The 69,917-nt window shown below is 38.0% G+C and overlaps 2 protein-coding genes and 1 long non-coding RNA gene across 3 annotated transcripts; 2 read left to right on the top strand and 1 right to left on the bottom strand.

Moving 5' to 3' along the window:
* Nucleotides 1-17,848: 17,848 nt before the first annotated feature.
* On the bottom strand, nucleotides 17,849-19,546 carry mchr1b (melanin-concentrating hormone receptor 1b). The gene is made up of 2 exons (XM_030141386.1): nucleotides 19,440-19,546; nucleotides 17,849-19,149 (listed from the first exon to the last, which is right to left on the bottom strand). The coding sequence occupies exons 1-2, from the start codon at nucleotides 19,492-19,494 to the stop codon at nucleotides 18,122-18,124; spliced, it is 1,083 nt and encodes a 360-aa protein (XP_029997246.1). The 5' UTR covers nucleotides 19,495-19,546; the 3' UTR covers nucleotides 17,849-18,121.
* A 1,317-nt stretch (nucleotides 19,547-20,863) lies between these two features.
* On the top strand, nucleotides 20,864-61,241 carry grb2b (growth factor receptor-bound protein 2b). Its single transcript, XM_030141387.1, has 6 exons — nucleotides 20,864-21,056; nucleotides 22,647-22,902; nucleotides 50,328-50,425; nucleotides 55,603-55,725; nucleotides 56,344-56,512; nucleotides 60,386-61,241. The coding sequence occupies exons 2-6, from the start codon at nucleotides 22,825-22,827 to the stop codon at nucleotides 60,569-60,571; spliced, it is 654 nt and encodes a 217-aa protein (XP_029997247.1). The 5' UTR covers nucleotides 20,864-21,056; nucleotides 22,647-22,824; the 3' UTR covers nucleotides 60,572-61,241.
* LOC115424251 (uncharacterized) lies at nucleotides 42,630-45,564 on the top strand. Its single transcript, XR_003936069.1, has 3 exons — nucleotides 42,630-43,343; nucleotides 43,572-43,573; nucleotides 45,554-45,564. It is a non-coding gene; the product is annotated as an uncharacterized LOC115424251 (long non-coding RNA).
* Nucleotides 61,242-69,917: the final 8,676 nt, after the last annotated feature.

The following is a 69,917-nucleotide window of genomic DNA, read 5'->3' as shown; positions in this document are numbered from 1 at the left end:
ATTGAAATCTTTATTTCAGACATTTAGACAGTGAAATCAAAACAAAAATCAACCAACAAAATATCAGTACTGGTACATAAAAGGTTGATAAGTAATCAAAAGAAACAAAAATAAATAAATAAATAAATAAATAAATAAATGAAATGAAATGATACATGCTCGAAAATGGTTTGTCATTATGGTTTGTCAAACCATAATTTAGTTTTATTTAACTCCGAAGTGATTAAGTCCAGAAGTTGCTGTAAATCCTCATCAGTTCCAAAATATTTGTGTCATCAGCAGATGATAAAAATTTCACTTGTTCAGACACTTTACATGTTACTGATGTACATTATAAATAGTTTAGGTCTCAACACTGACCCCTGGGGGACACCACACACAATATCCAAACACTTCGAATGACAGTGTCCCACCTTCACAAACCATTTCCTGTTCTCAAAAAAACTTCTCACCCAATTCAACACCACTCCCCTAATTCCATACTGTCCCAGTTTATTGATTAATATGTCATGGTTTATGGTATCAAATGCTTTTTTTTTTTTTTAAATCAATGAAAATTCCAACTGTGAATATTTTATTATCTACGGAATTTGTGATTTCTTCAATAAGTTCAGTTAATGCAAGTGATGTTGAGCGGTTAGTTCTGAATCCATATTGACTGTCTGAAAGTAATTTGTATTTTTCTATGAATTTGTCTAATCTGTCTTTGAAGAGTTTTTCTAGGATTTTGGAGAATTGTGAGAGAAGAGAAATAAATCTGTAATTTATGAAGTGGTGTCTGTCACTGTTCTTGTACAATGGTATGACTTTACAGGGTTCCCACGCTTTCCCTGAAATAATTTTCCAGGACTTTTCCAAGACATTTTCAGCCGCTACAGACAAAAGTTAACACATCATACACTAATACAATCCCCTGTCCCCCTCATCCCTTGGAAGTGTTCTTTTCTACAGTTATAACTTGCATTCACTCAGATTGTTTCTATACTCAGACATTTGATGTGCAGTCTATGGCTATAATTTATCTATGAAAAATAATTATGACAGAAGTATCATAGAATAATGCAAACACACCCTCAGATTACAGCATAGCACTTCATTAGCATGACAAACTTTAGTTACATTGTTCAACTGGACAATTCCCAACTCAACTTTTTCTTCTCTCTTACTTTCTCTCCTGCACTTCTTCTAAAAAATATGTGTATATTTTCAATAAATCACTGAAAAACAGTTTCTTTTGTTTCATCTCAGTTTAGGCAGGATAATTTTCTGGGATAAATTAACCGTCTCCAGGACATTTGACCTTTTTTCTCATTTTCCATGTTTTCCATGACTGGAAAATTGGTCAATCATTTTCCAGGTTTTCCAGGACGTGTGGGAACCCTGCTTTATAGTAGCTTTCATTCTACTTGGAAATTTCCCTGTTTGGAATGATAAGTTGAAGATTTAAGTGAATGGTTTGGAGATGCCTAGAATGACCTTTTTTACTACTATCATGCCAATTTCTTCACAGTTCGTATGTTTTGTTTTTAGATTAATTAACAATTTCTTTTTCGTCGGTGACTTTGAGAAACACTGAATTTGGATTTTGATCTAATAATACCGCATTACTTTGATCTGTTGCTGGAGCAGGAATTTTATCTGCCAAGTTTGGTCCAACATTAACACAGAACTCAGTAAACTTCTTCACCGCCAGTTCCCTGTTATTGATTTTGATATCATTTTCAATAAAAATAATTTGGGTAATTGTCCTTATTGGAAACATTTACAATACTGTTTAATACATCCCATATACCTTTAATATTATTTTTATTATTTTTTAGTATTTTATTATAATACTCCTTTGTACATATTCTCATAATATTAGTTAACTTATTTATATATTTCTTGTATTTATTTTCCGCCTCCTTGGTTCTATATTTTATAAACTCTATATATAGTGTATTTTTCTTTTTACATCCATCCACCCCTTTGTGATCCATTGATTATTCTTATGTTTTCCTTTTCTGCTACATTGTTTAATTGGACAATCTTTATCATATAATAACTTAAACATTCTTTAAAAAATCATAAGCCTTATCAACATGTTTCTCTTTATAAACTGTTTCCCAGTCATATGCTTGTTGATCGTTTTTTAGTTTAGCCAAAGATTCCTCTGTTCTGACTCATCTATAGTGATGTCCATTGTCTGTCTTTATATTTCTGTAGTTGTTGGTGTAAACAATAAAAACTGGCAAGTGGTCACTGGTATCATTTACTAATAGTCCACTCATTGTGATATCATCTATAACATTTGTCAATATATAATCACTTAATTTTACACAATAAGTAGTGATTCTGCTGGGTCTGGTGATTTTTGGAAACAACTTAAAACTGTACAGTGTATTTATGAATTTTCCTGTCATTTTATGTAAATTTGGATTGAGTAAATTGATGTTGAAATCATCAGAAGCGAACATAACTTTCTGATTTGCTTTTGAAAGATACTCCTCCATCCATTCTTTAAATGAGTCTATATTAGAACTTGGTGCTCTGTATATGCAACTCACAATGACATTATTCTTTTTCTCCATAAATATTTCTATGGTAACACATTCTAATACCTTATTCACCACTGCTGACATTTTTTCCACCACCTTGAAGTCAAGATTTCTGTCTGCAATCAAAGCCACACCACCCCCACTCTTGTTTTATCTGTTTATGTAACTATCTCATAATCTTAAAATACAAAATCCATGTCCCTACCACTATTTTACCAGGTTTCCGAAACAACAATAATATTAAGTAAGTAAGTAAGTAAAGTTTATTTATAAAGCGCTTTTCACAGATAAAAATCACAATGTGCTGGACATAAAACGGGTGCAGTAAAACAACATAAGAATAATTTCATAAAATAAATAAAAAAGATAAATCAATCAACCAAAAGCTTTCCTAGATAAAAATTAAAGGGACATTTGAATTGACTTAAAAAGTATTTGATGTTTTAAAAGTTGGCATAAAGGATTCTGCTGTTAAAATGGGTTATTGATAAGCTTTGTGTTAATGCTGCTGTTAAATTGTTCATGGATATAATACAGCTTTCGTTGACGTAAGAAAAAAAGTTGTTATCCAGATCAATGTCATTTTCAGTATTATGTGAATGATGTTCAGTGTACTGAAATTTTTTTAACTGCAGATCATCATACTCTGTGATATTTTGTAATAAATGATTGAGTCCAGTATTTGTGTAAGTTGTTCCTGTTGACATAAAGAATGGTGAGTGTCTACATACCTGGTTTATGATTGCATGTGTCTGTTATTTTGGCGTGCTGCTGCGTCAATGGATAGCTAGTTTGTCATGTCGAAGGTAGCCAATATCTCCTTTTTCTCTTGCAGCTCACAATTCTGACATCAATTCTTTCCTTTTCCTTTTCACAGCATCAGTGAAGTCCTCATTGATGTACATTTTCGTTCCCTTTAATCTCTTGGTACATTGAAGAATAGCAGATCTGTCCTCATATTGAAAAAAATTCAACACAATGGGCCTGGGTATGTCACCTCCAGGCTTCCTTATGCGGTGGGCCCATTCCATCTCTATCTCCTGCTCCATCTGAAACCTTTTTCACCTTTTCTTCTGTCTCTGCCCAGGTCTCCCCAGATGCCTCCATGATTCCATCAGAAACCAGATTGTTTCACCTGGACTGTCCCTCGAGATATTCCATCTTGTCAGTGACAACTATCAGACTGTCACACACTCTGAAAACATCTGACTGCATAGAGTTGCAGTGTTCCAAATGGTCAGAATTTTCAGATTTTATCTCATCAACTTCCTTTTGTGTATATTCAAAGCTTGTCTTCAACTCCTGGTGGTCCTTTGTCAGCCCCTCCAGCCAGGTGTTTGTGGAGTCCATAATGAATTTCATAACACTCTTAAAGTTCTCCTGTTTGTGATTTAACAATGCTGTGAATATTTCCTTTTGCTGCTGTTTTAGCTCAGATACTTGGGACGGTGAAATATACTTCTCATGTGTTCTAGCCTACAGGTGTCAAACATGTGGCCCGTGGGCCAAATCCGGACCACCAAAGGTTCCAATCCGGCCCATGGGATGAATTTGTGAAATACAAAAATTACACTGAAGATATTAACAATCATTTTTAGTTTAGGAGCCAAATTCAGCCCAATTCAATCTTAAAGGGGTCACAACAGTAAAATAATATCATAATAACCTATAAATAATGACAACTCCAAATTTTTCTCTTTGTTTTAGGTAAAAAAGTGTTTAATTACATGAAAAAGTTTACATTTACAAACAGTCCTTGCCTGAACAAATATGAACAATATGAAATGTTTTAAGACAAGTAAGAGCTTTTTTTAAAAAATAATATTATGTCTGTCATTAAACGTTTTGTGCCTTTGTAGATCACAGAGGCCTAAAATTGTTAAAATTGCACTTATTTTTCTTTATAAATTTTAATTTGTTCATCGTTGTTCATGTTTGTCACATTTTCTTTAAAGGATAGTTTGTAAATGCAATATTTTCTTGATGTAATTTTACTTTTTTCACTCTAAAACATAGTGAAAAGTTTGGAGTTGTTATATTTATTTTTTAAAATATATATTATGTTATTATTTCACTGGTTCCGGCCCACTTCAGATCATATTGGGCTAAATGTGGCCCCTGAACTAAAACAAATTTGACACCCCTGGTTTAGCCTCTGCTTTTGATGTGGGTGGCATTTTATGGCTTTTAAAAAGTTGCAATTGAACACAGTACCTTTAGGCCTGGTTTTGCCTGGTTGGTGCTGGAATCTGGCCTAGCCAAGTGGCTAGGGTCCTGGTGTTGGATCTGGGCCTGGCCTAGTGTTGCCGCTCCTACTCAGAGCTGCCACACTTTAACCAATCAGATTTCAATTTAGTGGGTGGTGCAGTGGTTAGCACTCGTGCCTCACAGCAGGATGGTCCTGGGTTTGATTCCAACACCAGTCGACGGGGGGTGGGACCTTTCTGTGTGGAGTTTGCATGTTCTCCGCGTGTCTGCGTGGGTTCTCTCCAGGTACTCAGGCTTCCTCCCACCATCCAAAGACATGCACTGATAGGTTAACTGGTTATTCTAAATTGCCCATATGAGAGAATGTGAGAGATTGCTCTTTTGTCTCTATATGTCAGCCCTGCGATGAACTGGCGAAATGTCCAGGGTGTACCCCGCCTTCGCCCATAAGTAGCTGGGATAGGCTCCGAGTGACCCCCGTGACACTAGTGAGGATAAAGCGGGTTCAGAGAATGAATGAATGAATGAATTTCAATTTAGCTAGCTGGTCCCCAATGTTGTCAGCATTTATCCTTCCTCAGATTGGATGGTAAAACTATTATTTGACATAGCTTTGGCAATGTTTTTTTTTTTAATTCATGTCAATAAAGCTAAATTAAGTGAACTGAACTGAACTATTAATACATTTGAGGTAGATTTTTTTACAACCCACAATGGCTGATGGACAAGAGGAAAATGATTTGGTCTCTGACACACTTAAAAATCCATTTCCAAGAGGGACCTTTCCAGAAAATCAGGACATCGCGAGGTGAGATTGGTAACCCCAATGCTAGTTAGCTTGTTGAACGGACATTCTCTGCCCTCAAGAGAATAGAAACTTATGTCAGGACTATGACTGGACAGAGGAGACTCACAGCTTTGGCTTCTGTGGTTATAAAATGGATTTACTGATGGAACTGAAACACACAGATCACTTCTATGACAGTCACTGAAGTTTTCCTGCACAAAGAAAGTAGGTTGGATTATGTATAGAAATAATGAGCATCTCTGATGAGTAGGCTATGATGTTTTTAATCGAAATTTTTTATGTTTTTGTCATGTTACGAGGGCTGTTCAATAAGTTCATGGCCTCACCCAGAAATACTGGTTGTTATAATACAGGATGTTACATTCTTTCGTGATGGGATAGTGATGCTTGAACATCGATGGACCAAGTGCATTGCTGTAAATGGAGATTATGTTGAAAAATAAAATATAAATTATCAGTCTGTGTTGTTCTGTTCTGGGTGAGGCCATGAACTTATTGAACGGCCCTCGTATAAGATAAATATTGATTCTGAACTGCTCCAGATGATGAACATGGTACAGCTGCAACTGTAGTGTAGAGGTTTGGAGTTGGCGCGCGTGCATTTCTTATTTTAGTAATAATGGTATTCACCCTCAATACACCAAATGTCTGTTTCTCTTCAATGCCATGCCTTGATATTTTGCATTTTTTTGTGTAGTATTGATGGTTTATACTATTGTGACATCATAGTGGTGGTATTAAGAGGTAGATTAAGTCGAGTTACAATAAAGAAAAGTGGGCATATACAGTAGATGGTGGTCAAGGAAGAACCAGACTAAATGGGACAATGAGCAGCAATGAAGAGAAAAAACGACATCTAAAATTAAAGCGTTAATATTACTTTTTCACCGCATTTATGACCCAGACCATCACATTGCTGGGAAAATGTTGTTCAAGAAAAACAGTGGAAGCACACACTTCTATCTCTGCATGTGACTGACTCATCTGAGTTCACACCTCAGGAGCATGAAGAATAAGTGACATGAAAGAGCAAAATATAAATATTTTACATTAACATGATTCACATCATTTGGTAAATAGATGATTTGAATATATTCTTGCCAGGCTGTTCTGCAGAAATTTCACAGGATTGAGTTTCACCAGAGCTTCGTCTGCAGCCTATGTGTCTGATCCAGCATCCACTGGTCCTCTGGGTCCAGGTACAGGGTTCAGGGTCCAGGTCCCCAATGTTTTGAGTTTGTCTAATGTTGCTTCACAAAAATAATTGATGATGCCTTTATTTGCACCTACAAAAGTTACCTTGCTCCAAAAAAAAACAATAAAAGTAAGTGAAGCAATGATTTTTGCTGCATAAGATTTGTGTTCTGTGTGAGCATGTCGCATTAAAGAGTTACTGGTTTTATTTGTTTAATGTTGTATTTCTATTACATGTTTAGGGATTGGAATCGTTAAGAATTTAACGATTCCGATTCCATTATCGATATTGCTTATCGATCCGATTCCTTATCGATTCTCTTATCGATTCTCATTGGGTGAGGGAAGAAAAGAGTACAAATGGGTGTGTTTGCATTAACTGTCTTTTATATTTCTATCTCTGCACAGAAAATACAACATATACAGTATGTACAAATATGTACAAATAATAATAACAGATGATGCAGGGCCCGGTTGGGGGGGTGGGGGCATACAGTGAAAGTGAAACTAAAGGCTCTTTACTAATTCGTCTATTGCCACATTTCTACTATGTGGAACCGGTTCGACTTGGCTCAGCTTGTCTCCCCTTGTTGTGCACCTCATTTCCTTTCCCTTCTTACCTTCGGAAACTTGTATTTGAGGAGTTACAATGTTTGTTGCCCACACCGGAACCAGTCCAGTGTTCACTCTGCTGCTACATTCACAAGTGCCGCTAAGTAGCGAATCAAATACGTGACATTCCTGTTGCAAGTGTTCCAAGTAAGTGGACCTGGTGTCATCTTTTTAGACCATTTCTGCCTCAACGCCACATTGGCTACGTTCTGACCAAAACAGTGCAGCGTATGCGTGACGTCATCGCGCATGCACAACGAAGGCGGAATCGATAAGCAGAATCGTTAAGCAGGCAGGCAAACGATTCCAAGGAATCGAGCTACTGGGAACCGGTTCTCAAAAAGAACCGGTTCTCGATTCCCATCCCTATGCATGTTCTTGTGGTTTTAACTTACGACCTGGTTTTAACTGATGTGTTTTGTTGCTGTTTTATTTCCCTGTCCTGACAAGAGAGATGAAAGCAGTGGAAACTGTCTGGAGGCCTGATGGACCAGATACAGATCAAGGGCTGACAACATGGACCCAAGACACCACCCTGGTGAACTATGCTTGTTCTGGACAGCTGGGTGTCCTGGATGTGTAAGTACAATGAATAAAAGGTGGATAAGGACAAGGAAAAATAGGTGTGTGCTCTGTTAAAGTGGACAGTAGTGCAAAGAGGCAGAGTACAGAGGGACTGGACAGACTTCAGCAAATAGAAACTCATACTGACTCTGTAGTTTAAACCTTTAACAGCCGTAATTTTATTAATATCAATAGTTTTACATCAGTTTTAGGTATTTGATTAGTTTTTAATTAAGGAATACACTTACTGTAAAATTCTTGGCTGATACTTGACATTTCACAAATGACATTTTGGCTGATAGTGGATGCAGATACCAATGTTAATTTCTGTTTCTTCATTACATTTATCTCTCCTGAACAAAGAATTCTTTATAATAAATGTAAAAAATGGGCACTTTTTTAAAATCTTTCAGTTCTTCATCACATTACACAATACACATCAGTGCATCCCTGTTTGTAAATAAATTGGAAATAAATTACATACTGTCTCCATGAGGCATTTTACTCTGCTTGCTCCTGTCAATCACAAAAACCAATCATGAGGCCTATTCTCTCTCCTGAGTGGTGTTATGCTAAGCAAAACAAACAAACACTCACATTGGTGAAAATTACTTATAACATAAACAACAGCACAAAAAATGACATGCAAATGAATTGCACATTAAAAAAAAAAAAAAATGGCTGTATGGTGTACAGACATTCAGTCAACAGTAGTGTGTGTGTGTGTGTGTGTGTGTGTGTGTGTGTGTGTGTGTGTGTGTGTGTGTGTGTGTGTGTGGGTGTGTGTGTGTGTGTGTGCGTGTGTGTGTGTGTGTGTGTGTGTGTGTGTGAGTGAGCGAGTGGTGTGGTAAATGACTGTGTGTACATGCGCATTAGTATCCTGGATCCTGTTGGGTTTTTTGACACATACCGTCTTTGTGTTTGCACATATAAACACTGTATCCTGATTTCAGTATCCCAGATATGACCTTATCCTGGATTCAAGTAAACCCAATACTCAAGCTGGAGTACTTCAATATTATCCTGGATACTGTTACAGGTAAGTATCTAATCCTGGTTATTTACTGTTGCAGATTATTGCACATGCACAAAATGATGTTACCAATAAATCAATCAATCAATCTGTCAAATTTTATTTATATAGCGCCACATCATAAAAAAAAGTTAGCTCATAATACTTTACACTTAGGGCTGGTCTAAACCAGACTCTTAAGCCACCACAGACACCAACAAAATCTTACAGAAGCAAACACTTGGTGACAGTGTTGAGGAAAAACTTCCTTTTAACAGGCAGAAACCTGGAGCTGACCCAGATTCTTGGAGAATGGTCATCTCCCTCGAGCAGTTGAGGTTAAAGACACAGGTTTAAAGGAAGAGAAAGAGAGAGAGACTGGGGGAAGATAGGGGGAGACACATGGATGCACACCAAACTTAATTATAATTGTTAAAAACTAGAATTGCTGTTACTAGTATAACTACCAATAACTAGTACAAATACTCAGAACTGTTAATACTACTACTCCAAGTACAAGTACTAACAAGTACTGCAGCTATCAATACCAATAATAGAAAACAGAAACCTCTACCATCCATGTAACTGTATGGTGAACACTATCACAGTTATATGGATAAATATATAATGATGATGAAAGCAGGAGCGAAGCAGGACCACAGCAGCAAGCCCAGATGTTACACAAATACAAGCATGGTGGCAGTGATGAAAGCATCTCAAACACACACAGCAACACCTTTGTGCCAGTAATGGAAAAAATACTTATCTGATAACATGGAAAAAGTATTAGAAAACTGACTGTTTCAGGTCTGTAGGAGTCAGATCACAGTGGAAAACACCACCCAAACATTACAGTGTAGATTAGCATTACAACTAAATGAACACTGAAGTCTCTTGAGCACCCTCTGCCATCAGTCACAGCTGCAGATCCTCCCTGTCCTCTGTGGTGACAGTGACACAATAACAGCAGGAGACATGTTTTCCTGCTGATCCTCCATTTCTGGTGGTAGATGAATCCAGAATGTAGTCTTGGTATAAAATAGTGCAAAGTCTGTATGACATGTCAATGCCATATCCAGAATATGATCAAAAACTGGATTCTATTACACACGGAAACACAGTCAGCGAGAAGAACAGAGTGAACTAGAGGTGCCAGAGATGGATCCTGGTTTTCTACCATACTGTTAACACAAATTGGCTAAACAAGACTGGGTGGATGGAGGTGAATATGTCAGCTGTTAGTGTGTGTTGACATGTCATAAGCCCTTAAATATAATGTTTGACTAAAATCAGCCTGCAGAAGCACGAGTCAAGGGAATTGAATCTGTCTCTCTTGCAAGAATTCAGTGATATAACGACTTCACCACAGATCTGCTCTCATTTGGCCCCACATTACCTCTGGAGCTGAAAAGCCAAGTGCTGCCCGGCCTTATTAAACTCAGTTTAACTCCAGTCCCCGTTCAAAACCCAGGGGTGGAGGAGACTAAATGGAGGTATAGCAGGTTGAACTGGACCAAAGTTTATCATCAGTGATGTTTGGAGAAGGCTAATGTCTGCTTTATGTTCATTCTGGAGTCATGAAAGTGTCTGTATCGAACTCAAGGCTACCTGGCAAGAAAGTGAAAAGAATCCAGCCACGAAAACAGCTTGGTTTTTTTTTTTTTTAATTCACTTTTTATTGACATTCTGTATCAATGTTGACAAAGATATTCTTTTAAATGTCATCAACATTATATTAATCTGAATGTCCCATTTTTTAACAATGAAACAAACAAAAAGAACATAAACAAGTAGGGAGTGAATTGCAGTTATTGTGTTTACTATATCTAATCTTCTAAACAAAAATAAAAGTATCAAAGTCCGGTCTGCGTGGCATGATGTATTCCATCCATTTCTTCCACCGCGTAACAAACAAGTCCTTCTTATAGTTCACCTCTGCAGTAAGTCTCTCCATCTTATATATGTCCACTGTAATGTCCATCCACATACTCAACGTTGGGCTTTCCGATGAAAGCCATTTTCTTGTGATGGCTTTTTTGGCTGCTATTAGCAGGAATTAAATTCAACTTTCAACTTTATTTGTATTAAAGTAAATAAATATTTGTCTCTCTTTGGCCATCCTTCTGGTATAAGTCCAAAAAATAAAGATTTACATTCAAAGGATAAGTGGCTCCCGATAATTTCTTGTGTTTCCTTATGTATTTCCTTCCAGTAATTTTCGATAACAGAACAATTCCAGAAGAGATGACAATGATTTGCATTTGTATTACTACATTTTCTCCAGCAAACTGGGGAGTTATCTCTATAGTGGGACTTTTGATATGGTGTAATGAAATATCTAATCAAGCTTTTCCAGCCAAACTCTTTCCAGCTCTGTGAACTACTACACTTCCATTGATATTCCCAGACTCTTATCCACTCTTCTTCTGTCAGATCCAATCCTCTCTCTATTTCCCATTTTGTTTTTATATATAAAGTGGAATGTGTTTTCATGTTAACAAGCCCTTTATATAGATCTGAGATTATACCTCTATTTTTGTGTGAATCATAAGCCCTTATGAATACATTCAATAACTGATTACTTTTTTCTGCTAAATTTTTTATTTTTTCATTAACAAAGTGTCTCAGCTGTAAGTAACGATAGAAATCTTGTGTCTCTAGAGCATATTTCTCTTTAATTCTTTCAAAACTAAATAGTGTATTATCCTTTATAATCTTACATATAGCTGTTATGCCTTTATTAAAAAAACAGCTTGGTTTTATTACACTCTGCTCTAAACAGACTTTCTGTATCTGTTATGTCACCTACGTGAGTAGGTGACATAATATTATTATTATTATTATTATTATTATTATTATTATTATTATTATTATTATTATTATTATTATCATTATTATTATTATTATTATTATTATTATTATTATTATTATTATTATTATTAATGTCATTTTAAGTAACTTTGGTAACACTTGAACAAATTTCTTCTCTTTATTTTTACATTGTATTTGATTCCCATTGTCTTATGCTGCTGTAAATTTGAATTTCCCCCTTGGGGGATCAATACCCTTATCTTATCTTATCTTATCTTATCTTATCTTATCTTATCTTATCTTATCTTATCTTAACAAAAGTTTTAAGAGTCACATACATTAATTTATTCAGCAGCTCATGACCAGCAAGTAGATGTATTCACACAGAAATGAACAAAATACTGGTAAAACTAACTTTAATAAATGTTTTCATGAACTAAAGGACACTCGACAATTTTTATATTCTAATCTTTACAGTTATTTTCTATTTCAGAGACACGTTTGCTAAAATTTACATTTTAAAGGGGCTATATGGAGTATTTCTACTTTTAAATATTAAAAAAAAAATAAAATAAAAGTATCATTAGAGTGTTTAGAATTAAGTGGCCTGAGGTTAAGTTGATGATATAGGATTGTAGAGATAAGAACTGGAAATATTTACACCAACGGATCGAGGGATTTATGTGACCACTAGAGGAAGTAGTCCATCACTCAGTTCTGACCATGTTTGGAAGATTCCAAACAGATCTTTCTTGCAGCTATTGACAACACAAACTGAACAGAAAACAGAGGCGATTTGTGGTTTTATTGTGACTGTTTGCTGTCTAAGAACCGAGCTAAGCAAACAGAACTATACTGTAAGCTATCAGCTGACACAGCACATGAAGATTATAAGACAGCGTTATTTTGACCGTTAAAACACGCAGCCCTGGGTTTTAGTTTGAAGACAAAGGATACACTTTATTCAGTGACTGATACAGTCTGAGGATACATAACATTGATTTATTGGTGGTTTTCGTAGTCCTAAGTGTGTTCTGGTCCGCAACTTCCACCTGATGTTGAGAGGTTGGAATATCAACACTACATAGAACCCCTTTAAACAGCTCTCCTTTTCCAAGTCATTTTTTGTGTTGTGGCCCTCTAAAGACCAGCCGCCACTGGTTAATGATAAAATAGGACCAATGGCCCTGTATCTCTCTAACAAGTTGAATTTGCGAGGTTGTCTGGTTCTGCCACTATGTTTGAGTCCTGTGGTCTTGATTTCTTGGAGATCAATCAATCAATCAATAGATCAATCAATCAATCAAGTTTTATTTATCTTGCATCACATCATAACAAAAGTTATCTCCCTATAACTCCTCATGTCTATAAAGAGATCACTGAAGGATAACTCAACTAATTAAATGAAAGTCTATATGACTTCCTATCAGTGCTCATTAGTAACTAAATTGATATCTCTAACCATTTCCATGTTATAAGCCATCAAAATATGGCCCATTATAAATAGAGGCAATTGACATTGTCCCAAGGAAGCTACATACAAAATTTGAAATGAATCCGACCAGTAGTTTTGTCAGAGAAGATGTTTGAAGAAATTGCTAACAAAGATGACAAAGAGGACGATGACAGCCAGTGAGCTAAAAAAGTGAAGTTATTTTGTGTCCAGAGTATAGACAAGCATGAAATGCCTCTGATATACAGGTTGACTGTTTGATTTAGAAATATACATATGGAAAAAATATGTGCTGATTATTGTTCATCTAATTCTATCTTAGTGTTTGTTTGACATAAACATGTTTACTGTGTTCAGAATTTATTCAGAATAACAATGACTATAGTTACATTCAGTAATAATAGCATTTTTTTAGTTTTGGTATGTAAAATGTAACAGAGGTTATTTGTTACAGGATACATTTAGTTTTTGTCAGGGCTATTTCAAGGGCTATTCAAAACTATTCAAATAGTATATAAAGCTAAAAACAATTTACTACCGGGCAATATTCAAGAAATGTTTTGTGAAAGAGAGGGAGGCTATGACTTACAGGGAAGATTAAATTTGAAGATTCATAAAGTACGCACCACATTAAAAAGTTTCTGTATCTCCATTTGTGGAGTAAAACTATGGAACAAATTGTGTGTGGAGATAAAACAAATATCGAATATAATTCAGTTTAAAAAAAGATATAAAGAATTGATTCTTGAGAGGTACAGTATTTAATAATGACAATGATGCCTGTTTGTTTTGTTTGTGTATGATAGTGTACTGTTAAAATCTGCTGTAATTATTGAAGAAAATGTTCAATCTGTTGAGTCTGTTTGTATGACCTGAATGACAGGAATATAATGTTGTGGATAATTCAGTTACTGTACTATGGATTATTGTGGTACAATGCTAAAATTAGGACAATAGTACAGGTTAATTGCTGTATAAAGTTTATGTTTATGTTTACGCATTTGGCAGACACTTTTTTCCAAAGCGACTTACAGGGGAAAACCAATTAAATCACTCAATCAATCAAATTTTATTTATATAGCGCCAGATCACAAAAAGTTATCTCATGACACTTTATATATAGAGTTGGTCAAAAACCAGACTCTAAGCCAATTTACAGAAACCCAACAGAATCCTCCAGGAGCAAACACTTGTGACTGGTGACAGTGGCGAGGAAAAACTTCCCTTTAACAGCAGAAACCTCGAGCAGACCCAGACTCCTGGAGGATGGCCATCTGCCTTGACCAGTTGGAGTTAAAGAGAGAGGGTAAAGAAAGAGAAAAAGAGAGAGATAGAGATAGAGACTGGGGGAGAGGGGCAGAAGGGGGGAGTAGGGGGAGACACATGGAGGCAGTTGAGGATAAGTGAGTGGTGATGACGAGGGCAGGGAAGAGGCAGGACCACCGCAGCAGGTCCAGAGATAATCCTGGAAGAATCTGTGGTTATCCTGGGAAAAACCTTATTAGAATATTTAACATGGAATGTTTGAAAGTGCTAGGACAGGAGGTGCTCTCGGAAGAGCTGGGTCTTCAGGAGCTTCTTGAAGACAGGCAGGGATGCCTCTGTTCTTGTAGCACTCGGTAGAGCATTCCACCAACGTGGAACGACCCATGAAAAGAGCCTGGATTGTCTTGTACAAGGTCTAGGGACCACCAGACAACGTTCCCCAGATGAGCGGAGTGGTCGTGGGGCAACATAAGCTTTTATCAGTGCACCTAGGTAGGTAGGAGCAGACCCACTGAGAATTTTGTAGGCTAGGATTAAAGATTTGAATTTGATGCGGGCAGCTATGGGTAGCCAGTGTAACTCAATGAGTAAGGGGGTGACATGTGCCCTTTAAAGTTAATTTAAAAGGTGTAAAAGGACTGAGGGGTAGGATTAAATAAGTTTATACTTCTTCCTACTCCTTTTCGACCATGCAAAACTCTGACTTGTATGTGCTTGAAGATGGATTCTGTCCATTTAAATGTTATTTTGTTTATGTCTTAATTTGCTTTGTTTTGTTTTATTTTCTTTGCATGTTCGAAATAAAAATTAAAAATAAAAATAAAATAAAAAATATTTCTAATTAATATATCACAGGTTTGTGGAAGTTCTTGTCTGTCTGATGAGGAGAACAAATTACCTTGGTTTATGTGTGATGAGAGGGCTTTATGATTCAAGGATTAAATTCAAATGCCATGACATCCTGTATTAATTTCCCATTTCTATTATTTTCTAAATAATTGGTGAGACATGGATTCCCATCTGACATTTGGATTAGCAGTTACCACTGAGTCTTCCTGCTGTGAAATGCTGAACACTAACAGATATGCCACAGCTTTCTTTGGCTCAGAGACATGTGGCAACAAACAGATAAATGACTTCACATAAATTTAACACTTTATTAATACATTTATTTATATAATTTAACAAAAAAACAAACAAGCTATCAACAAGTAATATCTGATTTCAGAAGAATTCATGGTTCTGAGGAATGTAAAAAATGACACTTAAATAAATTTACATAAATTTACTTTTACCAAGACTAGTTTAACCAAAGTAAACTGGACCCAAACTAAAGCACATTGTAAGCATATAGATTTCTGTCACAGTAACACTGGCATAAGCAGCATTCATATAAACATGGATATAGAGATATCCACTTTGATATACAATAGTAAATAATTGCCTCATAGCATCACAATGTACATAGCTACATAAACACGGAGTAATGAGACTTGGAACAAAGTCGCAGCTTTGATAGCAACAAAACGATCAGGAATGTGGTGCAGTGTGACCTGTTCTTGCAGCACATAAACATTAATTTGGTGGAAAAAATGTGTCACAGAAGCATAATTAGTAGCTTTTCTCTAACGCTCTGCACATCCTCTGCCTGCAGCTGTGTGTGGTCACATAAATAGTGTTACACTGTGGATAACAATTGTTCTGACATTTCAGATGAGTCAACATTTAGGCAGTGATCATGATATTTTCCACCAAATGGTATAGCTTTTTTACCGCATTATAGACTAGCTTTCAACACAGGAAAAAAAAAACAACAGTTTGCAGCAGATTTAGCACATACACAAGGATTCACTAAGGTCTCTGATGATTTTCATCTACACACACTGGGGTATTTTCTAAAATGTCTGCTTTTACTCTGATTGTGATTTGTAAATGAAATAACAAATTTGGATATTGATGCTTATAACAAAATCAAAAACAGACAAAACAAAGATGAAAAGCTTATAGACACTGTTAGAGATCAAAAGGAATATTTCCCAATACAAAACTGACAGACCACAGGTATTACATAATACTGTGAAAAGACACACAGGCACCTGAGAAGCGTGCTGTAATAAGTCCGTATTTCAGCTCATTTTGTGGAAAACTGTTTTGCCAGAGAAAAATGATATCAGTGGAAGTTGCCAAAGCATCACCTGTGATGGTCTGGGGCTGCATTGTTTGAAGGGAAGCATTGGTTGGTGCATATGTATGAATTTCAGAGATAAAATGATGCATCAGGTCGACATCTTTTCCTTGGTGTCCATGTTTACTTCAGCAGGACAATCCCAGGCCTTATTATGAACCACTTCCAACAGGTTTCACAATCACAGAGCGCTGGTACTGGACTGTCCTGTATCCAGTCTCTGCCTCCTACTGAAAATATATGGATATCACAAAGAGGAGGATCTGCTCCTATTGACCATGTGACCATTCACGTTCCTTTGGTTACATTCCAGAGGTTTTCAATAGTATTCAGAGCTAGAGATTCAAAGCAGTCGCTTCAATTTATGTGTACTTGCTTTTCACAGAATGATAATGAACAACACAGTAAACTCTGTCATAAAATGTTAACAGCATCTGTTTTACAGCAGAAAGCACAACAACATCAAGCATCTGACGACTGTTTAATATATTTAGAAAGGTTATTTTATCCAAAAAAAACCTTTAGTTGCATTAAAGTAACCATCATATCTACAAATGTTACAACGTCACATCATGAAACTGGATGCTTTTTTTACACAGTGAGTTTGGGGCTTGAACTGCTCTTATCTTCTAGAAATGTGTGGATTATAGAATAGACCTGCTTCAGATCCAGGCGCCCTATGGGAGCCAGCGACACACTGTGTTTGGAGCAGGGTTGTGTCACAGAAAGGAACTGCTGATCACATTTTTTGCTTCATTAAAGTCACTTACAGCAGTTGCACTACCAACCCTCCACATCTGAAGAGCTTCAGAGTCAATAAGCTGTCTGGAGAATTCACTCTTTTATTTCTTGTCATTGTTTAGTATGCTGAATTTTAACATTAAGTGGAGTCTAAAACAATTATGTTTTATGTCTAAACGTTTAGGCCTTGGAGATAAAAATTCTCACTATTTTGGGTTTTTTTTCTAAGCCTAATCAATTACCTATTAATCACTGGATTGAGTTTAGATGAATTTATAATTTAACATAGGCCTACTAATAAATAAATCAAACACAGAAATTATGCTGGTTTTTACCCTCCAGCAAAGACTGACTCAGTGCAATGATTTGATCCTGCATAAAAAATTTACAGTCAGAGTAAATACAGCCCAGAAAAAAAAAGACTTCCTAATAATGATTATTTGAATTCCATTGACCTTCAAAGTCGTTGTATTCATTGCAGATAGATACAAAAGTTTAGGTGTTTTACTCCATTTATTGAAAGTAGCTTTTGCTTATCACTGGCTGTAATATTACATGCAATGTTTATCTTGCAAATATTCTAACTTTTTCATAGTTTCAAATGTTTTTTCCAAGAAATTCTGTGACATGAAATAGGTAGGAGTTGCTATAGTGTGACCGCAGGGTGTTTGTTGAGACAGAGCCTAGCATATGGTCATTTGTTGACACTTCTGGACAGTATTTATCCAACTCAATGCACAGCCACAGTGACAGGCAACATGTTTTGGAGAAGTTCCCTGGAGGACTGCGACTGAGACGGATGCAAACTGTCTGGTGCCATCCTCAGGGACATGCTGCCATCAGCCAGAGCGGGGGCAATTCTGAACCCCCTGCGGGACGGCCGGATGGCTAAAATGAAGTGCCTCTTAAATGTTTCACTTAACACAATGTAGATGAAAGGGTTAATACAGCTGTTGGCATAGCCCAAGCTGATGGCGATGTTGTAGGCGTACAGGAAAGCAAAGGTAGGCCGGTGCACTCCCAGGTGGGCCAGCTGCAAGATGTAGTATGGAGCCCAGCAGATGAAGAATGCCAGACATATGGCCACGGCCATACGAGTCACCTTTCGTGTACGCACCCTCAGGCTGCGCTGAGGCAATGGGGCGACTGTAACTGACATGCTTTGGAGAATCTTGAAATACACACCACAGATAACCACCAAAGGCAGAGCGAAGGCCAAGAAGAACTGGTAAAGGGTAAACCAGTACATGTCTGTTTCTGGGTCGGGCAGCAGCAGAGCACAGCCAACTGAGCCATCCTTGAGACGCATGAGTCCTGTGTACATCCACACCGGAGTGATGGAAACCAAAGAAAACACCCACACAAGTGCAACTGCAGCACCGGCCATGAAGGGAGTCCGGACATGTTTGAAGCGGATGGGGTGCACCGTTGCAAGGTATCGGTCCAGAGTCATCACAGTCAGGATGTATGTGCTCACTGTCTGGCTGTTAGAGTCCAGTGCTGTAATGACCGTGCACATTGTGGCACCAAAGCACCAGGAGCCATTTCCTACGAGTTGGTGAATGAGAAAAGGCATGCCAAGAAGAAACAAGAGGTCTGCGATGGACAAACTGAAGATGAATATGTCTGGCACTGTTTGCTGAGAGCAGAACTTGGTCTTCTTAACAATGGTGTAGATGACAATACAGTTCCCTAAGATCCCCAAGAAACAGATGACACCGTAGATGCTGGGCATGAACATGTTGTATTGCTCATGTCCTGACAGGAAGAATATAAAAACGACACTCTTTGTAAAACACAGCACATACTACTATTCATGATTTATTCCCATAAACATGTTTTTGTTTCAGTGTATGTTTAAACAAGTAGATTAAAAATTACATGTCATCCATTCATGTTGTAGCTGTTATCTTTATGATGCTTTGACAATTATAGCACAGCAGCGTCATGCTCTCTGAAAATTAAACCTTATCCTATTATTTTGTTATACTATTAAATCTTATTCAATACAAGTGTCATAATCTTAGGAGAGAAAACAATAAACTTACCGTCTTCAAGAATCTCTGGTAAAGAGAAGGAAGACGAATTGTTAACAAAGTCCATTCTTTTGTAGAGCTGGTAAGCGTATTAATTAAACGAGGGCAAAACTATTTTCAAACGGGGGATATGCAAAACAAGAAGACCAGAGCAGCATTTTAAAAATAAGTAAGAACGAATTAGAAATAAATTACTGATGGAGTGTAAGAGCCGCATGTAGCTCACACCAACCCGGACGGTCAGTTACGAACACACGCGCTCAACTGTCAACTAAGACTAACAGCGCACGAGACGGAACCTCACATGAAAAACGGCGCTGACGTAAAAACGTCCAGACACGTGTGCAGAGAATAAATAATAATACGGCTAATACATTTAATAATTACCATTTATTAAAGTATTAGATTTGTTTTTAAGCCTACGATTTTTAAAAAATAAGGTTAATTTTTATTTAATTATATTAGTGTTCATATTTTTCAGTTAGTAGTTAGATTTAGCTACAATAATAAGTTAATAACCACCTTTTCAGTCTCGGACGCTTATTGGAAAAATGCTTTACAAAAGATTAATTTGCATGTGAAATCTTTTATTATAGTGCCTCAATCTAAGAGGGTGATGATATTTGATCTTCAGAATGAGCTTTATTGGCGAAGTTTGTGCACACAAACAAGGAATTTGACTCCGGTTTGTCCTTAGTGTTCACGTACTATAGAATAAATATTTGTATACAAAATATACAATAAAAGGACCCCACAAAATTGTACAACTAATGTAAAGACCAAATAGTGTACAGACAGTAGTGCAAATGCAGAATGTAGACATCTTACACTATTCAGTTTTTTATTGTGACTTCCCTGTAATGTTCACATTTTTATATTGTACATTTTTCGCTTCTATATCAAACATTTTACTCTGCTGTTACAATTCTCATTGTTTTCGCAGGGTTCAATCCTTCCACTAGATGGCAGCATTGTATGTGCATTTAAATGCGTCATAGACAGAATCAAAAGCAGATGCCAAAAAAGTGTAAACAAAGATCGCAGAAGTGTGGTTAAATGATGGGGGCTTGGGAGGGGTTATAGGTGAAAATAATCCAAATCACTCAGAAGAGCTACTTTTAAACACTAATCCGCTTCATTTTCCTTTGTTTGTCTACCTTTAACTGTACTCAAACCCATGTATGTCAAACAGGACAGTCCAGTCACATCGCCTGTGTTCCATGTTGATATAAACATCTATAACCAAAGCTCTTGCACAGTGTGGGGTAAGATAACAGTACTACAGGAGCAGAGCAGGTGTTGGTGGTAGCCTGTTTATGATAACCGTGGGATCTAAATGAGGCAGTTGTGGGTGACAGTGGTGCTGAGGGTATGGCAGACACGCAGCTCAAACTGACAGGGAGGAGCTCCACTCACAACAGCAGGCAGACCCTCCCAACGCTGTGGAAGGAAGCGGAAATAAACGTCGCAAACCTTATGCTAGTAGCTAGATTTAGGCTTCTAGGACGGGGTGTAGCGACATCAGACACACATCGTTTGCTGCTTTTCAAGAGGAAACAGTGAGTGGATAATTACGCGATAGGATTTTGTTTGTTACGGTGGCAGCACAGAAACGGAATATATCGAGTGGTGAGTTTTCCCAACGCTTTCCCTTTACGTAAAAGTTGTGTACTCTTTTCACGACGCAGGCTAGTCCAGTTCAGTAACGGTAGCTGGGCTAACTGTCCAACTGCGCTAGCAACAACAGCTTGCGCTATGAAAAAAGGTGTTTTCTTCCTTTTCATATTAGACAACGTGAAGCCAGCTAGTAGGCCTCAAGCGGCAATAAACACCCCGGGTTTACCTTAAACTGGACACGTGTCATGGTTATTGTCATCGTTTTTTTGAGAAGTTGTCTAAAATTCCGGGGGTTAAGTTTGATAACCACACTGCATCGCAGTTATTGTTATCAGACCGTTAGCCGGCATGCTAGCTCTAGCGTTCTAGAACACTGGGCGCAGTCTGTTGCTGGAACGGAATCGATCCACACGAACTCGAGTGGAAATGTGGAAACGCGATGTAAACCTTACAATGTGATTACAGCAGTTGTTTGAATCATACATCGTCATTAAAGACTAGAGTTGAGCACTATAGAATACAAAGGGTAGTTGCAGTCAGCCTCCCCTGGACGTCAGTTTCCCTATTTTTTCACTTCTGTCACCGATTTGCTTTATTAGTTGGTTTTTTTGTTTGTTTGTTTGTTTTGTTTTTAGTTCTGAGGCCAAGGGCTGAGCTGTCAGATACAAGGATTAACCAATGATGACAGCCATATTTTACAACCGTTACCATTAGAGGACTTTGCCTATAATCAGTCTCTCATCTTCTGTATTTATTTGCTCACATAACAGAGGATCATTCGTGACGAGGTGTTTGCGCAGTATGTTTAAAATATTATACACTGCGCATCCACAAAATCCACAAATTTAGCACATGAGCAAATTGTTTATCACCGGATTGTTGCTCTGTTGTTATTACCTAGATGGCTTTAATGGCATTATTGGATGCTGAGCTGCATTGGTGTGAGCTACTCAGACCTGTACGGTGGTGCATATTTGCAAACAACTTAATGAGATAATGTAGCTTTATCCATTTAATTCAGCAACTGAAGGTTTAGCCAATGTATCACTGTCAGCTCTGCTTAAGTAGGCTGCTGACTTATCTCTGCTCAGGCCAGGTGGCCAGCTGTCAAGAAAGTCTGTAGGAATTGGGCTTTGGATTTTAGTTTTTACAATGAAAAAAATGCAGAATCAAGACCATGCAGACATTGAGTTATTGTCACTTGCACTGTCATGCTATGATCATTCTTATTATAAAGTTTGTCTGTATTGTTTGGTCTACAAAATATCAGAATATGTCATACACTGTTCCTCAGCTCTTCAAGGTTTGCTTTGGTCAACAACCAAATCAATCAAACAAAAGATGTTCATATTCATCCTGCTAAAGGAGTACAAAATATTCAGATTTAGGAAGCTCGGACCAGAGAATTTTCACTCTTCTATTCATGAAAATAATACTTGTTGATTAATCAGTTATCAGAGTTGTCTGTGATTGTTGAAGCTCTGTTCAGAAAGCCTTTGCCTAAATAGTTAGGGCTCCTAACTAACACTCAATCACAGCCTGTGTAATATGCTTTGTGTCTCTTATTAATTAATTTGTTTGTTTGTGTTTTTTGGTCCATAGGTACCTTACTGTGTGACCTTTATGTGAGGTCTAAGTCCACAAGCAACGGGTCACAGACGGGAGGAGAGACTCGGAGAAAAGCATCTTGCCACTGAAGCCTGGATAAGTGTTTTCATTTCGTACTCAGTCCCCCAAACACGACTACAGCCAAGCACTTTCCCATCACGCAACTAGGACCATGGAGGCCATTGCCAAATACGATTTTAAAGCCACTGCTGATGATGAGCTTAGTTTCAAGCGTGGAGAAATCCTTAAGGTAAGAGACACAGAGGGTTTGATGTCATGTCTTGTCTTCACTTATAACTATGAAAAGTATGAAGATATTTTTTTAGAGTGGTTTGTTCCCTGTAAAAATCAACAAGGACATTTGCCAGTGAAAAAAACATATTACCAAGTTGTCACATCTAAAAATTTCTCACAATATTTATGTACATATTGTATTTTACAATGTGGTACACTTTCCAAAGAGTTCTTTAAACCTACGCTCACATTAGAAAAGACAAATATCAGTCTGCTTGGTCTATATCCTAAAATTTAGAACACACTCCAACATCATATGATGGAGCACATGGTAATCGGATGTGGCAGCAGAATAACAGATATTTGGTGTTGGTCCTCCAGCCTGTTGTGTTTTTTTCTTTGTTTGTTTGTTTGTTTTTAGAGTGTTGTAAATGTTCTGGTACACCACAGAATGATTACAGAGGGAAAAGATGAAAGTGTTGTATAATTTCATAAGAATTAACACACTCTCTATAAAACCCTAGCCTTGTCCAAATCCGCAGACACTCAAGCTTATTCAGAGCCTCTTGCTTTTGCCTGAAAAGCACTCATGTCATTTTTCTGACCTCAGTGAGATAGACAAGATATCACTAAATACATGCTGCAATTTTCCTACTCCGTTGTTCCCGTTGGATTTAAATGCAGTCATTTTTTTAATCCCTCTGTTTCGAGTCGCAGCCGTGAAGGGCAGGGAGCAGAGGCAACAATGCATGAAAGCAGAGATAAACCTTCATATTTGCCACTATTTTCCAGGAAAGAGCATATCCGTATAACATGTTTGTTTTTTAAAATAATGCACTACTTGAAAGATTTGATGGTGGTTCATATTGTACAATGAAGGACTGTCCAGGTTAAGGGCAAATCCCCCTTTTGGTGTGATTATAGTAAATACAGTACTCAACTTGAGTATTTTCTGTGTTGCCTGTCAACCTGTTTTGATCATAGCAATCATTTGTTTTTGTGGGCATCAACTGCTTTGTCTTGACATGCAGGTAGATGGAATATTGTTGCAACAAAACAAACACTTTGTGCACAAGTAGCAAATTTATACACAATGAATAACTGTAAGGCCAGTCTTCCCATCTTACTTTAGCATATGAACTACTTTCAAGAGGGACTGTCCTTATCATGTTGTTTAAAAAAATTGATAAGCACTATCATAACTTTTCTACTCGGCTACCATTTGTTTTAAATGGCCTGTTTGTCAGTGTAATGACGGTATTTTGCAGGGAGAGTTGCATGCATGTGTTGCACTAGCCTATGAGTTTGCAGGATTACTGATGATAGCATAGGTTGCTGTGCTAGCGAGTTTGTTTCAGCCTGTTTATAGTGATACTTTAGCATCTGTCTAACCTTCAGTGTTAGGTGTAAGTCTGTGATTACTTGCAGAATATGTGTAATGTGTTGGGTTTTTTTTAGCTGAAGTAATGAAGAATTGCTTGAAGTGTATGAGCTGTGGGTCTGGCTTATGATCACTGACATGCAGTGAGCTGTAGTCACATAAATGCTTAAAGCAACGTATGAGGTTCATCACCAATTTTTAATAAAATCTGTAAAACCCGAATGATAGCATAAGTATCACGAATCCGTTAGTCTTTCTGTGATTACGCACCTGAATCACTTTCCTCATGGTGAACAACTTCAAAGTTGACTCCATCACAAGCCGTCTGGTTGTTTACATACCAAACCAAACCATCACTCAGGCCTTTTCAGAATTCCACACAGCTGCAGTATGGCCGCAGCAGCAGCAACAAACACGGAAACGGCCTCATTACCTCTGCCGGGAGGTATTGTGATCACTTTGCTTTGTGTGTGTGCGTGCGTGCTTGTTTGATTGTTAGCAAGATAACTCAAAAAGTTACGGACAGATTTTCATGAAATTTTCAGGAAATGTTGATATTGGCACAAGGAAGAAATGATTAAATTTTGGTGGTGATCGGGGGGCAGCAGATCTGTCTTGGAGGAGGTCTGCGCTCTTCGAGTGCTGTTCTTGTTGCTTCTTGTTTCTTGCTGCTGCTGCTGCTGCTGCTGCTGCTGCATGGAATTCTGAAAAAGCTCGAGTGATGGTTTGGTTTCGGTTTGGGTTTGGTATGTAAACAACCAGACAGCTTGTGATGGAGTCAACTTCGAAGTTGTTCACCATGAGGAAAGTGATTCAGGTGCGTAATCACATAAAGACTGAAGAATTTGTGATACTTAGGCTATCACTCGGGTTTTACAGAGTTGATGGAAAAATTGGTGACAAACATCATACGCTGCTTTAAGATTTATGCCAGTCTGAAAATGTTATTGATCGATTATAAAACTCTGGTGAAACAAATTAGGCCACGCAATCTACCTAATTAAAGGAATCACTGCTGTTCTTTGCACAGGAACATATCAACTAGTGTTGACGTAATCTAGAGGTTGTCAATAATGGCTTTGAAATGATGATAATAGTGTCAGTCCAAAATGATGCAAAAATACTGAGTTTCTAATCAGACAACGAAAAGCATCACAGATAGCCTAGAACTCCACAAAATAAAGAAAACGTATATGTTTGGTCGTGATTTACATTTTATATGGCATGATAAAATTGTGATTCAGATTGTCGATCATGATTCTACCTCCAAAGATCATCATATGATCTTTTAGCCAGTTTGACAAGCCCTATAATATGGTATCAGTATCAATTAGTAAATAATCATCCCTTACATCAGTAAACTATATCATATCTTTGAGGGGCCTTGTTCAGTCCAGGCACTTTGAGATGATGCTGTATGTATAAGATAAGGCTCAGCAGTTGGACTTAAGTTTATTCCGGTAGGATCAATACAGTTTTGTTTTTTTTTAATCCCATGAGACTGTGATTTGAGCAGGTAGGCATCTCATCTCACAAGGGAAGACTTGAGGGAAAGAAAGTGTGAAGCAGCAGGGGAAACGCTGGGCTAAACATGAATCATTAGTAAATTTGCATATCAGAAGACAAAGTTCTGTACTTTCCCTCAAACTCTAACCAGCCAGATGTCTTGATGGAAATTTTAAAGCTTTTCTAGCAGATGGCAAAGCTCCAGATAAGACTTTCTTTTTTGTATCAAGAGAATACATGCCTACTAGTCCAGGGGTCATGAAAAATCCACCACCAAAACATGGAAAATAAGTAAGCAATAAGTATCCTGTTTCTTCCTCTTTTATCAGTGTCCATTAGAGCAAGGCTATCTGGCCAAAAGATCATGTGATGATCTTTCGAGGTAGAGTAACAATCCATGACCTGAATGACAATTTATATGACATCTTGTAAAGTGTTGGCTGGTTACAACCCAACTGGAACACATTTTCTCCTAGTTTTCTAAAGGTCCACTTTGTTTTGTGAACAGAATTTTTGCATGATTTGGAGGTATGATTATACAGGGTTCCCACAGGGTCTTAAAAGTCTTGAATTTACAAATCTGCATTTAATACCTTAAAAAAGTCTTTAAAAGGGATTAAATTTCATATGGTAGGTCTGAAGTTATGTTGCCATAAATTTGTGCACTGTGTTGTGTTTAAATGTGTTTGAGAAATGTCCAAGCTGCAAAGAAAGTAATGTGAGTCTTGTCAGTTGACCCATTCCAACCTGGTAATTTTTATTGAAATTAGGAACTGATTATTGCTAACTTTGCAGCCCTCGGTGAGAAATGACTTGGAATGGTGGGAATCAAGGCATTAGAGTAAATAAATACATTTTCCTAAATTCTAGGAGTCACAAATTTTTGCCAATATACCTATGAAACAGGCATATTAGACATTAAATTCTGTTCTAAGCAGGTTTAAAAAGGTCTTAAATTTAACTTGTAGAAACCTGTTCAAACCCTGTTATATATGTTTATGAAGCCAACACTAGTTCAAATTTTCGTAATTGTAGCTACATTTTATTGCAAAAAACAAACCATTAGTAGTGATCAGTTAATCTCTTGTGTGACAAACATGTTGAAAAAAACTCTGACTCTTAAATGCAAGGGATAAGAAAAATCATACATGCTGCAATTATTTGACTGAATGAGTACATCTTAAAATCACAAATCATCACAGAAAACAAACTTAGGAGTATATAGATGCATTCTTTCCTAATCTTCGTTATTCCACATTGTAAATCACATTCCACAATGCATATAGAAATGTAATGTCAAAAAGAGTTGATGTCACTATGTGCAGTTTTAGAAAAGGGGACATAGTATTAATAGAAAATAAGTCATCCGTGCAAACTTCTGATGTTTGACCCAGCCGCTGGGTAACATACTGTAAATGCACATCCTAACAGCTACAGAAACACTTTCTGTGTTATTTTGGGACAGAGAAGGAATCTGAAATGGGGGCAAAAAAGCTCTGCATGGTTGTTGCCTCCAGCACTGTGCACATTTCATCTGAATCATTCGTTGGCTGCATCACCCATAGGACCAGCTTATTTTTATTTTTGCAGCAGAATAAAACGGCATGTTTTGTCACACTGTCCTGTCATATCCTATCCTCCCCCACTCCAACTCTTTCATCCGTCTTTATCCTGTCTTCCTCTTTTGTCCCTCCCCAGACTACTCGTACATTAATTTCAATTCTAAATATTTTCCCCCCAGGTAACGTAGGAGTAACAGGACAGAACAAGCTTTTGTATTTCAGTGAAACATGCTGGTACTCAGGTGGACCCAAGTTACACATCATTTAGGATGTTATTATAAGGCTTTCCCATCAGTAAACATAGTTCAATCCTACTATGACCCTTTTTAGATGCCATTCTTTTGATGCATTGGTGGTACCATGTGAATTTTCAGTCTTTTTTTTTTTTTTTTTTTTAAACAAATATAACAATATTATAACTCTGTGGCCTCTTATTTACTGTTGAGTCTAAAATAGGTCAGTTTTTAAATTGTTGCTGATTAACTTAAACAATAAGAAAGTTTCCCTGTACCATAAAGTATGTGTAAGTTTGCAGTAGTTCCTTCAAAGAAATTAGTATTAACTAATTTAATGAAAGATTCAGTGTTAAATATTAAGTAACATCATTGTGCATGAGGGGAGAATAACTCTACACTCACACATAGTAGGTGATGGTAACACGCCTTAATGCTCCATGGAAAAAGTAAAAAGAGGAAGTCTGTTATTATGAGCTGCAGTAGAAATAAGTGGATTGCATGAAGCTGATATAAACCACTCATTCTGAGGTAATGAAACCAGGAAGATCATATTTTCAGGTGATTATACACATATGAAAACATAATTATGATATAGGCTATTCCGTTTCTGAAATTTGATTTCTGTAAATCTTGCCTACTGGATATTTAGTAAAGCTATATCTTTGTGGCTTCACTTGTTTCACAGACTCTCATTTTGGTCTTTGAACTCTACTTTATGGACCAGTTGGATGTGCGCTAATTTAATGTATGTCTAAATATCATTAACACTAGAGGTTGACCAATATGAGTTTTTCTAAGGCCGATTCTGATTTTTTTTACAAATTTGATCAGATATTGGCCAATATCTACAGCCAATTTTTGAGACAGATTTTTAAGGCCAATTTTGTTTTTTTTTTAAAGCACATTGACTGTAAAATACAATTGAAACACTCAGATAATTAAGAGTTTTATGCAGCAATATAAATGAAATTATTAATACACATACACATAGTACTCTTTTAACATTTGTTGAACTTTAAGTGCTGCCCACACATGTGCCTGATCAGATATTTTATAACATTTTTACTACTGATCAAATACTGGCTTTCAAAAAAAAAAATTAAGGCAGATGGCCAATATTAAAAAAAATTATTATATTGGCTAGATATATCAGCCAGATGAATATCGGTCTACCTCTAATTAACACTAGACTAAATACAGTTGGTTAGCTTTAACATCAAGTGCAACACACTTGCAGTGCTTTTACAGAATAGGAAGTTGTTAGGAATTCTTTACTTACAAGTTTTTTATGTGTTTATATTTAGCTTCTCATCCTACATATGTGCATTTCTTCTTGTGATAAAAGGCCTTTCAACAGTACCTGTAGATTTAAAACAAACTTTTCTGAGGGTGTTAATTGTGGCTTTTTTGCTTCCATCAGCACTGCTATCTGTCTGCTGACACTAATACTAAACAGCTCTGCTCTTAGGACAAAAGATCCCTCTCATGAGAGCAAGAGAGCGAGGGACCTGGGTTGACGCTCTTGCTTTTTTTTTTTTTTTTTCTTGTCGCATGTGAAACTTCTAGCCATTTTGGGGGATGGTTGTCTTTTCTCTGAATCTCCTTCCCTAAAGAAAAATCATTTCTAGCTTATTCAGATAAAAACAAGCAAGTTTTTACAACTATCTACAAATAGCAGGGTTTTTTTTATTATTAATAAACCAAAGCTCAGTATATTTAAAGCTAAATATCAGACACTTTTGTTTAATGGCACAGATCCACACAGCAGGTCTCCTCCTCGTTTCAGCTGCTTTTAGAAAAGGCCCTTTATGTAAGCATTTATCTAACAGCCTGCCACTGAAGGGATCAGAGGGCTATTTTAAGGATGTGAAAGTAGTTGTTTCATCAGAAACTGGGGATATACAAATCTTTATCACTTCTCATAACTCCCACATAGCCCCATTCTTACAAACGGGTCATAGCTTTTTCTGTAGAAGTTTACAATTTCCTCTGAATTCTCTGTAGAACCACAGTTTTAATTCAGGAGTTTCATATGGAATTTCTGTTTTTTGTTATAGACAGCCTCCACGACACATCTTATGATTATTCCTTTCTGTTTATATAGTTTTGACCAGTCATACTAATCATATTAGCTTTTGTTCTGGAACTCCTGCCTCATTTATTTATTTCTAAATTTTTTTATTTAATGTCCAATGTTGCTAAGGTTTTTAGTAATCGCGTTCGACAGCTGTCAGCCAGTAACCAAGCACTGTGTCACAGTGAGTCACACAGCTGGTTGGCCAGACCAGACTCCCCTCTAATTTGCCGCTTTGAGTCATATACCACCGTTGGGGCATATCATTTGCCAGTTCATGAGCAATGAAGTACAGTGTCATAGTGTTACAGCAGCTCGAGTCAGTCTCTATCTGAAAAACAGCTGTTTATCAGTGATTTGCTCACCTAAGGGTGTGTCCTCTTTAACATCAGGCCTACCTAATGCTTCATAGACATTATCTGCTGTAATTAGATGCTCATTAAATGGACGTACTGCTTTGGCTCCTTATCAGCAACAGCACACAGAACTGTTGCAGCTACCTTCCTGTTTTATCGCTGCAGACCATTTCACAGAGGTTTGACTGTTATTAGTTATTGTCTTATCTAAACATTAAACTGGATTTGTTATGAAGTTTTGGCTTAAACAAATGTGGGCTTAAATATCTTAATGTGTGTATCTACAGAGTGTGGGCTCAGAATCAATTTGCATAATGCAGACTTGCTCAGTTTCGCAGTGTGATTTTCCATCATGCATAGACAAAAGGGGAAGATACTTCACATGGTTAGTTTTTTTGTTTTTTTTTCTTAAAGTCTGACTGTAACTTTTATGTTGTTTGTCAGCTCATTGCCTTATTGGGTCATTCACTTATCTGAACCACTGCACAGATGTCTGCACATAGCTTCTGCAACATTATAAAGACAACACATGATATTAGGAATATTAAAATGATGACAATCTCTGTTATAATCTGTTTTAGATGTAGGTTATTATATACTTGTTTACATGGGCTGTTGTTGTTGCTTTTGGACAGTGTAGCTTGAGGGTGTAAAAATCAATGAATGGTAAGTCATCATTCATCACTTTCACACTTTTCTCTTGGCTAATTTATAGATTCACACATCACATGAGCTTGTGAGCTAGTGTTTGGTGTCAAATTTATTTACTTTTTCTTTTTTTATCTTACAGGCATTCAGTTCATTATATGACTGAGGTTGACAGAGTATGTGACAATAGTTTAGCCTATTCTGATTTTGCTCTTTTTGTGTCAGAAAGCAGATCTAGAGGCAAAGCAGCAGGCATGTTAAAGCCATAGCAGAGTCTGGCCATTGCCTTGAGCGCTGTGCACTTGTTCTCATTTCCTCCTTTAATAAATAAAGATTAACAGCCTCACTAGCTGGCAGAATTAGCTTCCATCAACAGATCTTTGAACTCTGGCTGTGTAGCATAATCCAAGATCCGCCTTTTCACTTCTGCAAACTGATGTCTCCAGATTCTCAGAACTCTGTTCGAGTCAGACTCTCAGTATTGTAGTGCAGCCATTAATAAAAGTGTGGGCTGTAAAATGGTAATTTAGACTCACCCGTGGAACTGCCTCAGCCAATAGATCGTCAGTAGAGCCTTGGCCTTTGTGTAACATTAAGACGACTACTAGTCATGATGGATGGCAAATGTCAACTCACAGAATTGAAAATGTAAGCTGTAATTACACAGAGTATTATCTTACAAAGAAATTCCCAAAAATAAAATAAACACTGAGTGCAGCAGACGTCAAGGCTCTTTGACTTTTTACATACAGACATTGTGGTTCATGTAGCAGCTCCAAAACCGGCTCAACATATGTGCCAGAAAACATATGCAAAATTTATGAAAGATTTTTTGGGCGTATCAGGCCAAGTTACAGGCTGTATAATTGGCATATCATGGTGGGGAAAGTTCTGTTCTATGGAAGCATCCCTGTAAGCTCTGGCACTCAACCACCATGCTCACAGATGGATTCATGGAATTTAACCATTGCTGGTTTCAGTTTTACACCTGAGATTTGCTCACATATACTTGAGGCAGTGCTAGGAAGTGGGGGCCAAAACATTATAATAGAACTGTTCATATCACTTAATCGATAATTATGATAAATGCCACATCACTGTTTTGTTTTGGTTTTTTTTGTTTTGGTTTGGTTTTTTTTCCAAGTATAAAGGCTGATTTTTGTTCCTCAGTGAAAGTAACCAGATAGAATTTGTCATGGTCAGAAACGCTTGCCAAGCAGGAGAACTTTTTAGAAATGTAGAGGTAGAAGACTGAAAATAGTTCTAATGATAAAGAATTTGTTAAACATTAAAATATGAATCAATACATGAGTACAATAACGAAACAAAACTATTTTCGTTTTAGCTGACTATGAGAGCTACTCACGCTGCCACCCTAGCCTGAGCCCAGTTTCAAATTAAGTTTAAGATTTGCAGTGAAGGTGTGTAGTCTGTCTTAGTGCCGGTGTGTCCGTTTATGTGTGGATGCGTACGTTAATGCCACAGCTTAGTTGTTCTCACATCCTGTTTGATTTGTCCTCCAACCCCCTGCAGCTTCCTGTGTCTCCACAGCAAACTCCAGCACCCCCACATTGTGCATCTACCACACATAAAGTTTGCAAAGGATAGGATCTGCCAAACCTGGTTGTTTTCGGTTGTCCCTGTTTTTGGGGGGCCTGTGCTCTACTTTTTGTGTAATCTGTATATTTTTTTTTTAAACGTAAGTGGTAGATGGAGGTTTCAGCTACCTACTTCAGCTCCAAAAGCCCAGCCCCTCTCCTGATTAATAGCTCCCTCATCGCCTGTTACTGCTTACTGTATTTATTTCCTTTCTGTATCCTCTTGGCCGATGAATGGTGGTTGTATCTGTGAATATGATGGAAAGCTCTAGTGCCATTTTGCTGAGGATGCATTTCTGACATCCACACCCAGGTCTGACTTTTTGACCCTTTCTTTTTTAGAAAACTTAACGTTTAGCCATGTTTTCTGCAGCTATCTTAGCCATCTGTGTAGAGCAGCTGAATATGTGGAGCTGAAGGGTCAATAAATCTCTGCCATGTTGCTCATTATGCAGTTTTTGATACAGCTGAGACTCACCCTACTTACACTGCCAGAGGCCATGTAGGATCTCTGCGGAGTCAGAGAGACTGTGCGTTGAGTTCACATTTGCATAGAAGGAGGTGACTGGCAAAACTGTTTTGTAATTAAATGCCAAATCTCTGGAGAGAAAGCTGGAATAAATACATTTGTCACTCTCAGTTTTTCTCACCTCTTTCGTCAAACTTAAACAGTGCAATCTTGATGATGTGAGGTAACAGCCTGAGCAGATGCAGCTTTTAAGTCTCACACAGGCATTGCTGATAATGTAGTAATTGCTGTGATGATGTCATAGGTCTAGGTGTTGCTTGTTCATACATCCTCTATTTGAGGTCTTCATTTGTAAAACCTACCATAAGAGATGTTATCTAATCTGAGAAAACATGTTGAACTTCACAACAGCTGGAATCTTTTTTGCGTGTGATGCCACTACCACCATGTTTGCAGCCCTGGTAAAAGTAGATGTGGAAACTGCAAATATTGCCTTACCTTAGTGATGGAGGGAAGTATGTTTGCACGAACCTTTTTATGCCTTTCTCCCTGTTCGACATATGGCAGCAGGTCTAGCAGGCTGCTGCCAATTTGTCCCAGCAATTACCCATTGCTGCTGACCTGAAGCTGAAACCTCGTAATTGTTCAAAAGTTGTTAGACCATTAAATCGTCTGCTCAGGGTCAGCCGACAGGTACAAGAGAACAGGTGGTGGTTCAGGATATGGCTAGGCACTGTGTCATTATGCTGTCTCATGAATGTCTCAATATATAAATGTGAGAGACACTACGTAACACCTACTAGCCTTAGCAGAGAGCAAACAAGGGCAGAGATGGACAAGAAAGATGGGCAACAAATGTCGTCCATAAGAGGAATTAAACAGTAATGCTGCTGCTGGTTAACTTACTAAGAGCATTCAGCATATGGATTTAAGACCAAGTGCTGTTTTTACGTGATTCGGCTTTAGATGTGACGTGACTACGGTTTATGTGCTATCATTGTTTTCAACACATGTGACTGATTAAATGCACTGTGATTCACTGAAATACACAAGGTCAAGGCACTTTGGGAAGCTTATTTTCCTTATATTGACTGGAGTGAAGGCAAACTGCCTTTCCCTTCTCCACATGTCTGTAATGGACAATGTAAGCCTATTAAAAAATAAATAAAATCAACAAGAATTGGGTCACGATAATTTATTGGCTCTGCTTTCTAGCAGTCATATGATTTTTATGCAACTTAGAGCAAGACAGAATAGACACCAGAATAGACATTGAAACTGGAGTGAAAGGTCATTTTTCCAAGCTTTCTTCATGCCACAGATCAAAGCCTCGTCTGATAGCGTCTTCACACAATCAGTTACAGATTACAGCCGTCAATCACATATTTAACCCCTCGACTTGACTGAAGAGACTTATGTGTGGCCAAGAGGTCCCATGATTGTTTTTGGGCTGTAGAAAACCTACCTGGAGTCCAGAGGAGGAGGCTGAAGTTCTGTTTACTTTAAGACCATTTGAATTACAATATCACATACTGAAGCTTTAAGCCCTCCAAGTGTATTTAGGCACCTGAAGTGAAGTGCATGAGGCAGTTCTATCTACCCAAACAGACTTTACCTGCTCCAGGCTATCAGGTGACTGGTAATGTTGAGCCTTGCTAGATATTGTGTTGGTTGTGTGTCTGGAAAACGATAATTTCCTGTAAGTGAAGCAAGCAAACACTGCACATGGTCTTAAATGTGTACGCTGCATCCAGTCTGGTTGAGTAATAGTCTTTGCTGTCTGATGTTTGGAGCACAATGATACAGAATTTCTCAAGACATTCTAACTTTTAGGCTTTCAGGGATCTGCCATCCACTCTTTAGCCAGCAGAACTTTACACTTAAAGTAACACTTGAAAGCTAAAATAACTTAACTGCCTAAATACATGCCTTACAGCTCGCATTTCAGACAGTCACAGCCTGATATTTCAAAGTTGAATACTGTGGAAAGTTGGCAGTGTTGGGTTTTTTTTTTCACCTTCTGAACATTTTATACCCAATTAAGCTTTTTGCTTATGACTGTCTGCTCCTGCATTGTTGCCTCACATACAGATGACTTTACAGTACAATGCTGACAGGGCCCTCTGACTTTTTTCATCTAAATATTATTCTAGTCATTAAGAGATGACTAGTATACACATGCCCTGAAGATGCAACAACATGAAGTGAATGAGTGCAGTCAGGTTGTTACTTTTCTGAAACCTTCTAAAGCAGCAGTTATGACAGCTCGAGTTTCTTTGATCACCACCCCAGAACATAAACATCCCAAAAGATGTCATTCACACCAACTCTTTGTCAACTGATATGGACAGATACAGGATAAAGGTTGGTTTAATAGGGAGGATGGGATCATACAGCGTAGGAATCAAAAGCTCACATCAGTAGATTGATGTTTTTTTACGAAAAGGCATTTAGCTAGCCAGCTACCACAGATTGAGGGCAGTACACGCCACAGAATAGCTCATTTGGCCATTCTGAAAAGAGATGCCCTCATTGTATGGGTTTCTGCCCACAGAGTTTTCCTAAGACGATCACAAGGAGTGTGATTATTAAGTGATTCTCTGTCCCTCTTTTAATCTCAAGGCTTTTATCCATTTTTCTTGTTCTACAATGAATCTCTCTGCATCTTTTTTCTGTCACTGTTGTTGCAACTTTTTTGTTTGTTTTTGCCCTTCTCTTTCTCCCTCTTCCTCATATCTCGTTGCTCTTCCTCCTCTCTGTAGCAGAGTGTTGAGTCAGAAAGCTGTAATTAGGACTCGGCCCTTCTCATCTCCACATCATTCCCCTCCTGACGTGCCACAAAGACACTGACAGCTGTATTTAAACTAAAAGCTCTTATTCCCTCTCTTGTGGCATTTAACTCAGCTTCCAGCTCTGCACAGCATTCTGTATGAATGGAAAAATCTGAAATGTGACAAACACCCCTGATGTGGCCTTGGAGAACTGTATTCAATGATGTCACTGAAACAAAGATGGATGAGCAACTGCTGACCTCAGATTGGATGGACTGTGAGCAGTGTGTTGCCCGTAAAAGGAGAACTGCCATGTATTGTTGTTTCCTAACATTGCTGTCATGTTTTGTACCATATTCATGTTTTAATTCCAAATAAATGTTGATCTCAATGAGATTACCTAATTAAATAGGGTTAGAATTATATTAATGGTCATCAGAGCACATCATACCCCATAGAACTGCTACCAGTTGTTCCTCAATAAACTCAATTGCCTAAGCCGACACATCTGTTTACTGCACAACAGATTTTTTTTTAAGCCAGAGTCAGTAGGGACTATTGCCAAAATAAACTGCACTCAGTACTCAAGCTGTGATAAACATCACAATGTAAAGAGGATTCTCTTTCCAGCTGTCAAATTGATGCTAAGAGATGGAACAAGTGGGAGAGTGGGGCTAAGCCAAAACATATTTATTATCACACTTAACTGTAAATAAGTGTCAACCAGCCACCCAAGTCTTTTTTAATTGCATTTTCAACTATAACAGTTGGAGTCCCTATCTCCTACTACCTCTGTAAATTTGCAGCTGACTTTTATTTATTCATTTATTTAATTTAAATTTTTTTTTAGTTTAGTGTTCCCACCCGGTCAGTACAGTTCACTGCAAGTACAGTGGAATTATTACTTATCTGAAAACTACATCTGCATATGTGTGGGCAGATGTGAAAGCCACAGTGATAGACATCTTAGCCTTTCTTAACTTGGGTCAGAGCTGAAATGTGTGCAAGAAGCTGTTTTCTGTTCTGTTCATTCCTTCTGGACACCAGCATTATTTTAATTACAAGAGCCTTCGTTCACTCGAGTCCAATATAATCTCTCCCTCTGTGTCTTTCTAAATCAGCGAGGCATTTGTCGCCTTCTTGGCTTTGGTTTTTTTACCCTGATCCAACTCTGCTGCCTCCCTGCTGGGAGCAAAGGAGGTCAAAGTCATTTTGATGGCACTTTTTTAACACTGCTAAACAAAGCGTGGCTGCCCCACCCCTCTGTACCCCCAAACCTGCTGTGCTTTGTAATCTGTGTCACTTTCACAGTCTTTAATTACTGTCATTTATCTTTGTGATAATGGTGCATGAAATCATGGCACAAATTCATATCAGTTTGCAAAACTTCAATCCATTATACATGCATAGTGTCCTAGAAACTATAGAGCCCCCCCCCCCCCCCCCCCCCCCCGATGTAAGATCAGGTGGCACTGCAGGTGTCACCATCACTGTCAGTACGTCAAAATGCCAGGCCTCATATTCCACTAAGTTCACTAAGCTGGCACTGACACACACACACACATACGGTATCTCTCAGTGTTTGTGTAATCACAGACCTCTTTTCCCAAATACTTCTCTCTTAATGGCTTAATATTATCAGTCTAAAATCCCTGGTGGGGTCATTGTTTCCACCGGAAGTTTTAAGTGTTTCCCCATCATCATCTTTTATTGAGGCTCAGTTCTCTGTAAATGCCAAAATAATCATCCTTGACCCAAAATAGGCTAAATGAAATAACTTTAATGTTAGATCTAAGCTGTTATGATCAGTTAGGCACAAGCAGAAAGCAATTCTAATATGACGCTGCAAATGTATTGTCAGAGAAGAGCATTTTTTCTGTCTTTGTGGAATTCTGAAATCTGGAGTGTGCCTTGGGGATCCAGTATCTGTGCTTGCGCTAGGAAATGAAAGATACAGCCACTGTGGCTACATTAGTAGAAATGAGTGTAGCCACAAAAAGCCACAGCCAGTCTGGGTCCCTGCAGTGGAGCGTATAATGGACCATGGCGACGAGCATAGCTCCCCCGGGAATTTTTGGGGAAAATGAAGTCTTTTTCCTGCTTTCTGGTGCATTTTGAGCTTAAAAATATGTTCAATCTGGCTTCAGTTTCATACAAAAAAAATCATAAAAAATTAACTTAAGTCAACATTTTCATCTAAACTATTTTTATTTCTAATCTAATGTATAGCAAAACAATAAATGATCGATATATAAATAAAATTATTCTGACCACTGATGTTCATGAGATTCAATATAAAATAAATTTGCCAGTGGAATGAGCATTTCTCAATTAATCCACCAGGTCTAATCCACCGCTCTTAATTAACCATACTGGACAAATACCACGAAGAAGAGTAAAGTTTTTTGAGAAGAAGAAGAAGAAAGTCAGTAATAACAAACATGGAGACGACAGAGGCAACACTAATGTGATACTAATATTGCGGCATTTTCACTGGTAAGGTTTAAAAGTGAAGCTTCAGCAGGTAGAGAGAAGAGAATTGAGCCATAAGTTTCATTTTCACTTCTGCTGGCGGCGGTCTGCACCGCTTCGTACTCCCGCTGGTATTCTCTGTCTGGCTACGCATCCGCCAGCACTTTGAAAACAGATGGAATGCACGCAGAGGAGGGACAGAATGCTCCGTCCGTATCCATCTGTGTCTTACTGCAAGTAACGTTACTTGCAGTCAGCGCTACTTTTATCACCGTCATTTATTTTGAAAAATCTCCACACTGCTGACATTACTCCTCCACAGCGTACCTGCTGCACTTAACTGTGAATGTCACACTGCCATAAGTGGTAAAATACCTTCGCCACTGTGGCTACACGGGTTGAAAACAACTTTGCCAACCAGGAAAATGCATCGCCAATGGCGATGTGGCGATAGGCTAGTGCAAGCCTAGAATATATTAGGGAATCCCAGACTTTCTCAGGCTGAGATCCACAAATGAAACTCTATACTTCTCCAGGATATAAATGTACAAAAATATACAATGAATTTCGCTGCCTATTCCACTTAAAAGAGGTGCAGAGGGAGTGTTAAAATATCAGTCACAGCTAAAACTGACTACTAATGTTAACTAGTTACTAATCAACAAAAACAATAAATAGTGTCTACCCAGTTGGATCAGTTTTAATCTTTCTTTACATAGCACCTCGCCACCTTAGTCCCCTTTTCTGCATTTCCAAAAGGTTTTATAAAATGTACCTCAAAATTTTAATTTCAACATGAAGCACATTATCAAGAATAATGCAATGACAGAAGACATTAAATGTTACTTCAGCTAGAAGTTGAAAACTGATGCCACTATCATTGGGTAGTGGTAAAAAGAAGTCTGGCTCCCAATTCTATTTTTTTGGAAATTCAACTAAATATCTTACCCTCCTTTCAACTTGAAATTTTAGAAGACAAACACCTATATCTGGGCCAATGGCTGCATTTTACAGTTTGTCCTTTTTTTCTTCAGGAGATGTTCTCTCACCTCGCTGTCCTGTCAGAGTTTCTGCTTGGACAATACATTTGGTTCTTGACCGTGAAGGGGGAAAAAATGCTAATATTCCAACCTGGGTATTTATTTTGATGTGTGGAACTTAAACACACATCATAGCATATCCCAGAAGGGGTGAAAAATACTGAGTGCATCCAGGTATTGAGTTTCCATCACCCCTGATTGGATCTGGAAATGATAAATACCCGCAACTACCACAGACTCATTTGACTTGGGAAAGAATGCAGATCATTGCAGATTTGTACACTTTCACACAGAATACAAAAGCCAGATGTTAGTGGGTCTTTAGTGGAAGGGTTATTACGAATAGTGTACTCTGACTTTGCATGTTACCACTGCGCTTTTGTATTGGATCAGATTCTGTTTTAGATAAAGCTGCGTGATAGTGATGTTTTCTGCACAACTAGACAGCAGACAGGGCTCTGTCAGGTTAAGATTGGCGGCAGACCCAACAGGCTTTGGCCACTAAGGTTTTGATGAAGCTTTAGCTTGTTTGTCTTTCTATCTGGTCAGTCTGTCTCACGCTCAGATTAACTCACACTCCGGCATAATCCCTACTCCTGATTTATTGCAATCCCGGGTAGACTGTGTAGACATGTGGTCTATTTAGCATCTTGTTTCTCTACCCCTCCCCAGTGTGTTTTGTCCTTGTGCACATCACTTTCTACTTCCATTTCAGTTCCATCTCCTCAGTAAGTCTGCCTTAAGAAAAGGGAATACTACTACAAAGACTTTGAAGACATTATTGCATAAGGGGACTAAATAAAAGACATTATCTTGTATCACTTTCTCAAACCAATCTCCAGTGTAAGACAGCAAAGCTAAAGATTATGTGAAGCTGAAACTCAACAGGCCTGGTTTATAACGCAATCATCTATAATTTAATAGTTTAATAAGGTTGCTTTAAATAAAAGATGTGGACCTGGATCTGCTATGAATGACAGCTACTTGTGAGGTATAGTGCATTGGATTCTGGGTTGATGCGCTGTAATATTTTAGTCTTCGTGTGTATGTGTTTGTGAAAGAGATATTCAGCGGGTAGAGGGAGTCTACAGTGGCAGCTGTGGAGGAGATAATCCCCAGCCCGGACCTTAGCCTCTCAAACAGAAACTCCAACAGCTATTGTGGCTTAATCAGATTAAAAAGACAAAAAATCTTCGGCGAGAGGGAGGGAATGCATATGAACCACAGAAACACACTAACACAGCGCTCGGCTTGGACAGACACGGCTCAGTCTGGGACACAATGCTGCGGTTGTCTCCTTACAGTATGGTTAACAAAAAAAAAAGGAAAAATGCAAACCATGCAAATATTTATTTCTGCTTTTCCTCACGAGTTGCTGCTCATTCAGTTTATAAAGCTAACTAAGTCTTTGTAATGGAATCATTGTTAAAAAGTAACACAAACTTTAAGGTGAATGCACCACATAGTGAAAAATTCCAATAAACAACAGCAGCCTTCTCTTTGTACTGAATGACTAATTATTAGTGATGACAAATGTAAATATTTGTGTGTATGTTGTGTGTTTTTAACTGTGGCATCCTGACCAGCTGTTTCTGTGGTTGATAAATTTCCAATTAAGGTCACTTCATTACTCAGTGGTGCTTGAGAGGCCTCTGTGTTCTTGGCTCATGTATTTGAGGGTTGCTGCTTAATTTGTTTATCTGTGTTCAAGTGATTCTTCATTATTGATTGAACTGGAATGACAGCAGTGCATCAGATGTGTCTTTGTTCAGCTACACCTACTTAATAACCCTAACCCACTTGTTTATACTTATATGAAGTATGCACCAAAGCTGGAGAAGCAGAAAAATTCTGAGTAGACTTTTTTTTTTTTTTGAAAATAAGCTTTTTAAAAGTGGAGGTCAGCCATTACTCACAAAAGTGGAATTGTCTGTTCACTTAAACACTGTGCAGATTTGTTGTTGCAAAAAATTAATAAATAAAATATGCAGAATTATGCAAAAATGCAACAACATAGCAACAAAAAGTCATCCCAGCACAGAAGCCCTCCACCAACCTAGGGGAAACCCTGTGAGCCCAACAGGTTCTTTCAAACACTATGTCTCTATGACTAATGTTACTAATGACTTTGTGGGCTTGTTTAGAAGGGGAAAAAAATATCTCGGTATTCTCCAAGATGATACAAAGCTATGAAGCAGGAAGCTACTGAAACTGACAGTGGTTGTCCTAGCAACAGAAGCCCTCAAATGTCAGTCAAAGGGCAGACTTGGCATCATTTCCACAGACATGTCAGAACCAATTGCATTTGAAAAAATAAACATTTATTCACAGTGGTGATCAGCTGAGATAATGTTTCTTTGCACAGACTTTAAAGCTGTACAGATACTGTAATTCTAATTGGGATCTGTGTGCATCACACAATCAGGATACCTGCAGTACAAATACTGACTTGTGTTTTAATCTCCTGGAAAATTCACATAAGCATCTTAGCAATTCATATAAGATTAGGCGTACTGTGTATCGCAGCTCCTGCCGTGCTCTATTATTAACTTCAGTTGTAGACTGGGTAATTATCCAAGGTTACCCAAGTTCAGATGGACGGGCCCTTTGCCAAACAGGCCCCCATTCCCAGCAATTATAGAGAGCATGTAGAGTGTGTTATTTGTTGTAAGGCTGTGCTGTAGATATTGCTTAATGTTATGGATTCTTTTTTTTTTTTTATGGTTGTTGTGATGGTCATGTGTTTACTTGTTGCCATTACTGGTTTGTTTATCATCATCATTTGTGCTTTTTTGTTTAATTTTTCCTTAAAGCCCCTATTCAATGTGAATTGTACCACACTGGATGTTACTGTTGAAATTATTTAAACTAGTTTTATAGTATTCAAGATGCATTTTATAGTAGGTTACAGAGAGCAGATCAAAATGGCAGTTTTATTCCCTTTTCCGCCACACAAAGGAACCAATATAACTTAAAACATAATAAAAATGTACAGCTCAGCTCTCGTTTTCAGTTATATGCTCAACTGGATAACATTGAATTACCCTGGTGTCAGTTTGTGGTGACTAATTCGTCAGAGAAAGTAGTTTTGTTTCAGTTTGTTTGTTTTCCTTGAAAGAGGTCAGATTAACGGTTCAGCTGTTCGGTGCTGGTAGGATTTCAAGGGCACTTGAGCTGAGCCGATGCTGGCCAATGAGTGGGTTTGAGCATGGCCTGTTAGGATCAAGCATTGTCTCTCTGACTGCTTGGCAACTTTGCCACCTACAATGCTCCATATAAGCACATTTTGTCCTCCTACATAGTTTGTTTCTTTTTTGTTGTTTTAAAGACTCTCAGCTTTGGGCACTGTGTGAATTTTAGACTGCACTTTTCCACTAACAAAACTGTACACCCCACCTCTGCCTGTCCACTCAGTGATGCTGCTAAAACTCCCTCAGGGCAGTCACACAGTGCGGTGAGTCTGAGTCCTTGGATCTGTTTTACTCCAGCATACATAGATCAAGCAAATCAGTCACTCGCACCATCACATGCAGCTCATGACTGTGAGCCCTGGGCACTGTTCTAAGTGTCTCAAAATGAGTTTTCCTGTGAGTCAGCATTTAGTGCAACAGCTATACATGCAGGCTTTAATTAAATCAAACATTTGATCTGACAGAAATGTCCAATGTGGAGTGAGAGTGCATCTGTTACTGACACAAAGCAAAGGGAGGTCAGTTGGAGTTCACAGTATGAGTAACATATTTTAGGCCAATAGAAGATACCCATGTTTTGTTGTTTGTTTACTTTGGGCATTTCTCAATACACGTTCTTGTCTGTTCTTCTGTTCTTACGATCTTGTGAAATGTCATCAGTTGCAGCCCGAGTTCTGTTCCATTTGAAATTTGACACAAACTAAGATTGGATGGAATACTGAGATGTTCTTGTCTGCTAACTTAAGCCAAGGATGCACTGGTTGGTGACTCGTGTGGACTTGGCTGGCAAATATCCCCAGATGCATTTCGTGCCACTGTCGATTTATTCTGAAAGGCAACGGTGGCTTCTGTGACAACTTAATTCATAAATGTTTTATTGAGTTGATGACCATGACGAGATGATGTGATACAATGTTGGAACACGCGAGAAGCAGAATAGTGAGAAAATACATCTTTATTATCATGATATGAGATTCAACAAAATTAGTTTATCTACAGTAGTTTTGAAGAATTTAAGAAATGTTTAAAAAATGTAAATGACATGTACACGTTTGCTCAAAGGTACTGAAATCAATTGAGTGACATATTGTGGTGGATTGCGGGAATATGTTAGGGAGCCGATGGTGAAAATACAGCAGAGCCAGGGAGGAAAGTTCACAAGTCCACAGCCGTTCCAATTACAGAGACACTGGCATTCTTCGGACGTCCTTCTTCTGGGGCTGTTCTTACTAAGACCGTACTCGCTGAGTTCACAAGTCCACATTTGGAGAACTTAATATTGATAAATGGCCTTTGTTTTCATGTTGTTCTGTCGTGATCTGCTAGCATGCTAAACTCACAGTGTGTATTGATGCATTTGACTAACTTAACTATTGTTCAGTTGTACATTTACTTACCATTATAGTCGCACACCGTTCAGCACAACAACACAAGCCAGATTCAAGATTTAGACAGAACTACTTGGTAGCATATTGAAGTGGAATTAACAGTTTTGAAACAGAACTCAATGGAGGGGAGTCAGGGCTGTGACTGGGTTGTAATTTTGCAGTGAGCTCATAGAACAACTGACATTAGTGGATGTCATCTTATGTGTCGACGACCCAATAGCAGTTACAAACACTGATACATACAGGATACATACAGTACTGTGCAAAAGTCTAAGTCCAACATTAGGTTTATTGGTTTAGTAAAGTTATAATGACCACACAAATTTCTCAGTCTCTGTATTAAGATACAATCTGGATATATGTGAAGTATGTATGATATTAAAAACAAAAGTTTCAATGGAAAAAACAAAAACTGCTTCTTACTAGCTGCAGGAAAAAAAGCAATAACTAAACGATGGATGACACAAGAAGAACTGACAATAAATAATTGGATAAACGTAACCATGGGAATTTATGGAATGGAAACAATAGCATTTACTGTAAGTTTGAAGATAGATTCTTTTGTGCAACAGTGGGAGGGATGGGTGAGATGTGAGGTCTTTGAGACCTGACTTTGCTGAGATGACTGCATGAATATGGACTCAAAATCCTCTAATTGAAGGAAATATGTTTTTGTGTTTTTATTTATTTTTATTTGTACATTGATTCTTTACTCTGAAATCTTGCCAAGACAATAATGAGTTGGTGTAAATGTTTTTGTTTTTTTACACCCACTCTGGATGTATATAGTTTGTGTATCTGTCAAATTTTTCAATGTTTGTAAAAACCTAACTTCTTTAAAAAAAAAAAAAAAAAAAAAAAAAAAAAAAAAAGCTTCTGTTAGGGCTGTGCAATTAATCGAAATTCAATTACGATTTCGATTATTACACGCAACGATTACAAAAATTATGTAATCGAGAAAAAACGATTATTAATTTTGAGTCGTTTTAATTCACGCGCACGCAAGCTACCATGAGCTGCTCTGCCCCGCCCCCCTCTAAGCTACAGCTGCCTGCTAGCCGGCAGGTCCACCCCAAGAGGAAAGTTGTACCTAGCAGTCTGGAAAAACGGCAGGAGAATCACGGCACAAGTGCTTGGTAAACAAAAAAGGCAAGTCAAATTCAATTGTATGGAATCACTTTGGGTTTGATGAAGAAGACGAAGAGCAAAAACACATCACGTGCAAAAAGTGTTTCGTAGTTGTGTCCGCACCGACCGCTAACACAACAAACCTTTTTAACCATCTAAAGTTTAACCACCGCCACCTTTATCGTAATCTTATGAAAAACTAAAACACATAAAAACAACTCCGTCTACAACTTCGTCCGCAATGCAATCTTCAGTCTCCGAATCTCTTTACGCTGCAACTCCTGTATTAACCTAACCCTAACCTGTATAACCCTAACATGCGTATTCTAGATGGCTGATGTATACAGAAGGCCTGAACTGAAACCTCACGGCACGCCACTGAATTTACTATGTTTCATACTACATTGAACATACTTAAATTTATAATTTGCACTTTACATGAGTTTTTTTTTTTTAATTGCTACAGTTCTATGGCAAGTCTATAGCAGTTTAATTACAGTGCACTATTTGTTTACAAAAGGAAACATACTTGAATTTACAGTACACTTATTTGCATTCAAAGATTTTTTTGTTTCGTACAAAAGTGAACATACTTTGTTTTAGTGGTTAAAAGCTTTATTTATGTTTAAGGAGTATATTTTACATTGTTTTGCAAGAAAAAAATAAACAACTTTAAGGTTAACAAATAATTGTTTTCAATAATCGTGATTTCAATTATTGCTAAAATAATCGTGATTATTTTTTTTTCTATAATCGAGCAGCCCTAGCTTCTGTTAACCAAAGGTGTTCACATTTAGTGTGACCTCCCTTTGCACTTAACATGTCTTTAGCCCATTTGTTCAGGCAGTATGAGATTTACTGCATTCATTTTCTGATGTTTTATACCAGGTTTCATTCAACACGTCAGATGTTTCTGTTTGTGCTGCTTCTTGTCATGAGGTCAAGGGTTATATTAAATAGTGACTTTAACCTTTAGAACCCATGTAGTTCAGTTTTTGTGTATCTACACTGAACAAAAATATAAACGCACCACTTTTGTTTTTGCTCCCATTTTTCATGAGCTGAACTCAAAGATCTAAAACTTTTTCTGTGTACACACAAGGTTTATTTCTCTCAAATATTGTTCACAAATCTGTCTAAATTTGTGTTAGTGAACACTTCTTCTTTGCTGAGATAATCCATCCACCTCACAGGTGTGGCATATCAAGATGCTGATTAGACAGCATGATTTTTGCACAGGTGTGCCTTAGGCTGGCCACAATAAAAGGCCACTCCAAAATGTGCAGTTTTATCACACAGCACAATACCACAGATGTCACAAGTTTTGAGGGAATATGCAATTGGCATGCTGACTTCAGGAATCTCCACCAGAGCTTTTGCCTGTGAATTGAATATTCATTTCTTTACCATAAGCCATCTCCAAAGCTGTTTCAGAGAATTCATGAAGAAGACTGTGCGAGGAAAATGGTGGTCACACCAAATACTGACTGGTTTTCTGACCCCCCTGGACCACCCAATACAGTAAAACTGCACATTTTAGAGTGGCCTTTTATTGTGGCCAGCCTAAGTCACACCTGTGCAATAATCCTGCTGTCTAATCAGCATCTTGATATGCCACACCTGTGAGGTGGATGGATTATCTCAGCAAAGGACAAAGGAGAAGTGCTCACTAACACAGATTTAGACAAATTTATGAACAATATTTGAGAGAAATAGGCCTTTTGTGTACATAAAAAAAGTTTTAGATCTTTGAGTTCAGCTCATGAAAAATGGGAGCAAAAACAAAAGTGGTGCATTTATATTTTTGTTCAGTGTATTAAAGCTATACCGTATGATGTGGCATTTTTACACTTTTCTTTTGTCATCTTAAAATGCTCCTAATAAGTGTGTGTCAAACTAAAATGTAAAAGAAATCCACCAGGTATTGAAACTCAAAAATGTTTAATTCTCATATATTTCTAATACCAGTCTGACCAATCATTTTAGTCGGTCCAAATGAAATAATTGGCCGAACCTGACTAAGCCTCTGTCAGTCATCCATTACGGCCGTCCAGCATCCGATCCATTATCACCGTCTCACATCCGATATGTGTCCCACTGAATCTGACGCTTCACTGGCGCTGCTTCTCATGTCATTGACCACAGTCTACTGTCTAGGATGTGTTTGGATAGAACTGACATGCACACGTGGAAGGGAAAAAACGGATTTATGAACAGAAACGACAACTGAGGGGAACAAACGGGAGTCTGATGAATGAAGGATGGAGATAAAAGTCCGGAAGTCAGGTGTACTGGACTGAACAGGTCTGCATAAAGCTCAGCTTTTATGACGGTGGGACTCATACAGGTATAATTACATGATGTCACACAATGTAAGATGATGCAGGATGATAATTGTATAGACTATGAAACTTCAAATGTCCACGGAAAATTTGCGAAGGCTGCGCGTTCACAGTGCACGCGCCCATCCCCTGGGCACTGCAGTGAAAACACTGACCCAGTACTGCACAGACCAGGTCTACTGATGGAACAGGAGCCACGGGCCCGCGGCAGGTGGATGATGCATCTGATTACTGAGGGAGGGGTCCGCGGACACACCAAAACGGACCGGACCTCCGCCTCTGCTTCCTCCTCTGTTTCCATCGCGCATCAGGAGAGAGGAGGAGAGAGGAGGAGGAGCCTCAGAGCTCAGGCAGAGGGAAGGGGGCAGGGCTTTAGAGGGAGGCGGGTTGTTCATGTTCAAACTTTTACTAAGTGCTGTGAGAAATGCCACATTGGTAGGTATAGCTTTAAGGTTGTGCACACATTTTATATCTTTTCTTGTAGTATGTGAGTAAAGGAAAACAAAGGTATGCTCATTTCAACCCTGCAAACACAACAAAGCTAAAGGTGGCCAAAGGCTTTTGCACAGTACTATAGGTGTATCCATAATTTTGATCATCTCCAAGTGACTACAGGGTGGGGAAGCAAAATTTACAATGAACATTTAGTTGTTTTTTCTCAGCAGGCACTACGTCAATTGTTTTGAAACCAAACATATATTGATGTCATAATCATACCTAACACTATTATCCATACCTTTTCAGAAACTTTTGCCCATATGAGTAATCAGGAAAGCAAACGTCAAAGAGTGTGTGATTTGCTGAATGCACTCGTCACACCAAAGGAGATTTCAAAAATAGTTGGAGTGTCCACAAAGACTGTTTATAATGTAAAGAAGAGAATGACTATGAGTAAAACTATTACGAGAAAGTCTGGAAGTGGAGGAAGCAACAAAAAATGTACCAGAGCTTTTATTAAAGCTCTCAAATCCAACATCCTAAAGGATCCAACCAAATCCATGAGAAAAATGGCAATTGAACTTGAGGTAGACAACAAGACCGTTAGAAATGTTCATCCTGTGCTCCACATGTGTAGAGACATTTGCTTTTTTCCAAGGTTCAAGTAAAACTGGGTTGCAGTGTGTAATATGTACAGTCTATGATAATGTGTTACTAAAGCAGATGGTCTGAGCCATGTCAGAATAAAAATTGGGTGTGTATGATAATTTTCCTTCAAATATGATCATTTTCAGCTGCTGGTACGATACAGGACTCACTAAAAACCAAGCATTTCAATCAGTGCACCTGTTTTCATACATGAAACCTGGCACCTTTTTGCACACTTTTCTTCTTTAGCATAAATGTTGTAAAGGGAAAGTTACATTGCAATGTCTTGTGTGTTGTTTGGAAAAAATAAGTTCGGAATCAGCCAAAAACTGTATCAGCTGTCCAAGCACTCTGCAAATCGGAAATCGGGATTGGCCCAAACAATTGTAATCTGTGCAAGTCTAATAATAACTAATTTACTGAAAATACCCAACTCATAGCTAACTACCAAATGCTGTGTTATACAACTAAGTAAATTCAGCTGCTTGCTAAATATTAATTCACACTGTTTGAGAACAGTAATGTCATATCTGGATTTTGTAGTCCAGCTGATAGACTGCATAATTTAACCACCAGTAAACTCATTAGAGGGCTCACATAAATAAACTTTTTGAAGAGAGTTTGAGGCTTTATTTTAATGGCAGATAATTGGAGTTAACATCTAGCAGCCACCAGTGGTATTACACTGTAAGATACTTCTGCATGGGCTTCATTTTCTAGCTGTGGCTCTTTCCCTTTGGCCTTGACACACACATATCCCCATCATCTGAAACTCCAGCTACTTATTTTTGGTCAATGGCTGCTCCCTCGCACAGTAATGCTGGTCCTGTGCAGGGTTAGCAGGTGGGGGAAGGCCAGGAGCAGCTGGCATTCTGCAGGCTCACTGGAGCAAATAGACCCAGGCCACTCACACTGAACAGGGGCCAGTAGGACAGCTGTTCTCAGGCTTGTGCTTCGGGAGGGGGGTTGGGGGTTGGGGGTTGGGGGTTGGAGGCCGAATTTAAAGGCAGAAGAGGAAGGAGGCAAATAAAGAAAAAAAATATTAAAAAATGTATAAAATAGAGTCACAGAGGGAAAATGATTGAGTCTGATATACATCGAAGATTGTTGAGCCTTTTTTTCTGTCTGATGTTTTGTGGTTGTCACTCAGCCGCTTTCTTCTTGCATTAGGGGACTCCATGGCTGCCTTCGCCAAAAATGTTTTTTTTTTTCTGTAAATTATGCAGATGGGATGTGATCAAAGACACTGGCAGTAATGGCTTTCAGCAAACTTGACTCGTGTAAATCTTGGAAGTAGTTCTTCACTGCAGGACTGCATCTAACTAAATGTGACAGGGGAGATTAATCTTAGCTCCGACTTACTTCAGGAAGCTCACACAGTCTACCAAATGCCAGCGCGGTTTTGTAACACCTGTGTCAGGTCCTGTTCTGTTTTTTTCCCCCTTTACTTTTAAGGATTTATACCCTCTGGTTCTGTTCTAACACATATTAGAGTATGATTATCTCATGGGTTTCTCTTCTTTTTTTTTTTTTTTTTTTGCAAATCATTCCAGCGTTAGATTGCATGAGTCAGCGCCGTTGCATCGCTTCCTCTGAAATTGGCACATGTCTGGAAGTTGAAAATCAGACATGCAATTATGATGTCGCAAAACATTTCAACAGTGTCAGCTGTTACTTGGAAAAGCTTGGACAGAGCATTTCATTGTATTAATGGTTTTATACAGGAAATCATCTGTTATAATGTATCACATTACTTTAGTTTAAACTACATCCTGTCTCCTTTTAACTTCAAAAAAAGGTCGAAACTTATGCCTTGAATCTAATAATTGAGTTATAAACTATGAATACACACTTTGAAGTCAGATAAACCGAACATTTCCGATCACATCTTCGTTGACTATAACATCTGCTGCAGTGTACCATTTTATTTCCTTCCGCTTGCTTACACACCGACAAATGGACACACCCCATACATATTGACCCAGACACACATCAATGCACCACCGACTTAACACACCTGCTGTGCAGCCACAATTTGCCAAACATGAATGCTCTCACAGCTGTTTCTATGTCACTGCTGAATAAGTTAAGATCACATAAAGATGCATTATTTGTTCCAATTAAAAGGAAGTATGTTGACATTGTATGTGGCAATAACATGACTGACTAGTCCTTCATATTTGTCACCTCTAGGTATTAAATGAAGAGTGTGATCAGAACTGGTACAAGGCAGAGCTAAATGGAAAAGATGGCTTCATTCCCAAGAACTACATAGAGATGAAAGCCCATCCGTAAGTATAACACTCACCACTTTCTCTAATATGATTAAATTGGACATGTGTTTGCCTGTCAGGTGCTTAGGTTCGGCAGGCTCTATTCCACTGGTTGACTCTAATAAGACCTGACTTTCCCAATGCCCTGGCCAAGCCTGTGTGTGTACGTCTGTGTTAAACCATACCAGAGAACGCCTTGCACTATCCCTAGAGTACATTACCTCTCAACCTGTGCTGTGCCAGATGAGCTCTCTCTCTTTATTAATGTACTTGAGGCCTCTTAGTCTAAATTGAATATTGACCTTATTACATCAGTGCAGCAGTGCTCACATGCTGAGGTGTAAAGAGGACTAAATTGTTTTTACCTGAGTAAAAGTACTTTTACGGTGGTGAAATTGTGCTCAAGGTAATGTAAATTTACTTGAATATGATATTTGATGATGGTATAAATTTACTCTGTCACATTCAAATGATGATTCCCATCATTTATCCACAGTAGAACCTGTCAGGTTTGAGAGCAGCCTAAGTTAAAGCAAACGAAATTACATACACAGGTTTACACAAACGCATAATATTAACTATTTGCTAACATTGTGCTGTTAACCAACATCAGTAAATGTACTGGCTATTTCCACATGCATTTGATAGTCCTTGTGCAGGTTGGATGCAGTTTTTCCAGCAGCTACAGTATCTCCCCATTTTTGGCACACAAAATTTACACTGCATAATGAAGCTGTCACCTTTCTTGAATCCTTTAAAAATGATTTTGTTCATGTTCAACTTTGGCCTCATTTCATATCGGCCACCTGGCAAATGAAATAAGTGACTGTTTTTTGTTTTTTTGGGACAGTATAGGAGATTAGGTCATCTCATCAAGATGTTTTTGAACTCTTAATGGAGGCAGATAGCCATTGGTTGGGTCAAGAGGTTAAGATAAATTTTCCATCCAACCTGTTTCCTTAGTGTCCTGTTGTAACCCTGCACTCTTATAGTGAAGTATGCGCTGTAGTCTAAATGCTTTGATCTGTAGCAGGTTAAATGAACAGTATGTTATTTAAAATAAACCCGCACCAATGCAAAAATAGAAACTTGGAACATGAATATATTCTTCTGTATGCATGTCCAAGGTTCATGTCTAGTATCCCACAGACCTATATTTAAGATGAGATAAAATATATATATGTATATATATATATATATATATATATATATATATATATATATATATACGATAAGACTATTCTGGCCCTCCCCGACCTCTTTTTTTTTTTTTTTTTTTTTTTTTAAAGAATGCTACATCATGTATTTAATCTCTACCAGCTGACAATAGTAGGTCACATATACACGCCCAGTGTAGGATTTCAAATGTAGTTCAGAGTTCAGCATGTATGTCAACAGCAGAGGGGATGAACAAAACAATCCATTCCAATTACTGTGTCTACATAAATGTTTTTGTCTGTTAACAGATACAGAGACGATTACTGTAATTACAAACATTATGGGAAGAAAAATGAACAATTTACCACACAATTGCAGTTTCCTATTGTTTGCAGCAAAGTTATTTTCAAGTGAGCTTTTACTTTGAAATCACCAGCCCAGCAAATTTTCACTTTAGCTGCTGGATGAACCCCAGAGAGTCAGACCAGGTGCACTACACCAATTCAAAAGGAAAACTGACTAACCGGTACACTAATTGACTGTCAACACAGCAAAAAAAAAATTTCCCTTTTGCCTCCCGTTGCGGTGACAATGAAATGCCAACACACGGTGCAGACACAGCTGTGCTCCTGCAGCATGGCTCAGCTCCAGCTCAGAGGCCTCTATGCTCTGATGCTGATCTTTTCCCTCCTGCTAGACCTGTGTTTTGGTGGCTAAGTATAGGTTTGGAGCAGAGGTGTGTGTCCTGCGTTCTCCTGCCGTTTCCTCAGTTCCATTAATTGCTCTGCTATCACTTTCATCAAACGAGGAAAGAGAGCGAGTACGCAGGCTCACCGTGCCGCCAAGCACAGATATAAAGCGGATTAAGAATTGCCCATTTCATTATCGATTTTCACCTTCGTGCAAAAGAGCTGAGATGTCATCTTTTTGCCGGCTGTACTTTTAAATTATTAACACCAGGAAAGAACTTTCATTCGCTTTGTCTCTTGCTGTCTCCGTCTGTCCATATCGCTCTCACTTACTCTTCCGATCAGGACATCTCATAGCGAAGTAGCTGTACTGTAAATATGTGACTAAAAATAAATGTAAGCCTCGAAATAAGGAACTGAAACTGGAATAAAATAACCCTAAATATGAAAATGCTTCCTTCACACAATGAACAACAGATATGTTGAACTTTGGAACAAACTTTTTCTAATGTTTGTGCCTCTGTAATAAGTTAAATTCTAATCTACGTCCTTGTCTGTAAATGGACAGTAAATGCACAATAATCTTAGTGTTATTTTGTCCTTTCTTCCTTGTACGGTTAGGTGTAATTAAGCCTGAACAGTTGAATTATTTGTAGCTGTTTATAACTGAGTTCTGTGGCTGTCACCTCTGGGTGGTTAGATGGGTGTCAAACAACTCAAACCTGTCGACCATCAAGGGGATCTAGCTGGGTTATATTTGTGTCTTTTTACACTGTCCTCTCTGCCCCCCCCACACACACACCACTGACTGAAGAGGTACTCTAAATCAGACATGATTACGTCATTACTGTCTGCCTTAAAGACGATATCAGTGTTTTTAATTAGACTCCTGATCCATGGTTTTAATTAGTTTTTCTTTTCAGTTCGTAATGAATTGCAGAGCACAGACAAACTAAAAGCAAGTGATGGATTTATAGAACACATTTCCACTATGTGCCGTTATATTAGTATTAAAACTGTGTTGAGTTGACCTAGTCTTGGTTTCCTCCAGATCTCCTGTTTTACCCCAGCATTGAAAACCAGTACATACAGGTTAATTCTCCTGTCAGTGCTGATGAAGATACGGAGTTGGTACCCCTAGTGCCTTCAATGGCAGCTCATTGCTTCTAATGTACTAATGCTAGATACTATGTGTATATTATGATCAGTAAAATGCAGAGACCAAATTTCCCTACAGGATAATAGAATGAGTTAAGCTTTTATTCAAATAAATGGCTATAATTGACAGTGTAAGGTAACTTTTCACAGTAAAACAGTAGAAAGTATTCTTCTGTTAAAAGCAATTTAAAGGTTATGTCCCATCCTCACAAATATGATGCATCAAAACTACGCATACCAGTGGCAATGAGTCCAAATTTATTCACACCAGTTTGTTCTCTAGAAATAATAACTGTTTTGGCATCATCCAATCTCTCTCATATAGGGCTTGTGTGTTTCCAGTCTGTTGTGTGTGTCCTCTGTTGCTTTTATGTTGTCTAGTGTGCAGTCTATATGCCCACAAAGTGTTCTTCAGTTCAGTTTTATGTCTTTTATTCATACAGAACAGTTTAGCCAGAAACAGAGTTCTGCAAAAATAAAACCACATTCTTTTTGCAATTTGTAATAATTGAGGTTTTGTAAAAGTGTACATGACGTAAACAGTCTGGAATATATGACTTGTGATGAATTACGCAAAAACACCCCCAATGGTGTAAAAACCTTTGTCTATGGATCCATTTTTGATACTCGGCGTTACGGCGCAGAATGATGGGATTAAAATAAATTATTACAGCTTGACATGATATTCTCAGATGTGCAGCTGGCATTAGAAAAATGTCAAACCCATGTTTTTTATCACTTTAAAAAGGACAATGACCTCTCTGATTAGGCTTCAGCTACATTGATTACATGAAAAGAGAGGCACATCATGCCATGCAACTCTACAGGATTGTCAGTGTAGCATGGATCCACATTATCTTATCCACATCTACCTCCTCCAACTGTGTATCGCAGAAAGTGATGAAGTTGGAGGTTTACTTTTACTTGCACACCCATTCCTCGTCATAGCTCTTAACGCAGTCAGTCCAATTTTATTTATATAGCACCACATCATAACAAAAGATAACTCATGACACTTTACATGTCGCACTGGTCTAAACCAGACTCTTAAGCTAATTCACAGTCACCAATAGAATCCTCCAGGAGCGAACGGTGACAGTGGCGATGGGAAACTTCCTTTAAACAGGCAGAAAACTGGAGCAGAGTTGGGGTAAAGAGAGAGAGATTGGGGGAGGGAGGAAGAGAAAGGAGGAAATAGGGGGAGACACATGGATGCACAGCAAACGGAACTTTAACTGTTAAAAACTGGAACTGCTGGTAAGATAAAATAAGATATGACTATTTATCCCACTGTGGGGATAAATAAGTATATAGCAGCAACATACAATAAGCAAGTGCAGAGAAAAAATGGGTAGGAAAAACCACATACAAGTGAAAAATGAAATTAGAATAGAATTCTAGAAATAGAATTAGAATTCAAATTAAAAATTGTTTACATATATACATTGTGGCTGCACGTGATGTGAAATGGAGGGGTGGGGATTTTACTGAGAACTGTTGCTAGTATAACTACCAATAACTAGTACCAATACCCATAACTGTTAATACTACTACACCATAGACAAGCACTAACAGTGAATATACTACTACTGCAGCTGTTAGGCCAGGCAGAAACCTGGAGCAGACCTCGACTCTGGAGGATGGTCATCTGCCTTGGCCAGTTGGGGTTAAAGAGAGAGGGTCAAAGGAAGAGAAAGAGAGAGAGAGATTGGGGGGATAGGGGGAGACACATGGATGCACAACAAATTGAACAATGACTGTTGAAAACTAGATTGCTGACTTATACATATTTATACATAGACTTCCTGTTACTAGTATAACTACCAGTAACTAGTACAAATACCCATAACTGTGAGTACTTGTATTTGGAGTAGTAGTATTATCAGTGGATCTACTACTACTACTGCAGCTGTTAGTACCAATAATAAAAACCTCTACCATCTATGTAACTATATAATAAACACTATCACAACTATATGGACAAATGAATAATGATAATGGAGGCAGCAGAGAAGCAGGACCACAGCAGCAGGTCTAGAGATGATCCAGGGAAAACCTGATGATGCATGAACATGGCTTTAGTTTGTCAGACATGACGGATCAAACCTTTCTGATTCCTCACTCATTCCATGTCAGTAGTGTTGAGTTTAGGCTTTGGGTAAACTTCTTCAACTGTTTTATCCCCTTCAGGTGGTTTTTTGGGAAGATTCCCAGGGCCAAAGCAGAGGAGATGTTGAACAAACAGAGGCACGACGGTGCCTTCCTCATCAGAGAGAGCGAGAGTGCACCAGGGGACTTTTCCCTCTCTGTGAAGTAAGTAGCACCCTATGCACTGATCTCTAAGGGGGAAAAGAACACTCACTGTCACACTGTTTCCTTTAGATACACCTTCATATAATCCTAACATCAGTGGAGAGTTTCTTCAGAATACGTACATAAAGATCAGAATTTCCACACTTAGTATACATGACTCATTAGCATAGCCACTTCCTTATTCCTTAGAAGTGTGCTCAGTGCTGCCCTCTGCTTGTGTTTTTGTGTACAAGTTATTCTTTGCTGACACATACAGACCTCACTTCCTCTTTGTCCACTCTGACTCATCAGTATGGACAGCCGGCTGCCTGTAGATCTGATGCACAGATACAGATCTTCACTGTCTCCACTATCCTGATGCAGCTTGGTCAGTGGGCAATGAATATCAGTCTGCTAGTGGAGTGACTGATTTGACTAAACACCTACCAGTCTGTCACACATGGCCCCAAGGTGTTTGATAAGCTCACTCTGAATGATCCATCACATTTATTCAAATTTCTGCGCCGCCTTCAGTGCAGCTCTATGTAAAACTGTACTTGTACACTCTTATTAATTTATTTTAACTCTTAATTGCTAAAGATGCCCCTCCTCATAATCATTCTTTCTGACTTTCTGCAGATTTGGAAATGATGTCCAGCACTTCAAGGTTCTCCGTGATGGAGCCGGAAAGTATTTCCTATGGGTGGTGAAGTTTAACTCCCTCAATGAGCTGGTGGACTACCACCGTTCCACCTCAGTCTCCCGCAATCAGCAAATCTTTCTGCGAGATATAGAGCAAGTCCCCCAGGTAACACACTTACTGATCTTTCTGTCCCTTTTAAGACCCTGTTCAGATCTGGCTTTAACATGGGTCTGATAACAAATGAACAACGGTGTGAATGGACTCAGGAAGCAATAAGATTTGATCAATAATTATTCTAAGCATTTCCTCAAATTAAAAACTATGTCTGTGATAGTAGCCAGGATGTGTGAATGACACAAACAAATAAAAGCTGGTGTCCAAACATAGCCTATTATACATCAGTTAAACATACACTACACTATTTAATTTAATGAAATAAACAGTGTTATTGTATTTCTAAACTGTAATATTCTAGATTTCTGGTCAAAAGTAATCGTAGTAATAGTAATAATAAGCCCAGATTTAATTTGTGTTAATGTATCACCCAAATTGTGGTTTCTAGTCATTTACCCTTTCACAATTAAAAAGCATTTTTACAGTTAATCTCTACTGAGATGTTAGTGGACATTTAACTGAAACCATCAAGGAAGTGCTGATCTTCTATGCAGAGCCTAATACAGTAACTTTAGCAACACAAATAGGAGCAGATGAAAGCAAGGCGTCACACCAAATATGACCAATTCTTCATATGAAACACAAGAAATTAGAGATAAAGGCCTCCCTCAAACACAGCCCTGCTTCAGATAAAGGCTTGCTATCATCTGTGGTCCAGGTAAGTAAAGGGAAAGGCCACTGTTTGAGGAGACACTTTCTTACTGGAGCTTCACATGTGTAGTACTGCCTGAGTGCATTATCTGTCAGAAAATAGAATAGAATAAAATATTTGAACTTTGCATAATCCAGTAGAAATGTATGTATGTGCTTTAAGTCATTAGTAAAACGTATGTTACACAAGAGATTTTATTAAACAGCGCCACCTCAGATAGTAACAGGCAAGAAATGCAGGTTAAATACTGCCAGATAGTGAATTAAATTTACTAAAAGACATTACCGAACCAGTCTGTTAAACCTGAAATTAAAGCACTGTTGACTGCATTTATTTTCACAAAAAGCAACAAAGGAGTTCGTGTCTGAGGAGGTGCAGGATATGTGAAGTCTAAGGTTAGTTCTTGGACAGCACTGACTGTGGGATGTTTCCACAGTGCCTTTGCAAAATAATGTCATTTTCAGGGGTGTCCATTAATGATTCAGCCTCATATTAAAGTGTCCTCTTAAATTGCAAAAAGTCTGTACTGTCTGACTTTTTGCAGTTCCACTTTTTTGTAAATGTATTTATAGTGTATAGAGTTTTACTATTTACTACTGTTATTACTTTTTTTATATTGTTTGTCTTTTGCACTGTTTATAAATGCACATTTTTTGTTCTTGCACTTTATTCTGTTGCTGCCTTGACCAGTGAATTTCCCCATTGTGGAATCAATTAAATCTAATGTAATCTCTTGTTATAATATTTAAAAAAAAAAAAAAAAAAAAGATAAAAATTCACAACAGTGAAAAAGCAGAAAGAAGTAAGTCATGCAGTAATCTACTGTTCATAACCAAAGTTCTGAGCTGTGCAGTGTAGGCATCATTCAGAAAATTGTTGTTTACCATGTTCTGCTATTATTGTTTATTTTGTTTGTTTGGTTTTTTTTACCATGGAGTGTGTTTGGCACTTTGATGGCCAGTAACAATTGTAACTGCAAGAACCGAAATGTTTTTTCTTACTTTCCAGGGAAAGGTTGCTTTCACCAATGTACAGTGTACCTTAAATGGAAATCAATCTTATAAGTCAGTACCTGATTGGTGTTGTTGCTCTATCAGCCAATTGCATCGGCTCTAGTATTTCCTCATTAAGTTCTTCTAGTGTTCGGTCATTTTAATTTATTGTTAAAGAATCCCAGTGAAAGTGGGAGCCAGTGAAAATCAGCATATTAGAAGCATCAACTCATTCCAAGATAATCACTGCCATAGATGATCACGTGAAATTTCTTTTATTTCACATTGCTCAGAAAACTTCACAGGCAAGACCAGACATGTTTAAAAAAAAAAAAAAAAAAAAAAAAAAAAAACTCGTAGTGTCATCACATCCTCTATTAATCATCTTTAAAATGCAGAACACTGTTCTGAACACCCTCAAGATTAAAAAAAAATAATAAGTTTGTCACAATCCTCATAATCCACATATTAAGCAACTTGGGCCAGTGATGCATCATTTACCTTAAACTTAGTACTTAGTACCAATGTTACGTTGCAGTAGAACATGCTCATGCTGCCTTCAGGGATCCTGTCAGATCTCGAGGTGTTTGCAGCGCTTCCTGTGAGGCGTTCAGCAGCAGCAGCAGACACGGTTGTCTGAATAAAGTCATGTCAGATCAACACTTGTGAATGTGAAATGATGTGGATTTAGATGAGAAGTCTTACAAGGCTACGACTCCAGGCACAAGTTACCCTCATCAGTCATATCCATTTTTACCTGAATCTAGAACATTCCTTACAGTTCTCCTTTACATACAAATGCACTTTTTCACATCAGCACAAACCTGTGTACACAAGTAGCAGCCATTGAACCCCAAAAAGATGAAATCATGAAAGGTCTGACACTCCTTCTCCTCCTTGCTGATATATAAATAAAATATAAATATTTATATAGTTCAGGTTCCACATTCAGACCAATATGATCTAAAGTGGATCAGACCAGTAAAATACTATCATAATAACCTATAAATAATGACAACTCCAAAATGTTCTTCTAGTGTAAAAAATAGTAAAACTACATGAAAATGTTTACATTTACAAACTATCCTTTCACAAAAAAATGTAAATAATCTCAACAAATTTGAACAAAATTAATTGTCTTTAAAGAACTAAGTGTAATTTTGCCAATATTCTGTCTGTTATTAAATGTTTTGCATGTTTGTAGACTTCAGTGATCTGTAAGTTGTAATGCACATGTTTAAATGATAAACTGAGGCAAAATATTATTAAAATTGCACTTACTTTTCCCAAGAAATTTCAGGTTGTTCATGGTATTCACATTTTTAAAGGATACGTAGTAGATATAAATATTTTCATGATATAATTCTTTTTTTATTATATAAAACTTTTTTCCACTGTTATTTCACTGGTCTAGCCCACCTCAGATCATATTGGGCTGAATGTGGCTCCTGAACTAAAATGAGTTTGACACCCATGTTCTAAATGAAACTGTAGACGCTGGCTCATGTGGCCTCCATTGTTCATGTTCTTTTGTACACTTGACTTAATTATAGTTAAGGAAAACTAAAACTACCAGGGAAAACATAATTTTGTTGACAGGACTAAAATTATGAACAAAAGAATGATATGCACAGTATTGGAACTTTAAACAATGTCTTTTTTCTACCTTCTCATAATGGCAAAAACATTTTACCCACACTGTTAAAGTTGGAATAATGTTGTTTTCAGTTCAGTTCAATTCAATTTTATTTATAGTGCCCAATATCACAACAAAGTCACCTCACAGGGCTTTATAGAAATTGTTGAATTGATTAAAAAAAAACAAAAAAAAAAAACAGTTGATTTCAGACACATTCATTCAGGGTATATACTCAGAGCATATGCTGAGTTCTAGTTCCACTTTATCTATTAAGAATAAATCACATTGTGACAATCATTTCATGAGAAGAGGTAAACCATATTTTATTCCCATTTTATGGAACAATGTAAATTAAAAACTTCCTCAAAACTACTCCTGGACTCTCAAACTACCAAAACCAACCTAAAATAATAAACGTATAAAACTATATTCTTCTAAAAAATGAATGGACATTGTAATAATTCTAGAAGTCAAAAAACTGCCAACAGATCACAGAAGCTTGAGACTAAGCGCTGTCTGGAGTCGCTCACTGTGTCCTGTCACTGCAGCATCTCTAACATTTGCCATCGTTTCTTTCACAGCATCCCACGTATGTGCAGGCGCTCTTCGACTTCGACCCCCAGGAGGAAGGGGAGCTGGGTTTCCGACGTGGCGACTTCATCCAAGTCCTGGACAACTCCGACCCCAACTGGTGGAAAGGCGGCTGCCACGGCCAAACGGGCATGTTCCCCCGCAACTACGTCACGCCCGTCAATCGGAATATGTAAAACAGTCAGACGGTGCAAAGCGCCGACCAACAGCAACAGCAACCATCACCACCATCACCATCATCATCAACATCATCATCGTTCTTGGTCTCATCAGCCCCCCCCCCCCCCCCCCAAACCCCTGTTACCCCCAGAAAACCCCTCCACCCTTCTACTTCTTCTTCTTCGCCATCCCACGAAAACAGGAGCAGACAGGAAGAACGCAAAACAAGTGAAAAGAGAGAGAGAGAGCTAAAACAGGAGTAGTGCCGTCGTAGGCGTCGCTGTGTGGGCGGCGGCTGAGCAAAATCAACTTTAACTCATGCTGAGAACGTTCACCTCGCCAGTGAACGCCTCAGTAAGGACTGAACTGTGTTTGAGGGAAATAAAACAAAAAAAAGAAGAAAAAAAAAAAACACAGAGAAACTTAAAGCGTAGTGCACCAACCATGAAGATAACCAAACGATTCTTCTGCATAGAGAACTCCCACAGCTGCTTCTGTCTCCTCCTTAACTTCTTAACATTCTGCCTTTCTTTAGTGTTTTTTTCTTCTTCTTTCCTTTGCCGCATGTTGTTTTAATCACCTAAATGAAATGCCTACCGATAAATCCTAACTGTTTTAAAGAAAAAAATAAAAATATGAAAAAAGAAGAAATGGTTTTAAAAAATGTACAAAATAGAAGAAGAGAGGAAAAAAAAAACTGATGCCATCTACAGCAAGTTTCCATGTCTAAGATCATTGGCACGTGAGCATTGTACATCGGCCATTGGCTGTATAAATAAATCAACTATAGAGAGAATCCATTTTTTAAGAATATATATTATATATTTGTATGTGTTTGTCTGTTTTACCTCTCATCACAAATTGTATTTTTTCCATTTGTAAATTATGTTCAATCTTTTGTTAGTCTGGATAAGAATTAGTAGCTCTACAATGTGCTGAATTGTCAGTTGTTGTTTTTTTTTTTGTTTTTTTTGTCTTTTTTTTTTTTTTTTTTGGTCCTGAATTTATCTGAGGGCTCTCAGATAACAGCATGATATTTAAAGGGGTCAAATTCCATTCGAGAGCGTTTCTCCTCTCTGTAACAAAAAGTGACATGAGAGAAGAGACGAGTCCTGTCAGGAAGCGAACCAGCAAGTAAGAGCCATGAATGCTGCAAAGAGCTGTCGTATCTATCCCCGAAGCCCTGTGTAAAGGTAAAGGTCGGCCACCTTTCCAAAGCCAATGTATTTATTGCAGCCATTTTTACTCTGGGCAGTGAATGTAGCTGACTGAGTCCATACACATGAGGGAAGCACGGTCGGAGAACTGAACTACACAACCAACGCAAGGGATTTAAAAAGAAGAGACATGCTGAAATGTTGTCAATATTCATTTGTAAGAGAGACTGGTGTATGAGGTTATGTACAGGTAGTTAACATGCATATTCACAGCAGTCATTACATGCATGCTTATGCTCTCCTCTTTGTTATACCTGCACGTAGCAAAGAGGCTGAGTTTGGATAATCACATTGTGTAATCACCAGTGCAGATCTGCAGCTGGCACAGATTAACGGTTCAGAAAACTGAGAGATTGTCTTTTATGCTAAAAGTTGAGAGATCAGCTTAAATGATGTAAAAGATTATTTTTCTTCTTTTTTTGTCTAATGTGGCGTGTGGTCAAGCACTTTTTTTTTTCTTTTTGGTGTCAAACATTTTGGTTTCTGGTCCGGTCCAGTGTGTGTGTTTGTTTACCGTGTGTCCTCTGTTCTCGTGTTCTTGTTTTTCTCGTTCTCTCTGGATAGTGCCTTTCTCTCTGGTGTTTCGGTGTCTCCGACCTGCTACTTTGAGCCCCTTTTTTTTTTCTCCCTTTTACGAGGGGCCTGCCAGTCCTGCAGTGAGAAACAGTGTACATAATCCCAGATCTGTCCCACCCAAACCCTGACACCCGCCCTCCCACTCCCACATCAGCCTGCCTCCACCTTTGTCCTCACCAACATGGAACTCTTCTTATTTAAGTGTCTCTCGCCTTGTCTTACCTAATGATACTGTTTTTGTTTTTTTGCTCTTTTTTTTTTTTTTAAATTTGCATTTGTTTTTTTTGTTTTTGTTTTCAATTAATAAAATGCAATTATTAAAAAATGAGAAACCTGTTTGTGTCTCTACATATTTGACTCATTTTTCTAAATGGTATCGCTCCAAGTTGCACTTGAGGTAATTTAAGGTTCTAGATGTGACGTTTGTATTGTAACCTGTTGTAAAGGCATATTCTTAGATCTAAATAATCAACTCCAAAATGCCATATTAAACATTCCTGGTTTTTGTGTCACTTCCACATTGTTTTCCCACTAGGACCAATAGTCACATACTCTGGTAATATCACCTTTTACATTTTACTATCTATTTTAGGGATTTATTGAGAAGGTTAAAATGTGTTTGTTATAAATGGACATATCCAACTTTTTTTTTTTTTTTTTTTTTTGCAGTCTTAGGTGCACATTTGTCTCTTTTATCATTAGGTGACTTCCCCAAATTAATATAATGTGCTTTTTTTTTTTATTATATTTTTGCATCAGAAAATCTTGGTGCATTCACTCAAGGCATTTTTTTGTTTTTTGCAAGAGAGTAAATGTGCGTAGAGGAACCTTTCTGTTAGACCAAACATGTAATTGTTTTTGCTGCGTCTTCCCTGGAATTCGTACAATGTGTGAAACCATGTCTGATAGTACAACAGGTTGTGTGGACTATTGAGACAGGATTATTCTTTTCTCATCTTTGTAGTAAGACATTTAGTAAGTCGCTTTGGAAAAAAGCGTCTGCCAAATGCGTAAACATAAACATAAACATAAGACATTTCAAACATTTTAGCTCTAAAACAACAGAAAACTGCTTCTACTCACATTTTCACATTTGAATTAGTTTTTTTATTTTGGAAACTTTTCAAAACTTTGCTTCATATTTACAAGTGTTTTTATTTGAGATGCAGTTGGTGTGGTTTAGAAGGGAATATGCTGTAAAACGAGGAAGGATTTTTTTTTTTTTTTTTCTGCAGTGCTACAAGTGGCCACTGGGGGAGAAGCATACCATGCCATGTTACATTATACATCCAATTATACGGCACGTGGACATAAGCTGAGAGTATTTCTAAGCTATTACAGGTGTCAGTCTCATGACAACAGCTACACTACACTGATTTTTATGAGGTTTCACATGTGATTTTCTACAAAAATCCAAAATCTTGCCCTTGAGTTCTGTAGTGCATCTGCTCTGCTCCTCTACAGCAGCAACAGTGTGCAGCACCAGCTACTGTTGACATAGAGCTGTGCTCAACAAACATTAACAAACCAGCTCCCTGTACAATCATGTCTGCAACACAAATTTTACAAAAGGGCACAAGTATGTGAAAATGTTACACATTGAACCTTTAAAATGAAGAAAAAATAAAACCATATACAACACACCAAGAGACTTTAAAAGTAAAACACAGCTGTCTTTACAATTGCCCTCAGGACATGAGTTTGTAACTTGGTTTTTGGTATGTTTTATGAAATAATACTGTATATATATATATATATACAACTTGAATTTTTTCTCTATTTTTTTTTTTTTATCTCAGCACCATGTCCACTTTTCAACACTCTTGTCATGTTTCTTTGCAAATACACACTCAAATCCCACAAAACCACCTACAAGTGTCTCCCTTAACTAAAGCCATACCCTCTGCCATAAGACAACTGTACATTGAAGTACAAAGCATGCATTACCTTGAAGCCTTGCAAAATGCATGTGTCCGTATCCTGTTTTTTGCAGTTCAGTGTTGCGTTGCAAAGCGAAAGGACAAACTATGAGATCATTTGCAGAAGATTACATGCTGTGATGTCAAACACAACTCAAATTTTGCTCTGTTTTTTGTGATAATTGTGTGCAAAATGTTAGGTTTTGTACTATAGAACAAGCACTTTGATTTCTCAAGTGAATCAGCAACGCACTGACTCAAATGTGGCTTTCAGAAGATGTCATATTAGAATAAAATCACTTTTTGTACCATTTTATGATTTTCCAACCAATCCTCTATGGCATCTGCTCTCAAACTCTGGTTCATGAGCTTCACACTGACACAAATGAAAAACAATTTAATTTGGAAATTTAAAATCAAAACAAAACAAAAGCTTTATCATGAATTAAAGATTTACTTCAACATTCTGCTTCACCCTAAACCAGGGATGTCAAACTCTTTTTACTTCAGGTCAATGTCATGTGAAGTGGGCCAGACCAGTAAACTAATAACAGTGAAAAAGTAAAATTACATTATGAAAATGTTTACATCTACAAAGTATAATTTAAAAAATGTGAACAACATGAACAACCACGAGCAATCAAAAATTTCTCAAGAAAAATATATGTAATTTTAATAATATTATGCCTCAGCTTCTCATTTACACATGTAAAAATTACAAATTAAAATACAAACTCACAAAGCATTTAGTAACAAGCAAAATACTGATCAAAATGGACTTATTTTTCTTCAGACATTTCTGGTGGTTCATATTTGTTCAGGTTATTCACATTTTTTGTGAAAAAGATAGTTTAGAAATGTAAACATTTCCAGGTAAATGTTACTGTTTTATACTAAAACAAAGAGAAAATTTTGGAGTTGTCATTATTTATGTTAATATGTTATTCATATAGTATTTTACTCTTTCAATCCACTTGAGATCAAATTGTTCTGTATGTGGCCCCTGAACAAAAATGATTTCAACACCCATGATTATTAATATCTTAAGTGTATTTTTATTTTATTTATTTATTTCTATTTATTTATTTTTTGCATTTCACAAATTCATCCCATGAGCCAGACTGGATCCTTTGGTGGGCTGGTTTTGGCCCAGAGGCCACATGTTTGACGCCCCTGCCCCAAACCTTTAGAGATTAAAATATGTATCTTATCTAATCCACTCCTACAACCCCCCACAGCCCACAAATACATCACGGGGCCAAGAACATGCTTCTGATCTGTGGTTTTGGTAAATTACTTTTGTTGTTAAATCACTGCCTCACTGACAACCCATCACCTACAGCAGTAATAGTGAGGAAATGATGACAATTATATCTGCACTTTCATTACCTACATGCATGATGCAAATGTGACCACTTCTTGTGCAGAAGCATCAGTCAAAGTGCAGCGCATTTCATCTACAGTGATTTGCATTTTGCCAGGCTTTGAAGTAAAGGTTGAGTCTCAATGTCTGAAATATGAAAGAGATGGTGATTATATGCATTTTATATGAAAGCACTGTAAAAGTCTGCACAGCTCAGGCTTTAAACTACACAGTCGTTAGAAAAAGTGGATGTGTTACTGAGCCAAGCGTGAAATAGACTGTAAAATAATATATATTTGTTATCTAAATATGTAAAACTAAAGGGACCATACTAGTGTAGTTGTTTTGTGTTTGGGATAGTTTGATTAACCCATACATGCCCCAACATCCACCTCTGACCAAAAGCATCTACTGATCTAAAATGTTTAATAACTGTTTATCCACTCATCCTATTAATACATGCAAATAATTGGTGTAAATGCAGTGTGTCATGTTGTCATGGTCATCAAATATGACCCATTTGGACGTTCAGAGGCCCTGTAGTGAATGTGGAAACACTGTCATCTTCTACAACATTGATTCATCAGTAAAACCCATGGAGTTCAATCAATGACAGTGGATGGAGACACTTGTTTATATGTTCAGTTATTGATATTTTGCTGAAAGTCACATTTTCTTCAGTTTTTTTTTTTGTTTTTGATATAATAACCCCTAAGTCTACATGATCACTGAAATAACTATGGGAAAATATCAGATTTTTCCCCAAAAAATGCAAAACACAGAGCATAATATTACAAGAAATGGTAATACATCACTTCAGAAAGATTAAATAAACAAACTAGAAAAGCATTCGGAGAGCACAGACCTCCGCCAGGGCAGATCAGTGTCCTCCCACCCACCCCCAGATCACCACCAAAATTTAATCATTTGTTCCTTGTGCCAGTATCAACATTTCCTGAAATTTTCATCCAAATCCGTCCATAACTTTTTGAGTTATCTTGCACACGGACAGACAGACAGACAAACCAACGCCGGCAAAAACAAAATCTCCTTGGTGGAGGTAAAAACAATATCATTTGGAAGCTGCCACAAAAGTAGCACTGGCTCTTTATGGGTTAATTCACCCTATCAAACTTGAGACACCCAACAGTTTCTTCCATATCAGTGTTAATGAGCTTCACACACTAACAACTTGCTTGTGATGAGTAATCTATCGCAGTGAACTTCAAGCAAGCTTTTGTTCTCATTTGTTAATAGCTGCAAAGACTCACTGTCTCACCCACATTTTCATCATGTGGACGGTGGATCTAAATTGGCAGGAACCTCACAAAGTTGAATTTGAGAGCATCCGTCATCAGGAAATTCTCAAGTGTTATTAAAAAAAAACAAAAACAAAAAAAAACAGAGGTTCTCACTAATGCAACACCTTCTACCAGCAGCTCATGCCTCAGGCTTCACATACTTGCATAAATTGTTCCACTAGTATAAAGACAAGAATGTGAACATGTGTCAAAACTCCACTGTGGGCTTATTTGATCTGTAATTATTAGGCTCAAACATGCAATAACACCTCAGTTATCATTAAGGGGAAGTGTCCTCTTGAACATCTTATCCTGAGAGGATCCTACTCTCACACATGCACTTAAATAATACATGAAAAGACAGGAAATCGACTTTCTACTCCAGGGCTGTCAAAATCATTATAACTCAGGTTCCACATTCAGCCCAATTTGATCTCAAATGAATCAGACCAGGAAAATAAAAAGATAATAATCAATAAATAATGTCAACTACAAACTTTTGCTATGTTTTAGAGTTAAAAAAAAAAAAAAAAAAAAAAAAAAACTACAGTTACATTATGAAAATGTTTACATCAACACATTAAAAAAAAAAAAAAAGTGAATAACATAAAGAACCATGAACAACCTGAAATCTCTTAAGAAAAGTAAGTGTAATTTTAACAATTTTGTGCCTCAGCTTCTAATTTACACATGTGCACTATAATTTACAGATCACAGTGGATCTACAAATTCACAAAATATTTAGTAACAGGCAGAATGTTGTTAAAATTGCATTTACTTCTCTTAAGACATTTAAGGTTATTCACTTTTTTAAAGGATAGTTTGTAAAAGTAAACATTTTCATGTAATTTCACTTAAAATTTTGGAGTTTTCCTTATTTATAGGTTATTATTCTAATATTTTACTGGTGTGGCCCATGTGAGATTAAATTAGTCTGAATGTGCTTTTCAGAAACTCATCCCTTGTGTCGGATTGGATCCTTTGGCAGGCCGGTTTTGGCCCACGGGTTGTATGTTTGACACCTGTGTTCTACTCTGTTTGCGTGACCATAATGGGTTTCTTCAAGACACCAGATCTGCAGCAGCGAGTGAGTCAGTGGTTTCATCAAAAGGCCAACTCAACGCATCAGGCCTCATTACGTTATGACACTCATCCAAAGTGTGTCTGTTTCTCCTGAGGTGCAGATTATGTGCAATGAGTCGGTTGATCTGAGGGAGTAGTAAAGTGGAGGCTGAAGGTTCAGAAGCCTGGGGTGCTTCTGCTGCGCTTCTGCTCTGCTGTGCTTGCAGTCCTCGGCTGCAGCGCGTTGAGATCTTTAGCATCACGTTAGCCACGGTCTGGTGCACTGTCTGCTCCACATTTTGACTTTGCACCCTCAGTACCACTTTAGCTTCCATCTGACTCCTCTCCGCCTGCATCTTTGTCACTGAGTGCCTTGAGCAGACGCTGTTACATCAGTGCTGCTGTCCTCTCATCTGGAATCTATTCTAGTTCAGATATTATATCAGTCTGCTCCAGTGCTTCTTTTCATCTGTGGGTCTTCTCACATAAAGCAGCCCTGTGAGACACTTCACTGTGGCCTCTGCTGACCACTGAAAATAATCCAGATGGAATTCATACAAAGGTTTTCAAGTATTAACAAGCACCTACTGTATATAAAATATACTATATGGCGCAATTCATGTGTTGGAATGACAGGGGCTTTGTGAAGGTCTGAGGACTAACTGAGCCTCAGGGGTGAGGCCGTCTGCCATATGGTGCTGACATGGAAGTCCACAATGCCAGCCTTAAAAGCCTGCTGCTCTGCACTGCGTTTGGATATTTTAAGATGATTTGAGGATTTGCAAGTGAGGAGGACATTTCGTGCAGAGCTGAGAAGATTATTTTCATCATGTGAACTAGTGACCTGTTTGTGTAGTATCATAATTATAGTCACTAATGTTTTTCAGTGAGAATGGGCTGTTGTACTGTTTAAAGTGACTTATATTATGTTTATTGAGGACTTGCAGCTGATGTCACTGGTCATGTGATTGTTGTTTACACCGCCATACTGGTAGGCATGCTATCTGGATCCAGAAAGTCAGAACTGTTACTTTATATTGTGTTTTTCTTTGGACTCGTGTTTTGTTATTTGCGAGTATGTCAGCTTGTAATAAAGGCACCGTAGATGAGTTTCAATGTTTACCAACAACAGTGATGCGCGCGTAACTTGGAGGCAAAGACACGAGTACCAGCTCCAGCCGGCTCACATCAGCCGCGTACACCTCCAGGCTCTGCCCTGGAACTCGTGAACGAACCGATATGTTAGCTCTAAAACGGTCCATTAACTGTCTCTGTCCAAAAGCCGATCCCATCTTCTCCTTCATGGCCACATAATTTGACTTGACCGCATCGGGAAGGCTGTCCCATAGTAGAAAAGCAGACTTGCACAGACGGGTGGGAAGTATTCTCACCAGCTCCCCGCTGAACTCACCAGTGTTGCCCGCCGTAGCTCTGACTGCCTCTTCCAGCTGCTTCACCCAGCTGAGGAAACTCTGCTGCCATCACCGGCAAAGGGAGCAGGTAGCTCCACAACCACTGTCTCTATAGAGGGTATGCATGCGATGTCACCGCTAGCGGAAGTCACCGTGGTTACGCCCACTGAGTGGCAGAAAGAGGGAGATGAGTAGCAGCGTTGGCTTCAGTACTGTCTAAATTTAAGAACAACATTTAATAAAAAAAATAAAAAAAAATGGGGACGAGCTGTTGTGCGATTGATTGTATGAACAGGTTTGAAAAGCAGTTGGAGCTATAGTTTTACAGGCACCAAAAGCCAAAGAAAAGAGACGTAGATGGATCCACAAATCCAGGAAATCAAAACCTAGCTCTGTGGATCCTGTTTGGTGTCAGGTTACATTAATTTATGCTGTATTTTTGGGTAAAATCATACCTTAAATTACGTGTTGTTTTGGCTAACGTTACTTCTTAGTAAAGTTCTTGGTTTCATG

The sequence above is a fragment of the Sphaeramia orbicularis genome, chromosome 8 (genome assembly GCF_902148855.1).
Source record: "Sphaeramia orbicularis chromosome 8, fSphaOr1.1, whole genome shotgun sequence".
Taxonomy (NCBI): Eukaryota; Metazoa; Chordata; class Actinopteri; order Kurtiformes; family Apogonidae; genus Sphaeramia; species Sphaeramia orbicularis.
The sequence above is the reverse complement of the archived record's forward strand: the minus strand, read 5'-3'. Positions and strand labels throughout refer to the sequence as shown.

What these genes read in the sequence shown, in the direction of transcription:
- mchr1b (XM_030141386.1), bottom strand. Translation starts at nt 19,494, where the DNA reads ATGGACTTTGTTAACAATTCGTCTTCCTTCTCTTTACCAGAGATTCTT. An exon ending in ACCAGAGATTCTTGAAGACG is followed by an intron (nt 19,150 to 19,439) that starts GTAAGTTTATTG and finishes TCTTCCTGTCAG; the next exon opens with GACATGAGCAATACAACATG.
- grb2b (XM_030141387.1), top strand. Translation starts at nt 22,825, where the DNA reads ATGGAGGCCATTGCCAAATACGATTTTAAAGCCACTGCTGATGATGAG. An exon ending in GACTTTTCCCTCTCTGTGAA is followed by an intron (nt 55,726 to 56,343) that starts GTAAGTAGCACC and finishes GACTTTCTGCAG; the next exon opens with ATTTGGAAATGATGTCCAGC. An exon ending in ATATAGAGCAAGTCCCCCAG is followed by an intron (nt 56,513 to 60,385) that starts GTAACACACTTA and finishes TTTCTTTCACAG; the next exon opens with CATCCCACGTATGTGCAGGC.